The sequence below is a fragment of the Sphaerodactylus townsendi genome, linkage group LG08 (genome assembly GCF_021028975.2).
Source record: "Sphaerodactylus townsendi isolate TG3544 linkage group LG08, MPM_Stown_v2.3, whole genome shotgun sequence".
Lineage (NCBI taxonomy): Eukaryota > Metazoa > Chordata > Lepidosauria > Squamata > Sphaerodactylidae > Sphaerodactylus > Sphaerodactylus townsendi.
This window is the reverse complement of record NC_059432.1, coordinates 40,382,170-40,453,683: the sequence shown is the minus strand read 5'-3', so window position 1 is coordinate 40,453,683 and position 71,514 is coordinate 40,382,170.

The window sequence follows — 71,514 nt, the reverse complement described above, 5'->3', positions numbered from 1 at the left end:
TCTAAAACCGCAGGCATTCAACATATTAATAATGCATCATGATTCTTGACTGATTAATTTTTAAGCTGGCGTGTTAAGGAATTCTGGGATATCATAGGAATGCTGATATTACACCTTTGTGTGTGCAAAACAAGTACTGACATCTTCATAAATGTTCTTGCTGCTACGTTTCAGTTGCTTCACTGTTGTACTTCAGGCTAGCGTGCTATTTCTTACATAGGAATACAGACTAACACAAACTCAAAGGCTCATTCCGCACACACAGAATAATGCACTTTCAAGCTGCTTTCAGGGCTCTTTGAAGCTGTGTGGAATGGCAAAAACAGTTGTGAAAGCAGCTTGAAAGTGCATTATTTTGCGTGTGCGGAATGAGCCAAAGAGATTTTTGCAAAGGAAATTATATGGCAATTCCACAAAAGGAAACTAACCCTAAAAATAAAGAACCACCAGGGATGCTTTTTGCAACTAAACTGCGGAAACATCAAACATCAAACATCATTACATTGTTTGTAATGAACCTCTCAAGTCAATTACTTCGCATGATCACATTTCATTAATTGTACACAATTCAAGTATTTCAAACCATTTGTATCTGCACTGTGGAAACATTCACTACTAGATAAACTGAACTATTTTGTATCTTTCTCACTTTCCTTGGTTGTATATTTAGCATTGTAAACCTCAGCCATCTGTGGAGTTTTAAAATTAGATTATTGATTAATGTACAAACGAGTCTTCATCAAAAGTTCACTTGCAGTTGAACATAAGGGGTTTGGACAGGGGGGCTGGCCCCCTCCTCATGCCTTTTATGCTTGTGTGTCAGTTCCCAGTGTCACTAGCTGCACTAGTGGAATAACTGCCTTTATTTAAATCCATCTTGACCTCTGGAAACCGTGATGTAATCACATAGCCAATTTGATTGGTTTCTACAATAATGACAGCAAATGAAGATTTTGTTTGCCTTCAATGACACTGTTGCACAGCCTCACCATCAATGCAGCAGCTATCTGGGGCTAGAAAGAAACCTGATGCTACAAAGTCAAAATATATTGGGGCATGAAAGTGGTCAAAAAAGGAAATAATGCCTGACTGTCTGTCTGTAGTGTATGTGTGTCTTCGTACCTTTAGAAAGAAGAGGAGCAGTTTGGATTTATACCTCATTATTCTCTCCTGTAAGGAGACTTGAAACAGCTTACAAACTCCTTCGATTCTTTTCCCCACCAAAGACACCTTGTGAGGGTCAGTCCTCAGTTAATCCTCCTCCATCAGGGAACTTCCTAGGAATAGGTAAAGGACCCTTTTGTCTGTTCACCCTTTCTCCTTCCATAACTCTGATTTACAGAATCTGAAATTTGTTAAGTTTGGCAATATTGTTGCAGTTATTTGTTTATTTGATCTATAGGTCACTCTTTCTCCACGTTGGGCTCAGAGCAGCTCACATCATACAATTACAGTTAAAACATTACACAATTAAAACCATACAAAAATCTTCAGTAGTGTCAGAAAATCTCAATTGGTGGAAATAAAATAACTCAACAGGGAATAACTATAACTTCATGGAAATAGGAAGGGGAGGGGAAGAGAAGGGGAAGGGAGCCAGCTAGATGATAACTTTTGCTGTCCTCTGCCATAGCCCTGGCAGTCTTACAGGCCCTGTGAAACTGTAATAAGCCTGCAGGGCACAGGTCGTTTTTGAAAGAGAACTCCACCAGGCTGCAGCCAGACCAAGATGGTTGGGCTCTGATTGGGGATAGTAGGATAGATTAGTTGCCTAGCAACTTCCAAAATGGCAACTTACTGAACATTTCCCCCCCCCCCTAAAATTACAGGGTTTATATATATATATATATATATATATATATATATATATATATATATATATATAATTATATATAAATATAAATATATATATATATATATATATATATATATATATATATATATATATATATATATATATATATATATATATATATATATATATATATATTTGAGTGATGTTTCACCCCCAATGTATTCCAGGGCTCATATTTTTCTGCAAATTTGTGACTTCAATTCATTTTGTAAAGAAATCTCCCCTATCTTTTGTGAGCTCTATTTTATTGGTCTATTCATCCACACTCTATTACGCACTTTGCTATGAAATATGTGATAACTCTGTTTCATATTTTACTGAGTGACCTGTAGACGTGAACTTTAAAACAACTCCTCTTGGGTTATTCTTTCTTCAAGACTCTATTTCTTCCTTCAACCCAGTTTTGCATTTTCAAGATCTGAGCTGGCTTTATGCTGAAAATATGGTTTACATTCTATAGACCCATATAAATGATTTGTTAATGTTTCTTCAGTATTGTTCCACTTTGTTTATTTAGGTTAATAAAATATGAAGCATGAAGGGAATTTTATTGAATGCCTTTTAACAATATTTAGGGTCACAGAGTTCCCAGCTGCTCGAAATAGCCAACTGAGGATTTCATTTCTCACTGACACAGACACTTTTAAAAGACAGAAAAGGTGAAAGTCTGCATCTTACAAGTCTATTTAGATTGGCTGTGAGTATGTATATTTCCCAGTGAGAGGTCTGCTGGTTCTGTTCACAACTGCATTTAGCTCATTCTTGCTTTGTTTTTTTTTTTGAATAAATAATTCATACAGATTTTTGCATTTAAAAAAACCCTTCCCAAATATTTGAAAGCATCTAAAATTATACATTCAGTTGCTTCAGTTTATCCAGAATTCAAATCTAAATTGATATTCAAGGGAAAAAAATCTTGATACAAAAAGACAGATTGTTGGTTAATGCAACAAATGTTGGAAACATTGCATGTGTTCAGTATTGCCATTATGACTTCTATTACACTGTGCCAGTGGTGTGGTGAGATGGGAGAAAATATCAAAGTGACATTATCCAGCAGAACACAATATGTGATAGCTAGTGGTGAAAACAGGAGAAAGGACATAAACTGACACCGAGCAGTAAAGCTGAAAAGTGAAGACTAAGGCCTGATTCATAGATTACCTGTGTAGTATAGGAACAGCTTTCACTTAGCAATGGACAAATGCTTCATTCTTGCCCCAAAACTGATCACTTGAAAATGCTTCATTGGCAATTGTGAGAGTTTAAAGGGACCACACATAAAATGTGTGCATATGTGCACACACATACACATGCACAAACCTGATACATCTTGAGCCTTCTGTAATACTCAAGGAACCCAAATTCTTCCATCCTTAAGTTCTATTGCACAATTATAATTAATGCCATCAAATCACAACTGATTTATAGCAGTCTCTCTCAAGGGTTTCAAGGCTAGTGATGAACAGAGGTTATATGTCATTGCTTTCCTCTGCATAGCAACTCTAGTCTTTCTTAATGATCTCCTGTTAATGATCTCATGCACCATGGCCAACCCCGCTTAGCTTCTGAGCTCTCACCAGTTCAGTCTATTATATCTGCTGTTGCATAAATCTATATACATAAAATCCTATCTGTGAGTTTGTGGGTTACAAGTAACCTCCCAAACCTCTTCACCAAATGGCTTGCCATTGGACCACGCCGTCCCTGATGGCTCCATCGGTGTTTACAGCTCCTTCCCCCGCACAGGCCGCGTCTGTGCCTGGAAACACACTTTTTTGCCCCAAATCCGCCTACACATGCTCACCAGTTCCCTTTCAACGCCTCCATCATTCACCCACCAAACTCACCTGTGCTCCGCCAGCGCTCTCTCCCTCCCTCTCCCACCCAACACTGCCTAATGCACATGCCCCCAGTATACCAGCCCATGCCCCACAGGCCCCCTCCCCCTCCCCCAACGCCTCCAAATGCGCATGCTCAGCCTTGAAGCGCGCCCGCCCCTGCCAGCGCTCTTCACATCGCTGGCAACTTTAGCAAGTTGCCTGTTTCCCGCGCCTTCAGCTCCCTCTTCTCAGTGACCCACACCCTGGGAGTCCCCAGCCGCCCCATGCACCACCTTCAGCTCTCCTGTCCACTGCCCGCATCGCCGCCCGCTGCCCCCACCCCACCCCCCACTACACCACACCACACCACTCAGCCTCAGCCACCCCACCCCACTGGCCAGCCTTCTCATCAGCTTCTCCTGCACCTCACCACCGCCAGCCCGCCGTGCCTCTGCGGCCAGCCTGAGCACCAATTCCCCTGCCCCCCCCCCGGCGGCCACTACAGCAACTCAACAGATTCACCCCCCTCCCCCAATCTCCTCAGGCAGGTACAACAGTTACAAGGGATGCCACTTCTCCATAGCTCTTTGGGGATGTGATGCGGGCTTACTGTTTCTGATGCCTATTTTGGAAGCGTTTTTGCTTCCACTATTCTCTCTTTGAAAATACATAGAAGAAGAAGAACAGTTTGGATTTATATCCCCCCCTTTCTCTCCTGTAGGAGACTCAAAGGGGCTTACAATCTCCTTGCCCTTCCCCCCTCACAACAAACACCCTGTGAGGTGGGTGGGGCTGAGAGAGCTCCGAGAAGCTGTGACTAACCCAAGGTCACCCAGCTGGCGTCTGCAAAAGTGCAAAAATATTGCTGGTTGCCAGAGTGCTGCTCTTTGGGGATCTGATGCAGGATTACTGTTTCTGATGCCTATTTCAGAAGTGTTTTTGCTTCCACTATTCTCTCTTTGAAAATACGTAGAAGAAGAAGAAGAGGAGTTTGGATTTATATCCTCCCCTTCTCTCGCTCTCTGACACTCCTCTGTCTTTCCCAGGGACGTGCCACCCACAGCCTTCTCCTTGGTGCACCAGGGGAGAAGCCTGTCAGCAGCACGTCCCTGGGAGAGACACAGGATGCACAGACAGAGAGAGATAAATGCTGCTCACAGCCTCCTTCTGGCCACATCCACCTCTCACCGCGTCCTCTCTCTCCCAAGAAGGAGGCTGGAGTGTCACTTCCCTATCCCTGTGCATCTTCTCTCTCTCCTCTCTTGCTGCCAGCCCTCAAAATGCAGCTGCTCTTCCATTCTCCAGGATGTGCCAAGCACTGTCTCTCTCCAGCCAAGGCGCTGAAGCTTTCCAGTATGGAAAAAAATGCCCAGAGGAGGAACATTGCTCTGAGGAGGAATATTTCCTTAGCAACGCATGGCTGGGTCTGCTAGTAATTATAATTTTTTTAAAAAAACATACACATGAACAGTCCCAATCTGAGGCTCTTTCCACACAGGTGGAATAGAGTGACTCAGGAACAGCAAAAACGCCGTCCCTAGGAAGCATGCTGCTTCCGAACCTCGCTCCCTGAGCGAGGTTTTTCAGAAGCAGTGTCTTCCAACTGCTGCCATGCAAACGGCAGCAGCTGGAAGGCACCAATCCCCCCCCCATCCCTGAACGCCGTACCTTGTCTCATGGCTTCTCATGACACGCCCCCCTGGCCTGCAACTCCAGAGCCGCTGCTCCAGCCTGCAGGGGGAGGTGTCCCCGGCCTCTGCGACACACCGGAAGACAAGGTACAGTCCCGGGGAGGGTGCGTCGGCATTGTTTATGCCGACGCACCCCCGCTCGTGCCCGTGCGGAAAGGGCGTGACTATCAAATGCTTTCTCTTAAACCAAGCATTTCAAAAGTGGGAACGAATCCCACTTTTACAATATAGAACTCTTATCTCCTAATTGAGTAGTAACCATTGAGTTATTTTGATCCATCAGTATAATAAAATGGGGGCAGCAGCAGAATCAGCCTGCAGATGAGCAGGGTAAGAAAAAAGCTTCTTTTTAAAAAATCAACATGCTTGTAGACTAGTGAAAGAATTCAACAGCACACTAGGTAATGAAGCCAACCCCCCCCCCCTCCATCCATAGCACCTAATGAACACAGCAATTGTAGGATAAGATTCCACTTTCTTTTAAACCCAGCACTTCCAGACTGTTGTATGAATCCATTTCCTTCTTGCATTTCCTATCTTTCTTTTTTTTAATTTTACAACTCTGGTAACAAAGTTACAGGTTATTTTAAAAGTTATCTAGGGAGAAAGCCTAAGCAGAATCTCTTAGAAGTGTCATTTTATTCAAAGGAAATCGCAGCTTTCAGACGGCAGCACTAGTCTTCCAAATCCTGAACAAGTAGTGTCGGGGTTGGGGGAAAAAAATCGGCAGCCACAATTCGATCCTCCATTTCAAAGAGTTCACTTGAATCGTAACAGTTTGAGTCAATTATTTTATATGCTATTTAGAATGGGCATAAATGTGCTCATTTAGCTTTCTAGAATGCTTAAGTACTGTGGGATCCTTATCTAGACATGGTGAAATGCAGGCTTCTGGGCAGCTGAACTCTCAGATCTTTCAGAGTCACTGCCTCTTTTTCAAGACATTGTAAGATGTTAGAGGTTTATTTTTGTGGTTCTTTCCCATACACTTTGGCCAGAACTTGGGTTGTGGATCAAACCTTGTTTCTGCTATATGTATTCACACACACACACACACACACACGATCTTCACAAAATCAGGAAAAGCCGTCTCTTCTATACTTCTCTGATCCAAATGTTTTACTATGTAGCTCAATAAAGCTGCTTATTTTAAAAATGCCTCAGGGGATTTTTTTTTCAGACAATCTAGTATGTAATAAAAAAAATTTTTTAGTGCTTTGTTACCCTCTGCTCCTGAATTTTTCATTTGCAGTAGTGATATATTTTAATCATATTATATTGTTCGCAACACACTATGCAATCAATCTGAAATGTGGTAATCACATTTCTGTTATGTTTAAATAAATACAGAACTGCTGAAAGAAAGAAATCCCACCAATGGCATCCAACAACTTATAGGTATACACTGCTGTGACTTCCCAGAATTTTGGGGTCTTGGTAAAAGCACGCCCATACAGAAGGAATTATACATTGGCTCGTGGTGTGCTGAATCACTAAAACGCTAAAAAAATGTAGTTTGGCATGCAAAAGGGCTAATTTTGATGAGGTTTTTTTTGTTATTTCCTTTTGTTTTTATGTGTCAGAAGAGCTGGGAGACTCTACACATCCCTGCTTCCAAAGCAATCAAATCTGACAGCAGCCACAAAATGAGAACGCAGAAAGGTTGATGGAACTGAAAAAGCTGGCTATGATTTTCAAGTAATTTAAATGTAGGTTGCAGCTCTTTGGGAATGAGGGGCTTGGTGCATGCTGCCCCACCAAAGATCAACTGTAGGTATGGGGATAGCTTTTCTTCTAAGCCATTTTGTTCCATATAGAGTTTCAGTCTGGAAAGCCTCCAATGACAAAGGCATGCACTACAGTGGTGGTGAACCTTTGGCACTCCAGATGTTATGGACTACAATTCCCATCAGCTCCTGCCAGCATGGCATGGCCACAGGGGCTGATGGGAATTGTAGTCCATAACATCTGGAGTGCCAAAGGTTCGCCACCACGGCACTAGAACTATTTTTTAACATTTGCTTTAAAAGCAAATTTGATTGTAGTAGTAGTAGTAGTAGTAGAAGAAGAAGAAGAAGAAGAAGAAGAGTTGGATTTATATCCCCCTTTCTCTCCTATAGGAGTCTCAAAGGGGCTTACAATCTCCTTGCCCTTCCCCCCTCACAACAAACACCCTGTGAGGTAGGTGGGGCTGAGAGAGCTCAGAAGAACTGTTACTAGCCCAAGGTCACCCAGCTGGCATGTGTTGGAGTGTACAGGTTAATCTGAATTTCCCAGACAAGCTTCCACAGCTCAGGCGGCAGAGTGGGGAATCAAACCTGGTTCCTCTGGATTCGAGTACACCTGCTCTTAACCACTACACCGCGGCTGCTCCCTGTGGGATTATTGTACAAAAAAAATTCATTGAAACATGATTAGTTTCTGATGCTGTCATGGGAAGGTCCATGACTAAGTATCAAAGCATGCACTTTGCACACAGAAGGTCCTGAGTTCCAGTCTAGACATCTGTAATTAAAAAAGTCATAGCTGGGCTGTGAAAGTTTCCTGCTTGAAGCTGTCAAGAGCTGCTGCCAGTCAGAGAGCCAACACTGAGCTAGGTGGATCCAATGGTCTGATTTAGTATAAGGCAACTTTGCATATGATTCAACACTTGCTATGGCTGCATACAGCAGTTGCAATATACTAAACATCCAGCATGTGTTTTCCTAATGCTTTTAGATTCCTCTTTTCAGAAAAGCACCAGGCAGTCCCTGATGCTGTCAGACAGAAAATCAGACATATTTTCTCTCCTGCTGCTCACATTTCTCCCACTACAATGAGATCTGTTGCAGGTATTTTATTCCACCTTTCATTGTCAGGGTTTTTTTTCCTGTTATGGATTTCTACCAGAGGTTTAAGAGCCTTCAATGAAAGCGCTAACATTCCTTGGAGACGCCTGACCATACCTGAAAAAGACATGCACATAAGAAGTACAGCACAGAACAGCACACCATTCCAATCTAATCTCCAAGTCCTCACTTAGTAAGATGTCAAGGGATAAAAAGGTGATAGATCACTACCTTGCTAGAATACATGAATAAGATCTGAGCAAGCAGATGGCAGTCACCAGGAGAGGCCGGAGCCAGAGAGACTGATTGCTATAGGATGTCACCTAAGCATCTGGCCCAATTAATGGAAAGAACCCTGCTGTCTTTCTGTGTAGCTACAGATCCAGGATTTAAATCATAACAGCCACATTCCCATCAACATTCATCTTGCATTCATATTCTCAGTAGTCATATTATTCTGGATAAAGGTAAGCATTTTAAAAGGCGATGTGATTAGTGGTTTATGAAAATGAATTTTGCACTCTCAAACCTTGAGAAGTCCAAAGCTATAAAAATAATTTATTTCTCAAAGTACGGAAACCACAGTTTCTCCCTTAAGACCAAGAGGGGTGGGGGAGAGTCACGCAGCGTAGGAACTCCAAGCAACCTTTGTTTTATTAATCCTTGAGTTAAATGCAGCACCTCCTAGTACACAGTTTTACTAGCATCTAATGTGCAGCAGGAAATAGCTAATTAAGCAACAGCTCAGGATGAAAAAGAACAGTATTATCTTAGGCAGTCCACCTTTGGAAATTTATGAAAATGCTACTGTGAAAATAGAGAAATAGCTAATTAAGCAACAGCTCAGGATGAAAAAGAACAGCATTATCTTGATCAGTCCACCTTTGGAAATTTATGAAAATTCTACTGTGAAAATAGAGAAAGAAAGAAAATAGAGAAAGAAAAGTAAACTTGAATATGATCCATTTTCCCATTTCATAAAGTGCATTTCAACAAGGTATAATGCCCAAATTTGCAACATGTACTCTTTTGGGCTGTGTGTCATCAAGTCACTTCTGACTCGGGGGACCTATGAATGAACAACCTCCAAAACATCTTATCACTTATAGCCAGTGGTGGGATCCAAAAATTGTAATAACAGGTTCCGATGGTGGTGGGATTCAAACAGTGGTGCCGCTGCACACACACACCTCCAGTTCCTATTGGGCAGGGAGGTTGCTTTAGTAACCCATTCCCGGCACTCAGAAAAAATTAGTAACCACTTCTAGAGAAGTGGTGAGAACTGGTTGTATCCCACCTCTGCTTATAGCCTTGCTCAGGTCTTGCAAAATGAATGTCGAGCTTCTTTTACTGAATTAATTCATCTAATATTGGGTCTTTCTGCATTTCCTACTGCTTTCCTACCAGTGTTGCTTTTTCTGATGAATCTTGCCTTCTCATAAAGTGACCAAAGTGTAATAGATTCAATTTATGCCATGTGTAGCCCAAATCAATTATGAATTCTCCTTAGAAGTTAAAATGATGAAAGTCTTGAGATATTTTCTACAGCAAAATATTCCTAGACACCAGGGTTTTCATTTAGTTCTTCTCTAAAGTCTAGACCATGAACGCTACTTTGCAATGGTCTCCCGTAGAGTTGCATGCATGGCACTCAAAAACGTCCACCACCCCCCCCCCAATCAACTTAAGGGAATTGGGGTGGGGGGAGTAGAGTTGCCTGATCCAGGTTGGGAGACTCCTAGGATTTCAACACCATCTCTTTTCAGAGTCTTAGTGTGTTTAATTGTTAGCACCCATCCCCTTAACAGTATGCAAAACGATGTCTAAAATAAATTTTCACCAACCTCTGGCAAAATGAAAGTATTCTGACAACTAGGAAAAACATTTGAATTAGCAAGAGTAATGTACAGGTTGGATGGGAGGTCACCAAGAAAGTCCAAGACCTACATGCAGAGGCAAGCAATGGCACTTTTCACACAGCTCATTCATAAAGAGTGTAACTCATTATGAATGAACCCATTTCCCCCTCTCCCCTTCACACATAGAAGCTCACCTGTTTAGGATGTTGCAGCAAACTCTGCAGCTCCTTTGCACAGGGTTGTTTTATGTTTCCTTTCTAGGATGCATGTGTAGCTATGGAGGCCTCTAGGGGATCTCCACAATCACACAATGCCTAGGCAAGAAAAGAAAACTATACCCCGCCCCCCCATCCCTTGTGCCTGGCACTTTGCAATGGTGGGCAGCCAGAGATTTCCCCATACACAACCAAGAATCTCTCCCCCCCTTCTGAATTTGGTGGCTACCATTTGAGGGGATTTTCCTAGAGAATCTACTCAAACGGTGGATAGAAGGGGGGAAATTGGATGCTTCCTGTTGGCACAGTTTGCACAGGCAAGCAAGGAGCATTTAAAACCTGGATTACAGGGGAAAGATTTCTTATTTCACAATCTTCTTTTAACCAGGGTTAGGCTCTATAAAATAGACTTGACCCATTTGGGGGGAGTATTGCATGCAAACCTCTGCCCCCTAAATGGTTTTTCCCCTTCTCATCCCATTTTAGATTGGCTGTGCAGAATCTCCCAGTGGCAAACCACTTCTGTTTGTTTCTTGCCTATAGGGTCAGCACAAGACATATATGACTCAAAGGTACTTTCCACCACCACCACCAGTATAGTTAGCCACAAGGAAAATACTTCCTGAATAAAAAATATGTTGTTGAGGCAATGGAAGCAAACGGGCAGACCGCTGGTTTTATCGTTGTTCTTGTTGTTGCTCTTGTTGTTGCAAGGCTACCTAAACACATTTGGGCTAGGAAAATAATACAAAGCCTCACATGATACACTAAAGTGAAAAGGGGAGAGGCTCATAGGGGCTCTGATAACCTGAATACTTGAAATAGGGCCACTCTATTACTTGAAATAGGGCCACTCAAAACACTTACTCCAGGAACCCACAGAAGGGTGAGAAGATTGGGTTTTGGATCGAGAAAGTGAACTTCCCTTCTAACAGTAATCATGTTCTAACAGTAATCATGAGGGTATGCTAAAGTTTAACAACACACAGGAACTTATAGGCAAGGTATTTAATGTATTAGAGTGGGTATGAAACAATTGTCTGAATTGTTTGGCTTAAAATCACCCAGCAGGTCTTTCAAAATGTATAATAATTAAATTTCTTCCTTTAAATTGCCCCCCACAAATTCCAGCCTCCTTAAACCCCCTAAACCCAATTTTAATTAAATCCAGCATTCTCAAGCCCATAAAAAAATTACAACAATGAATCATTAATAGGTCACCAAAGTGACACTACAATTTTTTCTGTAACTACTGTAGGCATCTGGGTAATGTCCCAACTTTTACAATTGGCTCATGTTGATATTACTCTTTGCATGGCTTCTGGATGCAAACTTAGATTCTATTTATTTTTAAATCTTCAGTTTTGAATTGAACATAAAAAACAGAAATAAAAAAATGGGACTTCCAGTCAACATTTATCACTTGTGGTTTTAAACAAACCATCTCCCTTCTAACAATGTAGTCCTACAGGCACAATAGCAAAGGGGGGCTTACATTTCAACACCAGGGCTGCTGAGAGCCATCATAGACATTCCAGACAATTATTCTTTCTGAGGTTTCTAGAGCCAGCATAGTGAAATGGTTGGACTAAGATCTGAGAGACTCAGGCTTAAATCCCCACTCTGCCTTGGAAGCTAACTGGGTAACCTTGGGCCAGACACATGCTATCAAATCTAACCTACCTCATAGGAGGTATTGTGAGGATCTAATGGAGGGAAAGAAAATGTTGTAAGCCATTTTAGGTCACCATTGGGGAGGAAAAATAACAACAACACATAACAAAATTTAAAACATAAATAAAATATACCTCTAAAATAATTGCCTTCGACAATACCTCTAAAATAATGGTGCTTTAATATCTGCCAGCCCACAATAGTAAAATGTCCAGCTTGTATTTCAGACAGCCTGAGGGAATAATGATAAGCTCAGCCTGAATAAAACCAAGAAAATAGAAGCCTGGGGGAAGAGACTGGAAACAGAACAAATAGGAGGGAAGTGTAAAGGTCCAGGTTCATGAATAGGATGCCATAGATGTAACCTGTTATTCTACTCAACTGCAGGTGCCTACTTAAAACTGTAAGCCTGGTGGAACATGTTTCTTATAGGCCATCAAGAACTGGACAAGGGGCTGAGTCTCCTTGAACCAAGTTCCATCTGGCAGAAGCCATAGCTGAAAAAGCTGCGGCCCTGGTTGAGGTCAAGAATAGATAAGGGCCACTAAATCAAAAACAGCAGTATAACAAAAAAAAATATGCATTTATTCACATTAAAATCATCTCACCATAGTAGATAGTTCATGATAGCCTGCTTTATGAGTACATGGCACAGGTTTAGGTTTAGCAAAAAGCAAACTCATAAATCAATGTGGGGGTTCTTCTACCCCTGAAGGGAATCCAGCATTTTAATAAGTACAATTTTTCAGCTGAGTCTGCATAATGCTACAGTCTAGAAGTTTTGTAAGACCCTGTGCCTGAAGACTCCTAGCAGTGACCACCTTGTTCTTTATTGTCAACCTCTGCTATCATCTCTACTCTGCTGGAGATAGGGCTTGAATCCTGGTGCCAGCACAAGGAAATGACTTGTATCCTTGAACTAGCATTAGGGCCATTCAACCCCAAATGCAGCAACTCACAGACATGAACTTCAAAACTGTCTTAACGGTGAAGATGGATGGTGTAAAATATTTGCACTTCTGGTGGTTTTTTTTAAGGGGAGCTTCTTTGTAGGCACAAACAAGTTAAGAAAACACCAAACAAGTTCTCCGTAACTCAAAGAAAAAAGAAAACAGTTCACCTACACAGACCATCCTTACTCTATTATTTATAGTCTTCCAAGTTTTCGAGATGAGTTATTGATGGAAGGTGAAAAGAGAAAAGGTCAATGAAATTAAATGTAGTTTAGTCACCACTTTACACCATTGCTCCCCCTCGTGTCTTCGTTAGTCATTGTGGCTAGTGGGAAGAGGGAGGAGTGGCATATATATAAGCTTTGTTCCTTGAATGTCTCATCAATCACAACTATATTTTTATATCTATCTTTTAAAATGTTATCTATTTGAATCTTTAGAATGTTTCTTGTGTGTCTTACTTGGTTGAATCTTTATTGCTTTTTTCTTCCCAAGCAACCTCCTCTAAAAAGCCAACACTTTATGAAAACCCCAAAGACAACATTTAAAATTTTTTTATTATTATTATTTGGATTTGTAGACCGCCCCATCCCCAAGGGGCTCTGGGTGGTGCACAACAGCGTCAACATATATACAATATATAACAAAGGATCACAATAGTGACCACATTAACAATTGCTACATTTACTAAAATCCATTAAAATCCATTAAAACAGCTGTCAAAACAATAATAACAGGTGTCCCATAACCCAATTCATTAAAAGCCTCCCCAAAAAGAGGGAACGGCCAGACTCCTCCCTAGGAGGGTAACAAAGATGTAAACAAAGATGGAATAGTAAAAATAAGTGAGTAAAGGGGGGCGCCCTACTCAGCGACTGGACACTCCAAAGGCCCGGCGGAACAACTCAGTCTTGCAAGCCCTGTGGAATTCACCAAGGTCCCGCAGGGCCCAGACAGCTGGAGGAAGAGTGTTCCACCAGGCCGGGGCCAGGGGTCAGAAGGCTCCCTGGGCCCGCAGGAGGCCAGCCGCATCATTGAATACAGAATACAGCCGCATACACATGAATACAGAACTAGTTGTTCAGGGACTGTGTGAAAAGTAGCATTGGCACTTTCTTCAATGTAACATTTTCCCTTTGGACCTGGCCAAGCTGCAGGTGCACATTTAAGCATGCTGGTTATTTAGAAACTATTACACCATGTAAGTAAGATCTGCATCACTGACTACATGGAGCAGCAACAAGAGCTGCAATGTGCATTCCTTTACTTGTATTAATACAATACAATTCATCTTAAATATATGAATTTGGAACTTGTTGCAAAAATTAAAGATCATGGCATAGATTCTCTCAAATACTGAATGTCAAGTCATTTTTTAAAAAAATCCATCAGAAACTATTTTCCCTTCCATTTGGTAAATGTGAGTAAGTAGCGAAACAGGCAGTCAGAAAAAAGGCATTTAGCTAGTCTAAATCAGGACATGGAGAACAGGAAAAATGAATTGACCAAATGCTATGGCTGCATCTTCCAGGGATGTGTTTGCATTTATGCTTTGAAACTAAAGTAGTTGACTACAGAAATAATGTGCACCATCAATTCAGTAGTGACTCTTCACTGAGTTAGCAGCAAGGCTAGCACACTTCACACTTGCGATATAGCTCTGCTTTCTGAGAACATTGGTGAAAATTCATTATTGAGAGCATATGTTGTACAGAAAGTATTAATAAAATAGGTTGCATTTCTCATTGCAGAATCTCACATTTATACACGTAGCTCATGGAGGTTTCTCAGACAGCAGCTGTCCGGGAGCAGGGAGCCCCCCCTCCCCGGACTTACCGCCGCCACCAGCCCCACACCCGATGTCCGCCTCGCCACCGCGCCCGACGCCTCCCCAGCGACTGGATTGGGAGGCTGGGGGCTTCCCGCGGCGGCAGTCGGTCAGGGTGGGAAAGCCCTCCGGCGGCGCGCCGGCGGACGCTCCGGCGGGTTCCGCCCCGCCCACCCCGCTAAGCCTTCTCGCGTGGGCCGGGTCCAGGCTCCTCGGCGGGGAGGCAGCCACCGGGACGGCTGGACAGTGGCCCCTCCCCGGCATTTGACGAGGGAGCCGCACAGCCTTTGGCTAGGTGCTACGGTGCTGCCGCCGAGGGGCTTGCTGGCCAGCCGCTCCCCAGGAGGGGAGCTCCCCGCGCGGATCTCCCACGGGCCCAGCCAGCTGACGGCACCGGCGATGCGGCCCTCCCGGGCTCGTCTGGCATGACGGGGCGGGCCCAGAGGTCTGGGGGAAGGCAGAGCCGGCAAGGCGAGGGGCCTTTAAGGAACATGGGAGGCGGCGAGGGGATAAAGGGAGAAGAACGGCAGCAGCTGGGGGAGTTGTGGGATGGGAGGGAGAAGGAAGAGTGTGCAGAGAGCGGCTTGGGAGCTGAAGGACAAAGGGGAAGTTTGGAAGGGCCCACCGAGGGGCAGGAGGGGAGCAGGGGAGGCCTGTGGAGAGAACAGGCTCCCCAGTTATATGAAAGGGAGACTTGTGGAGCGAACAAGCTCCCTCGGGGAAACAAAGGGGAGTCCTGTGTGAGGAACAGGCTCCCTAGGGGAACTGTGTGAAGAGACCAGGCGGGCCCTGAGGGGGTTGAGGCCCCACTATTTGACCACCCCTCCCTAGAACAGGGGTGAGGCCGGGAACAAGAACCCCGGGTAGGGTTTGGAGGGAAGGCATCAGGGCTCCCCCGTGATACTCTGGAGGGGGACCCTGACAGCAGCAATTTACAAATATAGTTATTTCAATTAGAATTTGTAATGATGATCAAAAGGATAGCTTTTTTGAAGTCTACTAATCAAATACTCATAAGTTCTTGGATGTCTGGGTGTTGCTGGATTTGCACTGTTGCTATTTGTACTTTGATTATCTTGAGGATGTTTTTATTTTGCTTTGTAAATCCACTGTTAAGTATTTTTCTAATATAAGAGTGGTATAGAAATCCAGTAAATAGAATTAATAAAAACCACTTCATATGCATTGTTCCATAAATCTTCACATCGGTCCTGTGTGGTAGTAATTATTAGAGCCTGAGAGATAATCTTGGGCCAAATGCTACCTAACAAATCCGTGGCCAACATTAAATTTGAACTGGAGATATCTTGACTCATAGCTCACTTTCTGATCTCTATGGAAGATACCACATGCAGAGAGCTCTTCATGAAGAATACTGTAGCCTCGATATTCTTACAGGTAGCTGCTGAGGTATCCCTCACCAGAATGGCTTTGCATTTCACAGTAGCCATGCAAGTGAGAAACAGTGCAGTGGCAAAAAAATAGGCTACTGCAATCTTGGGCTGTATCAACATCCAGATCACAAGGTGTCATATTTTTGCTGTATGCAGCACTAGTCAGGCCACACCTGGAATAATGAGTGATATGGACAGAATTGAGCAGGTGCAGAGGAGAGCAATCAGGATGATTGGAGATCTGGAGACCAAACCCTATGAGGAAAGGTTGAGGGACTTGGGAATGTTCAGTCTGGTTGAGCGGGGACATTGTTGCTCTCTTAAATATTTGAAAGGTTGTGTCAATTAACAGGAGGACAGGAAGCTGTTCCTATTGGCAGAAGGAGATAAGTCTCACACTAATGAATTTAAATTACGGGTGGCACTGGCTGGATATTAGGGAGGGAAATAGACAAAGAGTAGTTCAGCAGTGGAAGAAGTTGCCTAGGGAAGTGTGGACTTTCCCTCACAGGCAGTTTCCAAACTTTTTCCAACTCTTTCAGGAATGCTTTAGGCATTGAGCAGAGGGGTTGGATTAGATGGCCTGCATGGCCGATTTCACCTCCATGATTCTATGAGTGCCAAAGAACAAGGCAGAGAGTCTGAATAGACATTACAAACTGCACAAGTTCACTATAGAGACTTTCAAATATACTGTAGCTACTCGTTTCCAATTACAACTTGTTAGCAAATGCACAGTACTAAGGGTGTGGAAAAAAAATCTGGGTTTTTTTTAAGAGTCAGGTATATTGGACCTGAAAAATAATAGTATTTCCAACATTTTTGAATTTTAGTGTACGTGTGTGTAAAGTGCTATCAAGTTGCTGCTGACTTATGGAAATCCCTTCCTTCTTCCTCTTTTTCCTCCTCTTGCAGTGGTCCATGGGGGTGGGGTGTGTGATGCCACCGGTGGAGCAGCCATTGAGGGGGTGTGGCAGGAGCATTCCGGGGTGAGGGTAGTCGGCGGAGGGCAATGCTGCAGCAGGGGCGCAGGATGAGCATGCCCCGAATGCAGTTTCCCATTGCTCCACCTCTGTGCACTTGTTTCACATTTTCCATCTTTTCCTCTCCCTTGTGTCTCCTCCCTAGTACTTTTGATGACCTGGATTAGACCTCATGCTTCCATTTTGTCTTTTCCTGTAATCCCTCACTTAACCTGCTTAAATTAAAATGAAAGACCACAACTAGGGTGCAATTTTAACTATTAAGTTTTTAAGGTTAATATTGTTGATATTGACTAATTATATATATATGGGGTTTTATGTTAAAGTTTTAAGTAATGTAAATTATATCAGTTAGCTGCCCTGAACCTTGGCCAAGCCAGGAAAAAAACAGACCCTGGTATTCCTTGGTGGTCTCCGATCCAAGTTCTTCTCATAATTCCAAAGGTGCTCATGGGCTCAACATAGTTGGAGACTTCTGCTGTACAAAGCACTGAAAGACAAATACCTGCTTGAAGGAGCTTATAGTATTGAAACTCAAAGAAAGAAAACACAGGGCCTGGAAGGAGACAAATTTTTGGAGTAATGTTGTAGGCAGTAAGCAACAGGAAAATTTGGATTTCTCCCTAAGCTGATATTACTTGTCAGTTCATCATTCACCTCCTCTTGATTCCCAGCTTGTAAAGAAGCCACATTATATTCTTTTAAAAGGATTTTGGAATTATTCTGGACTGGTGAAATTAACATTGTGCAATGGATAAATGAATGTTGCTCATTTGCACAGATAAGAATCTGATTAAGACTTTATGCATGGTAAAATTCTGAGAAAGCTCACAAAAACCTTTCTCACTGTGTTCTTTTGTCCTCCTTCCAGCTATGATAAACATTTGAAATGACAATATGAGATTTTCCCATATTACTTTCACACCTAAAGCTAGAAAGTGAGTACAAAATAATGTATATCTTTACTTCCCCATCCCCACCCCCACAGATCTGATTTTATAATTATAGGCAGCAATAAGTGTGGATTTTCTCCCCTGTACCAATATTACAGCCCCAGGGGGAATCACCCTGAAAGTTTGTTTACTAGAACTGCCATAATGTATTAAATACATAAAAAACAGAAAGGTGTGAGTCTGGGTGTTTGTTTTGTTCAAAAATAAAAATCTTACAACAAAAACTGTTTTGAGAACTTTGTAGCACATCTTCATTTCTTCCTGGCTGAATATCTGCATAGCTCATAAAATGAAATATTTATTGTAGCATACAAAATCATTACAATTCTGAAACATACTTGCTGGGAAGTGTTGTTACTTTGTGGCCATGCACTAGTGACAAAATGAATTGTTTTCAAAATTCCTTCGCCGTGTTTTCTGCTACCAGCAATGATGCTAAATGTTCGCATGTTGCTTACCAACTATTAAGCAATACCATGACAGTAGTAGATTGATGCAACTATCAGACCATCACATTAATTTCTCATGCAAGTAAAATGCTCAAAATCTTACAACAAAGATAGTTAACATATATGGAAAGAAATGTGTGATGTTCAAGCTGGATTCAGAAAAGGAAAAGGCACTAGATATATTGCAAATTTACATTGGTTACTGAAGCATACAAGAAAATTTCATGAGATAAATCAGCTTTTTTTCATACATTGCAGCAAAGCTTTTGACTGTGTTCATGAAAAAAATGTGGTTAGTTTTAAAGGAAATGTGTGTGCCACAGCATCTGATTGTATTGATGTGCAGCCTGTACTCAGGACAAGAGACTATGGCTAGAAGAGAATTTGGAGAAACAGAATGGTTTCCAGTTGACAAAGATGTTAGATAAGGATGCATTTTATTTTTCTAACTCATCAATTGGTATGCAAAACATGTCATAAGGAAAACTGAATTGGATTTAGATGAAGGTGGAGGAACATTAACAATTTGAGATATGCCAATGTTACTAAATTATTGGCAGAAAATAGAGAAACTTGAAATAACTACTGGTGAAAGTGAAAGCAGAAAGTGTCAAAGCAAGGCAACAGCTAAACAGCAAAAAGACAAAAGTAATGACTACTGGAGAAGTATCATGCTTTAGGGTGGACAATGGAGAAACTGAAATTATTGAAGACTTCCTTTTGCTTACCTGTGGACCATCAACCAAAAGGGAGACTGCAACCAAAAATTAGAATGAGACTGAGGCTAGGAACAGCGGCCATGAAGGAGCTAGAAAAGATTCTTAAGTGTAAGGATGTGTCACTGATAACTAAAATCAAGTTAATTTATGCAATCTCATTCCCTATTACAATGTATGGATGTGAAAGCTGGACAGTGAAAAAAGGTGACAGGAACAAAGTAGATTCCTTTGAAATGTGATGTTGGGAGAGAGAGTTATAGATACCGTGGACCACAAAAAAGAAACAAACAAAAAATGACTAAATGGGTTCTAGATCAAATCAAGCCTGAACCTTTCCCTAAAAGCTAAAATGAATAAACTGAGGCTGTTGTACTTTGGTCACATAATGAGCAGACAAGAGTCACTGGACAAGAGACACTAACACTATGAAAAGTTGAAGGTAGCAAGAAAAGAGGAAGATCCAACATGAGATGGACTGACTCTATAAAGGAAGCCACAGTCTTTAGTTTGCAAGACCTGAGCAAGGCTGTTAACCATAGGACATTTTATATTATATTGATTTATAGGGTCACCATGAGTCACAAGTGACAAGACAGAACTCAACTCACACACATATGATAGTAACAGTAATAATAATAGTAGCAGAACAGTATTTACTGGAAAGGATGACAATCCTGAATGTAATACAAGCCCTCTAAAAAAGAGGTCCATACATACAAGTAAGATGATCTTGAATTTAAATCCACCCCTTCTTTAAAAAAATAGCTTTTGATTACATAATAATCAATATTCAATAAACAAGATAGATGGTGTGTACTGTGTGCCATCAAGTTGCTAGTGACTTATGGTGACCTTATGAATCGATGACCTCCAAAATATCTTGCTCTGAACAGCCTTGCAAACTGAAGGTCCTTGCTTCCTTTATTGAATCAATTCAGCTTTTGTTGTGTCTCCTGTTTTCCCTGTTGCCTTCAACTTTCTATCACCATTGCTTTTTCGAGCTAAATAATTGCTTTCACTTTTTTCAATACTTTGGATTGTAATTGTTTCACAAGTAGTTTTGGTCATGCCATTTCAAGTTTGCAAAAGCCAAAGGCTGGCTTTTTAACCTCTCTTTCCGAGAACTGAACTACTAATGAAAAGCTCAGAAAAGTTGACTAGCTCACAGTGCAGCCCTAAACAGAACATCCTTCTAAATCAATTGAAACCAGTGGTTTCAGAATGGTGCAACTCTCCTGTTAACTCCCACTTCCCCATTCACAATGTTTTCTGTAGTCTATGAAGTCACACTTTTCCAGTAGAAGTTAATATTGTCGAAGGCTTTCACGGCCGGAATCACTTGGTTGCTGAGTGGTTTCCGGGCTGTACGGCCGTGTTCTAGCAGCATTCTCTTCTGACGTCAGGAGAGAATGCTGCTAGAACAAGGCCATACAGCCTGGAAACCACACAGCACCCAAGAAGATAATATATTTCCAGTCTACATTTAAAATAAACTACTTGTCTTATCCCTCTGTATTTAAAATGTCCAAAACATTGTCTGTCCAACTACAGCTGACGTTATACTAAACTGCTATAAACCCACGGGCCTTTCTTTTTTTTAAAAAAAACCTCTTTATTAGTTTCATTTATGTATAAAAACATATCACATGAAACATAAACCGCTTACATTCATCCCTTATACAACAGTGTTAGTACAATTCAGTTTAATCTAGTAGTTAATCTCCTTCCTAAACTCTAACACTGGTGTTCTTACTCCATTCCCTCCACCTTAATCCCTCATATTTACTAATACAATGTTTAAAATAACCCCCTTAACCCCCTTATTCCCCCCTACCCACAACCCAACATAACAAAAACTAAAGGTTATCACAAACTTTATAACATCTAACACATTCACTCAATATTTATTGCTTTTTGTAATTCTGATATTTCTAATACTTCATCAAGATAAATTTTTTGGGCTTCCCCCCAAAACAACCAATTCTAACCATTAATCTGAACTCAAAGAAAAACTACAGCTGTGAGTATTATCTTTCCTTTTTAAAAAGATTCTTCTCTTATTGTCGAAGGCTTTCACGGCTGGAATCACTTGGGTGCTGTGTGGTTTCCGGGCTGTATGGCCATGTTCTAGCAGCATTCTCTCCTGACGTTTCGCCTGCATCTGTGGCTGGCATCTTCAGAGGATCTGATGTTGGGAAAGCAAGTGGAGTATATATATCTGTTGAAGTGTCCAGGGTGGGTGAAGAAACATTGTCTGTGAGTAACAAAGAAGGCAACCAGGTCAATAGTTGAGGGCATCTGAATAGAAGTATGAGTAACAATGAAGTCTATAGCATGAGAGTAACAATGGAGATAGCAAGGTCACTGGTGGGAGCATCTGAATAGAAGTATCCTGGCCTTTGTTTCCTTTGTCTATGGTCATCCTGTGTTTGTGTGGAGCTGGTTAGACACTGTCTTGACTCTAGTATTTTTCAACACTGGCAGCTTATGGATTTCAATGGCTTCTCTGTGTAGTCTGACGTAGTGGCTTTCAGAGTGGTCCAGAATTTGTTTTTTCAAATAATATTCTATGTCCAGGTTGGTTTATTATGTGTTCTGCTATTGCATGGGGATGTGTGGAGACTCGTTCCATCAAAGACACTGACACATACTTGTTGGAAAAGAAATCGGCCGCAGCCCAAATTTATTAACATATAACAAAACTTTGAAGCTGGGCGAGCATAACAGAGCACATCCTGGCCCCCAGGCAGCAAACCGCTGACCTGGTTATAGGGCAGCCCAAGCTGACCCCTTAGGCCCTTCGGACAGAACCCCTGTCCGGCACATCCCCCGAGGGAACCGGAACAGGAAGTTACTAGATGCCACATGGACGCAAACCCAATTTGTGACACCCCTCCCTGCCGGGCAGCGAGCTCTTGGCACGGCCCCAAGGCTTGTCTTCAAGAGCTCTATCGCCACCACGGACCTCATATGGAGGCCCCCATGGGAGGTCCGGCATGCAAGCTACTGCCTTCCCAAAATAGGATGTGCTCTTATGCCCAAACCGCCCAGTGAACTGCGACAATATACAACACAATAAAGAACCCCAATAATCCTTCAAATTGGGAGTGGAGGGAGGGCCTTTGAAAGCAGCCGGCCTCGAAGAGGCCGGTCCCCCGCCGACGCAGCCCTTTATAGGCTGCTCAAGGCCCCTGTCACGTGCCGGCACCCGGCCACGTGACAGCCTCAGTCGGCCGGCGGGGAAGGAGGCTTCCACTCGTTCCTCCCCCCTTGCAATGGCGCCTCCAGGCTGAAGCCTGGGGCGCGATTTGCTGATTTTTCTGGCTGAAATAGTCTGCAGTGACTTTCATGTCCTTTGATACGTGTCTGCGCGCTGCGTTTGGTGGTTCCTATGTAGACTTGTCCACAGCTGCATGGTATGTGGTAGACTCCTGCAGTAGCTAGAGGATCCCTCTTATCCTTTGCTGAACGTAGCATCTGTTGAATTTTCTTAGTGGGTCTGTAGATTGTTTGTAGGTTGTGCTTCTTCATCAGTTTTCCTATGCGATCAGTGGTTCCCTTGATGTATAGTAAGAACACTTTCCCTCTAGATGGCTCTTTATCTTTGTTCATGTGGCTTGTTCTTGGTCTTGCAGCCCTTCTGATGTCTGTATTAGAGTAACCATTAGCCTGTAGAGCCCTGTTTAGGTGATTCAATTCATCTTGAAGGAGGTGAGGTTCACAGATTCTGTTTGCGCGATGTACCAAAGTACCATAAAAACTTTGCTGTAACAATATTAAATCTGTGCCTGTAGGTTTAATATCTATTCCCCAGTTTTTATTATCTTGTTTAAATTGTTGTTGTAACTGTTGGTATGTAAACCAGTGGCATTCTTTCCCTTTAAATTTGATATGTTCTCTGGATTTTAGCAGTACCTTATTGTTGTCCTGTATTATTATCTCTTTGTAAGTGAGCCAAGGTCCATCGCTTGAATTTTGTAGATTTTGACATTTTCTAGTCTTGATATCCAATATGGTATCTTATTATATAAATTAAATTTGTATTTTTCCCATATTGCTACTAATGATTTCCTGATTAGATGATTTCTGAAGTTTAACAGATTCCCTTTTACATTTGGCCAAAGGTATTCATGCCATCCTGAAGTGTCATTAAATCCTGCATAGTTCCCAAAATTTTCTATCATCTTTAATATATTAGTTAAGTTATCAATTGGATCATCAATAAATAAGACAAGATCATCTGAATATGCTTTAAATTTTAAGTTAACATTTTTTTTAATTTCCTCAAAGGAAGGAAAGCCCCTGGCCCTGATTCTATAATTCCAGAGATTCTGAAATTTCATACTGAATGGCTGGCCCCTATCCTGGCCACTCATTTTACCTGAGTAAACAGCTCAGGTATGATACCCAAGACTTGGCTGTCTGTGACTGTGTTTCCCATTCATAAAAAAGGAAGTCATTCAGAGCCCACCAACTTCCGCCCCATCAGCCTCCTCTCAGTGATAGGGAAGATTTATGCTAAATTGTTACTGAAGAAACTTCAGCTGTGGCTTTCCCATTTTGGTGCAGTGGGGGCTGAACAAATAGACTTTCGTAAGGGGAAGTCTCCTCTGGACCACAGCTTGGTGCTATTACACCTAGCCAGTAAATAATCAATCAATGCAGATAACAAACTCTATGCTGCCTTTATTGATTTGAAGGCTGCCTTTGACTCTGTGCCTAGAGTACTTCTCTGAGCAAAACTGGCTGCCTTCAACATTGATTCCAGACTCCTTTTCTTAATTAGGCTACTGCACACAAATACCAGTTGCCGGATCAAGTGTTCCCATGAAGGCCTTTTGACAGACAGTATTTCAATTTCCACAGGGGTCAAACAGGGCTGCATGCTGGCCCCATTCTTTTCAATCTTTTTTTAAGTGACCTCCCCTGAGGGCTTTTTAAGTGACCTCCCTTGGCTGAGGGCTTTTAGATTCTGGCTGTGAATCCATTTTCTCTTTGACTGTAATTCCCTGGTCCACCGTTTGCTCTCTGACACCCATTCCAACCCCTGGTTTTCGATAATCGGAGAAAAAAATGGCTTCTATTGGACTGTCAGTGGATTCACTTTGCCCTTTGTCCTATTCAGAAGCTTATAGAAAATTAAAAGGTCAACTATTGGATAGAGAGTTCTCTACCCTAATCACCGCAGCCAAGAAAACATGCTCCCCCCTGTATTTTTCTCTCCCATTTGAACAGGGCCACTTGGCACACTACCTGTATTGTTTAATAAACCCTGCTCAAAGGAGAGCCATAATGCTCACCAGGTTTAATGTTATGCCTTCTGCCTTGTTACATGGCAGATTTAACAAGCAAGATAAGGCTAAAAGATTGTGCCCGTGTAATGATGGCTCAGTTGAACCTCTGGCCCACCAATTACTACACTGTTTCAGATTCAAGGAAATCAGATCCAAGTATGTGAATCTTACTCCTTTACATTTACCCGATCTCCCCAATTTATTTAGATTACACTATTTGCTGGACAATCCTGATCCTTCTCTCTGTATGATAGTGGCAGACTTTCTCCTGGAAAATACTAAATGCCAATAGATTTCCCTCCACTTAACATTGGCCGTTTCCGCACGGCCTCCCTGTCGCCTCCACGCCGGCGAGAATTCCGCCGGCGTGGAGGCAAAGGCCGTTCGCATGCACGCATGGGGACGGCTTCAGCAGAGGCTGGCAAACCGCAGGCGGCTCCGCACGGAGCCGCCTCTTCCCCCTGCCCCGTCCCACTCACCTTGCCCCCGTCGTCGCCTGCTGGCCGTTGAAGCCCCGCCCACGCTGCCCTCCGACCTCCAGGGGTCAGAGGGCAGCATGGGCGGGGCTTCGACGGTCAGCAGGCGACGACGGGGACAAGGTGAGTGGGACGGGGCAGGGAGACAGCGTGTTCCCGGCGGAGCGGTTCGCACCACGCCGCCGGGAAGACGCTTTCCCCCCAACAACAACCCTTTAAAGGGTTGTTGTTTAGGGCGGCCTGACGCCGCCCTGGGGGAGGGGGAGGGCAGTCAGGTCGGCGCTGCTGCGTTGCAGCAGCGCCGCCTGTGCGAACGGCGGCCTGGGGGCGGCGTTTTTACCGCCCCCAGGCCGTTGTTTTTGGCCCATGCGGAAAGGGCCATTTATTTCCTGTACATTTTAATCAGTTTTTTTTTACTATTGTTGCACTTTTGTCTATGCCAATAAAGGCTTGCTTGAATATAACTTTTTATTTTAATTCCATTGAAACAATGTTCAATTCATAACTTTTTAAGTAAAACTTCTAACACTATATTAAAAATTAGAAGGGAAAGGGGACACCCTTGCCGTGTTCCCTTTTGTACATGAAATTCTTTCGTTATTGACCCGTTTATATTTAGTGCTGCTGTTTGTCTACTGTAAATACTATTTATTGCCCTCATAAAGCATCCTTGTATTCCTACTTGTGAGAGTGTATTTTTCATAAAATCCCAATTGACGTTGTCGAAAGCCATTTCAGCATCCACAAATGTTAAAACTGTTTTAAGATTTGGATTCCAATCTACTAATACTATTATATATATCACTATTCTAATATTATTTGTAATTTGTCTGTTCTTTATAAACCCTGTTTGATCTTTTTCTATATAATGATGAATAACTTCCTGAAGTTTGTTTGCTAAAATGGCTGTAAAAATCTTGTAATCTGAATTAAGTAGAGAAATTGGTCTAAAGCAGGGGTAGGGAACCTGTGGCTCGAGAGCCGCATGCCGCTCTTCTGCCCTTGCACTGCAGCTCCATGAGCCGAGCCGCTGGCCCCATCCTTGCCCACCCTGCAGGCAGCAGGGCAGGCGCACCAACTGCCCACGGCCGGCTGAGTTGCGCCGCGGGCTTCCCCTTTCGCCTGCCCTGTTGAAGCGGGGCGGGTGCTTTCTCGGCGGCTGGCAAGGCCGAGCCGCTGGCTTCATCCTTGCCCGTCCTGCAGGCAGCAGGGCGAACGCATCCATGCGCTTCTCAGAATGAGCGGAGTAAAAGGTAAAAAAACCCAATATATACAGTGTTATCTCGTGGAAAACGAGTCCAAATGGCTCTTTGAGTGTTAAAGGTTCCCTACCCCTGGTCTAAAGTTATCTAATGCAACCGTATCTTCTGTTGTCCTAGGGATAAGTGTAATTATGGCATGATTCCACAATTCTGGGGCTTTAGCAGTCATTAATATATTATTTAATAATTCTGACATTTTTTGTATTAATAGTTCCTGAAATTTTTTATAATATTTAGAAGTGAACCCGTCTGGGCCAAGTGATTTATTTGCTTTAGTGTCTTTTATTGTCCTTTGTAACTCCTCTACTGCGATTGGTCTATTCAGGCTTTCTAAGTGGTCTTGTTCAATTTTCCATTTAATGTAATCTTTAATATATTGTTTCATTGTTATTTTGTAGTATTGGTTGTAGTATTGTAGTATATAATTTTGAATAATATTCAATATTCCACGGGCCTTTCAAGCTTCTCTCTTGGAATTAAAAACCCCCTCAAATTGCTAAACAACCTCTAGTTTAGAGCACTTGAGAAAAAGGAAAGGCTGGTTTATGAGGTCAATTTTGCATGTTGAAATTGCTCCTCTGTTGGCATCAGAGAATGCCCTGATGCAATCAGAAGTTTTGCACTGCCCCAGGTGCTGCAGTATGGCTGCTATGTTTCTGCCCTGGAGCCACCCCACAGCATTAGCTTTGCTTTGCAAATTTCCTGAACCACAAAGGTTGACGTTCTTTTGAAATTCCCCTTTGTTGCTCTGGAGGCTTCTGCCATTGTGCAAAAGTCCTCCATGGCAGAACCAGGACCAGTTTCCCCACCTTGCCACTCTGGCCCGCCCCACTAATGAACAAGCACTAAGAATCGGTGCCCTCCCTACCTTATAGTAAAAAAAATGGAGGGAGAAACCTTGGTTTTTAGAAAGGAGGGAGAAACCATGGGAAGAAAAGCAGTGTGTGTAGGTGCTGCGAACGGGAGGGTGGTGATTCTCTTGCACACACAAGGATTTTAATTTATATTTTAGACAGGGGGTGGAGGACAGCAATCTCGTTGCACAAACAAGGATTTTAGATGTGTGCTAATGTGTGCAAGTGTGCTGATTCTCAGTGCTTGTTTTGTGTTCAGAGTCATTTAAAACTAAAATAGTGAAAGTGAGTGAGGGGAATGGGGCAAGATTCAGCCAATCCTAATGCAGGAAACAGAGGCTGCCTGTACACGCGTGAAAGAGACTGCAGAAGGGCTCACGGTGCTTAAGAAATGCTTATGGGAAATCCCCAGGCTTGTGGGAAACCATTCGAGCTTCCCCCACTGGCCCTGACTTGAGCGAAGGAAAGAACCGGACAGTAGTGGGGAACTACAAGCAGGGTGAGAAGCCCTGCAGCAGGTTTGCTCCCTAGATAATCTGTAAAGCAATTTCGACGTGCAAAATCGGCCTTGGTCCGAAACATGGGTCAGTAGAGGAGCAAATCCCCCCCCATAGTTCCTACCACTTCTTGTCACTTGTCATTTGCCACTCAAGGATCTGCAGTTTCTAAAGCTAGCCAGTGAGATTCCAGCCCATACCTTCTCTCTCCCCAGAAACTCAAAGCAGTTTAAAAGTCAGTATTTGCCAACGCCAGTATAATTTCACAGTCACTCCCTTACTGATTAATGGGTTAGCATGCTTTCTCCAAAGTTCTCCCCATATGTGCATTGAATCACCTCTCACAGTCAGTGGATCAGAAGATGACCCCCTCCTTTTTTTAGAAAGTCAAAATAGTAATCTTCCTTATGAATAAATATGATGGTGGAGGTGGCGGTAGTAGTAGTTGTTGTAAAGGATCTACTAAAACAACATATACTGCTCAAATGTATAACGTAAGAAAAGCTCTGCTGGATCAGACATCTAGTAATTCATCTAGTTCAGCATTCTGTCTCACACAATGGCCACAGCCACTTCCTCTGGAGGGCCAACAACAGGGCATAGAGGCCTGTTGGCTCTGAATGTGGAGGTTCCCTTTAGTCATCATGGCTACTAGCTTCTGATAGACCTATCCTCCATGAATCTCTCTCACCCCCTGTTAAAACTGTGTATACCTATCGCCATCACTACATCCTCTGGCAGTGAATACTACATTTTATTCATTCTCTGTGTAAAGAACTATTTCTTTTTGTCCATCCTGAATCTACTGCCTACCAGCTTCACTGGGTGTCCTAAAGCTCTAGTATTTTTGAAAAAGGGACAAGTTGCCTGTCTAAGATCTTATAGTCCAATTACAGCTAGATTAAAAGGAGCCATGTGGTGTAGTGGTTAAGTGCTTGAATTGCCACTCACATGGTCAGGAGTTCGAGGCCCCGGTGGGTCAGATATCCTGGCAGCTGGCTCATGGTCAACTCAGCCATCCATCCATTTCTTGGTCAGTGAGTACCTAGCTCATAGCTAGGGGGTAAAGAATAGCTGTGGAAAGCAATGGCAAACTACCCCACAAATACGGCTTGCCTATGAAATCACTGCTTGCAGTGGTACCCCAGGGTCGGACACGACTGAAGGGGAAACTTTAATGTTAGATTATTAAAACACTTTTAGTTGTTTGATTATTTGTCTTCCAGTCTATTATGTGATTAGTTGTACCTAGTCCCAAAACCTCAATTTCAATGTCTTTACAAATTAATAAATATACAGTGAAATCCTGTGTCAGGACCACCCAAAAAAGGGGATATAGATATAGGGAGTATAACAGCTGCTGCATCTGGGTTGCTCTGGGAGGTCCAAGAAGCCAGGCAGTGCAGCTATTTTCTAGGAATCCATAATTACACATTTTAATGCTTTGCTTAAGATGAAATTATAGCAAGTGCCCTCTGGCAAGAGCAGACCTCTTGAGATTTTTTTTAACTGAGCAAAGTTACAATGAGCTGCTAGGGATTCCTAGAGAGGTTTCTCTTTTCCCCCTTCCTCATGTGTTGATTGTGAATGTTCTGGTGTGTCTATGTGTTTTAAATGTGAGAAGGGGACTTAGATTGGATCGTTGCCAGAGGTATATGGTGGCTCTCAGCAACCGTGTCCATGCTATGTTCACTGAAATTGTTTTTAAAGGGTTTCCATAATAAGCATGAGCATACAGTTAATAACAAGAGGAGAAAAATAGTAATTAATTAAACTATATATGGTCCAGTTCTGGAAGCAAATGATCAGGAGTTTTCCATTCAACCCTATTAAAGGCTTAGTTGGTTAATCCATTAATCTTGTAGTCCTTCACTTATAATCGTATCCTAAACAGAGTTAGACCCTTCTAAAGTCAAGGGTCTTACAAGGGTATAACTCCACTTAGAATCACACTGAGGCTTCTTGTTATCCAATCACTGCTTTGAAGAGAAGCATTTTAAGTGGCTTTACATTCCTTCACTGCAACAGTTCTTTCTGCTGTTGGAAGAGCCTATTGTGTAAAAAAAAAGGCTCTTTGTGTCAAAGGATGACACTACCATTAGCTGAACTGAGTGGTAAGATATGTTGTACATAAGAAGGGCAATAGGTGAATAACAGATAGGACAAGTAGGACAGCATTATCCAACATATGGTTCCTGCAATCCCATTTAGCACCATGGAATTCCACCAAGCATGCAAACCTAACAGTGCAACTGATTCACTTAATAGTGACCTGCCTATAATATTTATAGGGAGCAATGCATGTCTTATTTGAAACATAAAGGGCTTGTTAATTCTTATCACCAGATTTCTCTATAAGCACATTTGAATGCATGAGATTAATAATATATTGAGTTGTAGTTGCCATGACCACAGCACATGAAATTCACCTTGGCTGTGAAAAGACAAAAATTAAAGCACAATATTACAATATAAAATACCTTGTTCAATCCATGAGCATAACTTAAAGGAACATGGATATTTTCCAAGTGAATCTGAATCCTGCCTAGGGATGTGCGTTTGGATATATCCAGTCCAATGCATATCCAAACAAAAATAAATAGCAAAAAACCCCACTTATCACAATTTCCCCAAAAATATTCAGTCCCCAGATGGTATCCGAAATTTCTGTGGTACTGGGATTTGTGTGTTTTCTGTATCTTCCTGGACTTGGAATCGTCTTGCTATGTTGGTTTTGTTTTGGGTTTCTTCTTTTAAATGGGTTTTGTTCATCTTGCATTCATGTATTCTTTGCATGAGATAGTTTGTGTTGGATTTATGATCTGCAGTGGATTTTTGAGTTCAATGTCCTTTGGTTCTCAGGTTGTAAATTGGCACAGATTCCCTCATTATACATTTGATGTTATATTTACAGGGTTCTTATTCAGTTTGGCATGGACAATCCTTTCATTTGAGATTGGGTTGGATTCTTGACCTATTTATTTCTGTGTTAGGTTTGCCACGTTGTCTCATGGGTCTGCTGGGTTCTGGGACTTAATGACTCTGCTTGTTTTAAGAGGCTTTTGGCCAGGGTTGCTTTGCTTGCTCTTGTGACCCTGGCTATTCTTTGTCTTGAAGAAATAATGGAATCCCCCTCCATAGCAAGTGGGGGATGGTTGGGCCACTTTGTTCAGACTTCTTGGTCTACTTGAAATTTGAGGGTTATTTAAAGGACAAGCACCCGCAGCAATGCTGCAACTGGGGTGCAGTTTGGTCAAAAACAACTTTTGCAGCACTCTGTAAAGATTTCCTTGTGGGAAATAATGAGGATAATATCAGAATCCCCCACCCAAAAAACCTGCATCAGAATACCAAACTGGAATTTGAAACCTGGAAAACTGGGAATAACAATCTTTTTCAGCTTGATATCCAGATTTGCAAAATACTAATCTTTTTCAAGCTGCAGATCCACAAGTCAGATGCCCTTTAGATGCTCTCCTTACCACTCAAGAACTTTTATGCATGACTGGATGACCCAACCATGCAGATAGGAGCTCATCAAGTCAGTCTTTATCATGAAATCAGCACAGTGTCATGAGAATCACGAAGAGGCTGCTGTGACTGGGCTCCACCAAAATAATCGGATCATTTAACGACTGTCCCAATTCTTGAAGACTGGCTCATGCATAAGCAGTTCCCATGAAATGGGCGCAACATCTCAATACAATAAAATATGCATTTAAAGATACTAAGCTAAATGACTGATACAAGGGAAAACCTACAATATGGCTAAAACTGGACCATGGCGGCATGGGAAGATCCAAAGAGAGCCAGCATGGTATAGTGATTAAGAGTAGGTGCACTCTGGGTTTGATTCCCCGCTCTGCCACTTGAGCTGTGGAAGCTTATCTGGTAAACTAGATTAGCTTGTGCACTCCAACACATGCCAGCGGGTTGACCTTGGGCTAGTCACAGTTCTTCAGAGCTCCCTCAACCCCACCTACCTCACAGGGTGTTTGTTGTGAGGGGGGAAGTGAAAGGAGTTTGCAAGCCCCTTTGAATCTCCTTACATGAGATAAAGGGAGGATATAAATCGAAACTCCTCCTCCTCCTCCTCTTCTTCTTCTTAAGTTCAACTCACAAATTATTGTGGCTGTCAAAGCAGTGTGCTCACTTACTCAGACTTACTTGTTTCAGAAGAAATGTAGCTAGTAACTTCTAAAAGATGACCATCTGAAAAGCTTATCTTTGAATAAGAAATGTTTTTAAGCTTTTACCCCAATAACATCCCAAGTCAAAGAGATGAAACTGAACCTACTTTTTTGGGTGTATGGAGGAAATGTTAAGTGCTGAATGAGGGCTTCCTACCTATATGTGTAAAACTGTGATTTGTTTCAGGGAGGGAGGAAGTTTTATTCATGTATAAAATTATAGGCTATACAAAATAAAATAAAAAGGGCTTGCCAGGGAGAATGCAGAAAGAACCAAAGTTATGCATGGTTAATTTGTGCTGTTTTTTGCCCCTTAAATGTTTCACAAGAGGAAACAAAATATGTTCTTGTTTGAAAGAAGCAGGAGAAATACCAGGGAGAAAAGCAGCCAAACACTTTCCAACTCCTTTCTCTACCACACTGTAAAATGGTAATTTTAGCAGCCAGCTGCCAAGATAAAATGGGAAATATTCTATCAGCAACAACCAATTCTTTGGCAGACCAGGCTGCTAGCCTGGCAGGTTAGATTTATCTCTGGGTCTGTCATGTGGTTAGACTGTTGATAGGGTTTCTGGGCTTCTTTGTCCATGTGAATTCCATTTCCCTTGACTTATCTTCCCTTCTAAAGAATTTATACACATTCACTTCCAGAAAGCTATGAAAAGAGGACGTCTGGCTGTGCAGCAGCAAACTGAAAAAGCCATAATTAGTTGTAGCACACAGAGATTTATCCATCGGATTCCATCTGAAGGAACAAGGAAAAATAACAAAGACATTTGACGTTACAGTAGTACAATAACTAGGCAGATTAGTCAACAATGAAATCTACTTAACTACTTTTCTCAGATAAGTTTTATTGAATTTTTTCCCAAATTAGATTAAGCTTATTCCACGTCACACTACAAACAAAGTCTGGCAAAGTCTAATCTTCTTACATTAGGGACATGCTCCTTAAATAGTAATTTAACAAGATTAAATGCTGTAGGCCATATATTAAATCATAACAGGCACAAAGATTAAATGTACTTCAGATCCACACAGGTGTCTAAATCTTCTGGTATACAGGAATGAAATTTCAAAGGTAAGACTGGGGGCACAATTCCAGGCTACATAGTAATAATGTCCCTATTATGTTATGAACCCTTATAAATCAGCAAAAAACCACTCCACCGAGTATTAGTCTGGCCTTATCTCCTTCCCATCAACTACCACTGGCAGATGTCTGGGTATCAGGAGTGCATCAGTCTAGATGAAGAGATGCAGCATGATCTTCTGCTCACAGGAGAGGCTGTCTATTGTACCTTGTCCTGCTCCTTCTTTCCAGCAAGAAGGCACCAACCGTGTCATCATAAGCCCATTTGCTGCAAAGTCTGCTTAGGATGGCAGATTCATGAGGCTCAACTCAGCTGAGGATCTGCTGTCATTTCCAGGAGAGAGTCAAGAATATGTTGTGCAATATTTCACCCAGGAAAGGACAGAGATGACTGCCAGTATGATGGCATAAGAACACAGTAATGAACTGGGAACATATGTGATACAGTGAACCCATGGAGCTGTGAAGCCATTGGCCTATCATGCTGAGTATTTTCTCCTCTGACTGGCAGCAGGTCTCAATTAGACCTCCCAGGTATTACATCATCTGCAACCTGCCTCCTTTAATCAGGTATGCTGAGGATTGAAATGGGGATCTTCTGAATTCAAAGCAAATGCTCTTCCTTTGAGCCATAGCCACACTAGTGGTAAATATGTTGGACCAGGACATGTGAGTTCAGATTTCATTAAGGCATTTTCCGGATGTACAAAACATCCCAGGGGAAAACCGGGATCATACATCCCGTCAGCACATTCAGGCCAGGAGGAAGAACTCCAGGTGATTACACACTGACCTCCAGGAGGAAGAACTCCAGGTGATTACACACTGACCCCAGTTAACTTTTATTTGCGTGCAGATGGTGAGACTTTCTCCGGCAAATGACTACACAACCACGACAGGCTTGGAAAATGGATTGGGCCGCAGCCCAATTTATTAATTATTAACATAATTATATATATAACTATATACACTATATACAATGAGAAGCTGGGCAGCAGACGGGTCGCAACATCCTGTGATCCCCAATCTCCATTGGGAACCACCGCAGGAAGCCAGGAGCCCCAGGGGTGAACCCCCGGCTCAACCCTTCCTGCAACTGCTGAGGAGGCGGGCACCGGCTAAGCCTAGCGGCCGCCTACCAACCTGCCATCCTCCCCAAGCTTGCTGGGGTGTCGGGCACCAGCTAAGCCTACCAGCCGCCTACCGGCCTGACCCAACCCCACTCCCTGGGGTGTCGGGCACCAGCTAAGCCTACCGGCTTGCCTACCGGCCTGCTACACCCCCCGGCCCTTCCGCAGGGCACAAGCATGGGAGAAGCCAGCCGAATGGCTCTGCTTCTCCCTGGATGTTGTGATCCCGTTGCCAACCACCGGGCTGTGACAAGAATTATACAATACTAAATTAAAACATAAACAAATAGGGAGGGAGGGTGGGCCACGCCACTGCTGAGTCTCGGCTGCCAAGAAGGCTGAGCTCAGGGTGTGGCGCCTCCTTATACTCTGACTCCTCCCGCCTTTTGGTCTGTAGACCAATCATTGCAAACCTTGTGCATGCTTTGTCCCAAGCAATGCCTTTGCAGTGCCTTTGCAAACCCCTTATTGCCTCTTTGCTCACCACAGCCGCAATGGCTGCTCCCGGTGATTTGGTTGCTGCTATTTTCCCCGCCGGCCATGCATGTGCAAACTGTCTGGTTTTTCTGGCATTCTGATTGGCTGCAGCCGGCAAGACAGGAAAAATAAACCGGCCTGTCTCCCACGGTGTTTGCATGGCTGCCTTTTCAAAAGAACCACCAATTTTATCATTTTTTGAAAAGTGCAGGATAAGGTAAATCTCACAGGGTAGGCCCGATTTAGGCCTGGAAGTCATGCATAATTCATGGCCAAGCCAGGATGGTTCACTTCCTTATCCCAGGATATATTGGCCATGAGGAAAAAAACTAAGTATCTTTGGGCCAGTCATTCAATCTTAGCTTAATGAAATAATAGTCATCGAGGAGGTGAGAACCTTACAGAAAAAATAAGATTAAGAAAAGAAAGGAAAGGTGGCATGGTAGAGCCTGATCTTGTCAGATCTCAGAAACTAAGCAGGGCCAGTACTTGGAAGGGAGACCACCAAGGAAGATTCTGCAAAGGAAGAGAAAGGCCGACCACCTTGGCTTCAACCCTGTCTTGAAAGCCCTTTGCCGGGGTCACCATAAGTTAGCAGCAACTTCACAGTGCTTTACAAACACACATACTGTGAAGAAAACTGGGGTAGAGGAACTTTGCTAAAATTCAGTTCCTTTCTAAATATATGGAAGCCACTGAAAAGTGTTTCAAATTTCTGATAGTCCACAATTTTGGTTTGTATCACATTTAGGTTTGTATCACATTTAGATCCCTACATATTGCATAAGAGATGGGGAAAGGAAGACCTAAAGGGATCTACTGAGCACAAAGGAAATGGGTTGTTGCCAGTGGCATATGAGAAAAAACCCAAATACAACAAATGGTACTGAAGTCGAATAACGTACCAAAAGATGCCTGTTTGGAAACCTTCTGGCAATTTTATGGTTTGCAGAGACACAATACTGTATTTTTGAATGCAAACATATGAGACTGTTTATGTAACTGCTACAACCACACACCATAAGGTCCAATCTGTAGCTGAGTGCAAGGGAAGCTGTGCATACAAATCCCTTAATTGAAGGCTGCCCAATTTATCTCAATGTGCTAAGAAATGAAATACTCCTTTATTTCAGATGTTGCGGATGATTATAGGATCCACCAGTTCAGCAGCCGTGAATGTGATGCCCAGTAACTCTTAATCGAGGGAGATAGATGGATAAACATATGCATGCAAACTGCAAATAAATAGCAAAAGAGGTTTGGGCTGTAGTTTTTTGTTTTGTTTGCTTCCTTGTTATCGTATATTTTTAACACCTCACAATACTTGTAAATTGCCTCCCAGGAGGAAATTTACATGAGAATTTTTGAGTACTAGTGAGGCAGATACAGCACAATACTTCCAAAGAGTGGGCATATGCTGAAGAGAACACTGAGTTATTAAACTCATTAAAAAGAAATCAGCCAAAACAAAGGTGATCGATTTTATTTCTCCTGGCGCTCTTTCTTGAACTCAGGTCCAGGTACTGTGAGGCTGATGTAAATTCTTGACTTTGTAAGGAAAATACAAAGATTCTGCACTTCCTTCTGGTAACTGACTTGAAAATAGAGCCATAGAGCCTCCTGTAATATACCCAAAACTATCCACGGTGTAGCGCCCTGAATTTCCAACAATGTTGATCAAAGAGAGCCAGGAGAATAAAGACACTTATCAGGGGCATTCTTATTAGTGGGGGGAAAAGAAAAGACATGTGGGAGGCTGCCTGTATCAGACACCTAGTGTCAAAACACACCTTGTTTTTATTCACACTGATTGCAGCTCCTTTTGAATTCATTGTAATATTTCCTTTGTATTTAGCAGCAGCTGTGTTATCTGAGAGCAGCATGGAATCATACGCTGTAGTACATGATGCACAGCATTTCCTGGTGTTCCACAAGCATAACATCTTGTCATCTCTTTTTTTAAGGGTACAACCCCCTTCCCAGGGTGAACTCAAAATGCTCTAGGCAGAGATTCTAGCCAGGATTAAATACTGGTTATGACAGAGACAGTGGGGAAGAAACTGCATATGATGCTGGCAATTTCCTGAATGGAGATTCCAGTTTTTTAATCTTTAAAAATTACATGCATATGGAACTCATTTTCTGTCCAGGACTGGCATGATGAACAGGCAGGTTTATGGCATCTTCCTATGATTGCCAGGCCTATGATTGGTGACAGTTGGGAGGGAGGAGTTGGGGGAACATCATGTGACATGTTGATGTCACTTCTGGATGAAAATCACATAAATCAGGGGATTCCCTCCCCTGTTTCTTCACTTGCAGCTCCATCAAGTGAGGACTGAAGACAAATTGGAGGACTGCCCACCAATAGAGGGGAAATCTACATCCCTCTGTGCCACTTTTTCCAAAATGACCAAGGGGAGTTGCTATTTACTCATTGGAGAAGAGATGTAGGTACCAACTTCAGAGATGTCGGTACCAACTTCCTACCTCACATACACATACTGTGATCTCTCGTGCATGACTTTGAAAGAAAAAAATGCTGATAGCTCTATTCATAGAACTCCTGGTGGCATGTATAGATCAGTTCTTAGTCTCTTCTGAAAGTAGAACATACTAAAACTGCACAAGAAGTAAGACTTCTGTGTTGCTTCTAAGATGATGGTATCCTGTAAATTGTCACATCATATGAAGTCCCCTTGTCTGCCTGCTTGGGTCAGCCTTCACTGGCCCATTATGCACAGAAGGCTTACCTTGGGACTCTTCTCTGAGGAGTGGGCTTGCAGTGGGCTCTCCTTTCTCTGTTTACACATGAGGAGACACTCCCATCTGGGTGCACAATTTTTCTGCAGAGAACTCTCCCGGCCTGGTTCTCTTAACTCTGCCCATCAACTTTTCCTTAAAGGTACAGATCTTAAAGGCACTTATTGGTCCATTCTGTACAGCACACATACAAATCTGGAGGATGTCTTAAAAAGAGGCAACTTCTCAATTTTACTCCACACACCCCAAATAAGATGTTTGGGGGATGTCTTTAAAAAGGCATCAGAAGAGGAAAGAGGCTTTTTCTCACCCAGCCATTTCTTCCTTGCTTCTGCTTATCCCTAAAACTAACGAAGCAGGGACTATGTTCTTATATTCGAACACCATACACAACAATAACACAACCCCCCCTCCCCCAAACCATTCCAAATTTCATTGATTTAAATTTAAATTAACAACCATTTTCACATAAAAGCACTCTAGAGTAACACAAAGTCTCATAAGTAATCTTGAATCTATCCTTACAGCATGATCCAAAACATGTTTATTTAGGAACAAGTCACACAGAGTTCATGGGATTCATTTCCTAGGACTGCAGTCTATCATGTTAAATTATCATTTTATAAAGTTCCCAGTGAAGACAGTTTCACCCAGACTAGTGTAGGAGAGTCTTCCTCTAATGGCGTTGTTTAAGTTATCCTTTGGGGTTTGTACGAGTTCTGTTCAACCTCAGATCTTTTCCAAAACTGTGATTCTATAGGCCATTTCACATGTTGAACAGAAGTAAGTTGAATGTACCACCAAGCACACAATCAAAATAATACCACAGCAAGTGAAAAGTCCCACATTATGTGTAACTGATTGATAATGTACTGAAAAACACATGTGAGTTGCATTTACTGTTTAAAAAGCATGTTCAGAAATATATCTTTACATGGCAAACAGAGCAAATTTTTTTCTAAAAACTTATATACATTGAATAGTACTTTCATTTTAGATTTTACATTGTGTCATGCCACAAAGAAAAAAACATTAAAACAGTCCTAAAGAAATGTTATTGTGTTTTAAGTGTTGAAATTAGCAAACTGACCATTTTTACCCATTAAAAATATTGCATGTACCTGTACATTTATAAAGAAAACTTTTTCTTATGGTGCAAAGATAACTTCACAGAGAGGAAACTATTCTCTGTCATTGCACAAAATGTGCATTTACTAAGTAACATCCGCCACTTTGCAGACTGAAAGCACTTTTGTATGTCTGTGTGTTTTAAAGAATTTTCATATTCTCTTCTTAATAAGTGTGTTCAGAGCTTAGGTAGGCAGATATGAATGTCAGCACATTACAACTGTCTTGAATACAAGTTAGAGAGTCATGCAGCCTACTCACTGAAGACATACTCCTCAGGCAAGATAATTCTGTTTTGTACAATTGCCATTCTGTGGGACTTGCAAAAGATAAGCTGCCTGTCGGTTGTGCCTACAGTTTATGGTGAAAAGAAAACAACATTTGGCCCTTGTGAGTTTAGAACACCTCCCCATTTGAAAAGGGAATCCCAATTATGAGTGAAACTACTTTGGCTCTGTTCATGATTGGAGTCACTTTTGCACATTGAACAGTTTTCCCATAGCAGTTCCAGCATGGTATAGTGCAGGGGTCTGCAACCTGTGGCTCACTCGCCAGATGTTCATGGACTACAATTCCCATCAGCCCCTGCCAGCATGGGCAACTGGCAACTGGAAAAAGAAATTAGAGAGGCCAACAAAAACAAAAATGTAGTGGTAATGGGTGATTTTAACTATCCCCATATAAACTGGAAAAATGCATGTTCAGGTCATAGTAAGGAGAGAGCATTCCTGGATATGCTAAATGACTGTGGCTTAGAGCAGATGGTTGTGGAACCAACCAGGGGAGAGGTGATCCTAGATCTAATTCTATGTGGGACCCAGGACCTGGTGCAGGAAGTCAGTGTTGTTGAGCCGATAGGGAACAGCGACCACAATGCTGTCAGATTCAGTATCTCAGCATGCGAACAAGTGGCAACTACTAATGTAGTTACATTCGCCTTCAGAAAGGGAAATTTCTCAAAGATGAGGGGGATAGTGCGCAGGAAGCTGAAAGGGAAAATCAAGAGAGTCAAAACTGTCCAGGATGCTTGGAGGTTATTTAAAAACACAGTAATAAAAGCTCAGCTGGAATGTGTTCCACAGGTTAGAAAAGGCAGCACCCAGTCCAAAAGAAAGCCACCATGGTTAACAAGAGAGGTTGAAATTATCAGAAAAAAGAAAATGTCTTTTAGAAAATGGAAGTCCAGTTTGGCTGATGAAGAATATGAGAGGGAACACAAATGGTGGCAAAAGAGAAGCAAGTTAGCTGTAAGGGAGGCAAAAAAGGATTATGAGGAACGCATGGCTGCGAACATCAAGACCAGCAACAAACAGTTCTTCAAGTACATCAAAAGCAGGAAGCCAGCAAGGGAAGCGGTAGGCCCAAGAGATGACAAAGGAACAAAGGGTGTGCTAAAAGATGGCAGGGAGATTGCAGAGAAGCTGAATGAATTCTTTGCATCTGTCTTCACCCAAGAGGAGGTGAGGAACATTCCTGCACCTGAACCAAGCTTCTTAGGAGGTAAATCCGAGGAACTAGCTAAGATAGTGGTAGACAAGGAAGAAGTTCTGGCAGCCATTGATAAACTAAATGTTACCAAATCCCCTGGCCCAGATTGCATTCACCCAAGAGTTCTTAAAGAGCTCAAGCATGAAATTGCTGATCTTCTCACTTTAATATGCAACTTATCCCTGAATCAGGCTCCATCCCTGAAGACTGGAAGATGGCCAATGTCACACCAATCTTTAAGAAAGGATCTAGGGGGGACCCGGGAAATTACAGGCCAGTCAGTTTGACATCTGTTCCTGGTAAATTAGTAGAATCTATCATTAAAGATAACATTATAAAACATGTAGAAAAGCAAGATCTGCTGAGAAAGAGTCAGCATGGCTTTTGCAGAGGCAAATCCTGTCTTACAAACTTACTAGAGTTCTTTGAGGGTGTAAACAGGCATGTGGACAGGGGTGAACCGGTGGACATTGTCTACTTGGATTTCCAAAAGGCTTTTGACAAAGTTCCTCACCAGAGACTGTTGAGAAAACTCAGCAATGAAGGAATAAGAGGGGAAGTCCTCCTATGGATTAAAAATTGGTTGAGAAACAGGAAACAAAGAGTGGGTGTAAATGGGAAGTTCTCACAATGGAGAGATGTCGGGAGTGGTGTCCCCCAAGGATCCGTTTTGGGACCAGTGCTCTTTAACCTATTCATAAATGACCTGGAAGTAGGGTGGGTAGCGTGGTGGCCAAGTTTGCAGATGATACCAAATTATGTAGGGTGGTGAGAACCACAAAGGATTGCGAAGAGCTCCAAGCAGACCTTGATAAATTAGGTGAGTGGGCTCAGAAATGGCAAATGCAGTTCAATGTAGCAAAATGTAAAGTGATGCACACAGGGGCAAAAAATCCAAACTTCACATACACGCTTACAGGGGTCAGTGCTATCAGTCACAGACCAGGAAAGGGATTTAGGCGTCTTAGTTGATAGTTCCATGGGAATGTCAACTCAATGCATGGCAGCTGTGAAAAAAGGCAAACTCTATGCTGGGGATCATTAGGAAAGGAATTGATAATAAAACTGCAAAGATTGTCATGCCCTTATATAAAGCAGTGGTGCGACCGCACTTGGAGTACTGTGTCCAGTTCTGGTCACGATCTCAAAAAAGGATATCGAAGAGATAGAAAAAAAAGTGCAGAGAAGGGCAACAAGGATGATTGAGGGACTGGAGCACCTTCCCTATGAGGAGAGGCTGCAGCGTTTGGGACTCTTTAGTTTGGAGAGGAGGCGCTAAGGGGATATGATTGAAGTCTACAAAATTATGCATGGGGTAGAAAATGTTGACAGAGAGAAATTTTTCTCTCTTTCTCACAATACTAGAACCAGGGGCATTCATTGAAAATGCTGGGGGGAAGAATTAGGACTAATAAAAGGAAACACTTCTTCACGCAACGTGTGATTGGTGTTTGGAATATGCTGCCACAGGAGGTGGTGATGGCCACTAACCTGGATAGCTTTAAAAAGGGCTTGGGCAGATTTATGGAGGAGAAGTCGATTTATGGCTACCAATCTTGATCCTCTTTGATCTGAGATTGCAAATGCCTTAACAGACCAGGTGATCGGGAGCAACAGCCGCAGAAGGCCATTGCGTTCACATCCTACATGTGAGCTCCCAAAGGCACCTGGTGGGCCACTGCGAGTAGCAGAGAGCTGGACTAGATGGACTTTGGTCTGATCCAGCTGGCTTGTTCTTATGTTCTTAGGTTGCAGACCCCTGGATAGTGATTAAAAGTGGGAGCCTTTAATCTGATTCCCCATTCCTCCACATGTGGTGAAATCTAATCTGAGGAACCAGATTTGTTTCTCCACATCTGCACATGAAGCCAGTGGAGCAACTTTGTGTCACAATTCTCTCAGAAATCTCTCAGTCCCACCTACCTTACAAGGTGTCTGTTGTGGGGAGAAGAAGGGAAGCAGTTCGTAAATTGCTTTGAGACTCCTGAAGGATGAGAAAAGCACTGTGTACATCCAAATTCTTCTTCTTCCTCCTCTCTCCTCTACCCATTCCATTTGAGAAAGGAGATTGTTCACTTGGTTTTCTGGGATGAAAAGAAAAGCAGGGTGGTTTGCCTCTCTAAAGTTCCAGCCTTGCCTCTTTGACATCAAAGCTAAATACACTCATCAAAATGCTAAATTAGATCACAAATACTTAGTGCATTCTCACACTGCCCACCTGTAGTTTATTTCAGTAAACTCTGAGCATGTGTTAGCACGATGAATGCCTCCACTAGGTAAGCGTAAAGTTAGCACATCAACTCACAATGTAGCTGGATTTAAATTATGTATGACCTTCTTGAAATGACTCAAGAGCATACATAATCCCAGAAATCCAATAAACTGTAAGCATGCTTCACCAGCCAGCTGCCATGCCAAATGCCACCAACTGCGTAGACTCAACATACTGCTTATTTTAAATTTTGAACAAACTATCAATACAAGTCTATTGCTAGAGAGAAAATGGGCATCAAGATTAGGTTAAATTCTATTTCACAATATACTATTTGGGAAGATATCAGCATCACTATTGAAAACCAATCAAGTTCTCATTCCCTTCATTTAATAAGTGTTTGTCTTTAATAAAATGTGGTAATTGCAAGTATTAAATTTGATAATGCTTTTCAAGTCCCATTTGTGCTTTCATTTCATTATAGACAAATACTTAGCTACTATCAATAGAATGTGATATTCTTGGAACTTTTAATACCCTGAAATATTCCTTTATGAAATATTGATCAAATTGAAATAAAATCAGACTGAAGCTAGAAAAGAAATGCATTTTTGCATCTAGAGTGGGTGGAGCTATGGGAGGGAGGACCTAAAAATTAAAGCCTGGTTACACTCAGCCTTTTACATGTTTTAAATCATTTAACACAAACCACATATCTGCAACTTGCTTATAAGAATCTATGCCTTGAAAATGCATGCAGTAACTTTTCTCATCGATGAATAACCACAACTCAAACTCCTGTCTTCACCTCACACAAAATTTGCAATTTGAGTTGAAGGACTGATGGCATTGTGCTCAGGGAGGTTGAAACCTCAGATCTTCTCACTAAAAAAAAATGAAATGGTCTCCCTCCCAAGTACTAAACCTGACGTTCTTTGGTTGTCAATCCATTTGTTCATTGATTGTTCAACCGATGGTAGGCCAGATTATCGTTGGTCTGATTGTTTCATTAATTGGAAACTTTATTATCTATAACATTTTTATCCTTGCTCAACTGTTCTGCTTTTTAAATAGTTCTACATACTTTGTGGCTGTTGTTCATGAATTACTCTGAATTGTTTTTAACATAGCTAAGGTACTTGGAGTTGTTTTTGTTGTGATTCTTCTACAAGCCACTAATATTTAATCTATGTTTACATATACTTAAGTGTAAACTGTCCAATGAGCCTATATGTCTCAATTATTAACATAATATATAAATAATAGAATAAATTAAATCTTCAATTTGCACGATTCTCCCCCCGCCCCAACATTTTAATATGAACCCATTTTTCCCTCTCCGGTTTTTGTAACACTCCCCTACCCCTGTTAAATTGTTAAACTGGCAGGAAGAAAACTAATAAGCAAAATTTGGTGATGCCAATCTACTGGATGTATGAAACAGCACAAGTTGTAATTATTTAAATATAACCTTAACAAATTATATTTTTGCAGTTCTTTCTCCTAAGAAGCAACTTCAAAAAGTCTGTTCTGATTTTGATTTACTATGAATTGAAGAGATTTATAGTCAGGGTAAAAGAATTGCATTAGAATTGTCTTTTCCAAACCAAACAGATGGCTCATATTTCTACCTGCATGTTAGAATACTAAAGCTATACCTACGTGTTTATCCTAACTGATGTATTTTTCTAAGTAAAAATCAGGAATAACAAGCCAGAAGAAAAAAAATTATCCATGAGAACTGTATTAGCAGTCATTGATGTGATATTTCACAATTATCACATCATTGACTGATAATTAGGGACTGTTTCAAATTTCTTATCTTTAAAATTCCCAATTAGATTTTGTATCCCAGTATGCACATCAAAACAATGGCTTTGATCTCATGCAAAATTTCTGCTAACTGAGGAAGGAAGCACTTTTTTACCAATTTCCCCTTCCTGTTGCAGAAACAGCATTTCGGGGGATAGTTTGGGCTCAAGAAAGACAGGAGGATGAGGAAATACCACTCTGCTTATGGAAAATACCTTCCATCACTGAAGACTGACCAAAGAACCCAAGCCCATAATTCTTTATTTTACTGCTATTTTTGTTTCTTCAAAACACATTTCCCTTGTAAAATGCTTAAATTTTCAACATCTGTGACACAAAAAATAAGTCTATCTTATATAAGAACTGGTATGATGTGCTCCCAAGGGAGGGCTGCAGAAGCAGAAGGGAAGTATATGATACAAATACAAAGGTGTGTTGTGTTTAGAAATGGCACACATGGTTGAGTAATTGGTGTATAGATTGTGTTTGAAAACCGTACCAAATGCTTTAACAAGGCAACCAAATCTACAATGCTGACAGAAAAATGCAGAGAACTGAGGCCTTTGCCTGAAATATAATGATGTTGAGGGAAGAGTTTGATTCTGCATCCAAGGACAGAGTCTGGTGTGAGGCTGAGGGGAATAGTGAAGAGGGATTGGCAGTGGCATCCTTTGGTTCTACAGCTTCCTCTGGTAAGAAGAAAATTAAAATATCAGCAAAAGATCACTTACCATTGAGACTTATGTACAAAGCTGTCTGATGGATGAGGCATGTCAAACCCCATCGAGAACTTCTGGAACAGACTGGGGAGATGGTTCCTGTGGAGGAAGTTATATCATGTGTAACAACTGTGCAACCAGATGGACAGCAGACACATGGCACATATATCTTTGAGGTTTCTTCAAAAGTGTCTCCTGCACAACATGGTTTACCTATTTCAAGAGTAAGGCAGCTGATTTCATTCTATACCATGTCACGAAACCAAAACATGACCAATTTAAAAACATGACCAATTTAAAAATAATTAAATAGAAAAAGAAACAGAAACAGAAACAGAAGAAGGAATAGTCACTTATCCAATTGTAACTCAGTTGTTTCCTGTGGTGGTGATGATGATAAAATAACAAGTGAGCCATTTCTCAGTTGTATATGTTCTACAGTACAAGGTCACAAAAATATAGCAGAAAGATGGGACAAATAAAACTAAATAACCAGACCTTGCAATTAAAATGCTTTAAGTTCAGCATTTTTCTCCATCTCTTATGCCATCTTGCAGCAAAACAATATCCTGACTGTCATCTAGCTCACTGTCCCCCACAAGTGGATGGATGATGTGTGTGTTGTAAGGAGTTTGCAGAAAGCCATTGCCATATATAAAATGTGCATCAGTTTAATTTATGAGAATTTTGTCTAGAATTTAGACTAGTGCTATCGGAGAAAGGCTATTTTTATCAAGTAAGCAGCCAATGAAAAAGTCAAATGTACACACCACATATAATTTCAGGCACAATTTACTGCACAGTTAAGCATACTTATGTTCCATTGATGTCAGTGGGTCTTAAAAGTACTTCAGCTGCATACTAGATTGCATTTTAATTACAGTTTTCTCAAAATCTTATTTTTTGCATTTCCGAACAACTGTGAGGGGGTTGGATTACCTGCAAGGGATGAATCAAAGGTTAACAAGCTACAGCTTTTGTTCCTTCTACCCTTTCTATAACCTGTACAATACAGCAAAGATACTGCCTGCACTGATGTGAATTCAGTTAACAAAGAAAAAGTCAAGGTCTTATGTACAGGACATGATATTGGCCATTTCCCCACTTTAAAAAATAATGCTGAGGAAAACCGTGCTCCTTTGGATTGCAGCTTTTGAGCGTGGGGTCATGTTCCCCACTGCAGCTTCTGCCCCTTGGTCCAATTAACGTGGCAGCCATGCAGCAGCCAGGCAGGACTCCCCACGATCCGCTCAGGGGGTGTTGTGATTGGCTGCTGCGTTGTGCTGCATTGGGAATTTTTTAAATTTTCAAATGGACGGCTTGTCCATGCTTTCCCGAGGAACCCACATCTATTTATGACACACAATATACATCCATGCCCATGTACACTCAAAACGACGTGCAGACATGGATTCCTAGTGTTAAAAAATTAAAACCAGCTGTGCGTGCATTGTACATGCCCCGCCATGCCCTGATTGGATGGGAGGGTCATGTCACTAAACAGCGGGAAAAATGGAACCTGGAGTCACCCCCCGGACTTCCCCACAGCCTCGTGCTCCCCGTGGGGTTTTGAACAGCGCCAGAAATGACATGTGCTGAGGGGGCGCGAGAGTGGAAGAATTGGGGCGGCTGTGTTGTCGCCGCTCCTGTAGTGGTGAGTGTTGCTGGACCCCACGTTACTTGCCGCGAGTAGCATGCAACAAAGGGTGAGTGGGGAAACGGCCATTAGCGGAAAAGGTAAGCTGGATTTCTTTTTCCTCAGAACATAAAAGAAGCAGTGCAGACTCAGACCAACAGCCCATCTGATACAGTATCCTATTTCACACACTGGCAAACTAGATACCCTTAGCAAGTCTATAATCAGAGTATGGAGCCCAAAGCCTTCCTTTGTAGTTGTCCCTTGTAGTGTCTCTGTACATGAAAGTTCTTTTTAGTCATCATAGTTAAATAGACCAACTCCTAGACAATTTTGTTGTTAATCTCATCATAACAACCCCATGATGGAATCTGCCTTATCATTTTCCACAGCTGCTGTTCACAGAGTCTACATTTTCATGAGAAACTTCAAATTTATTTCCTGGTCAATCACTACCAGTTTAGATCTCAATGGCATACATAGGATGCAAAGTGCTCTGTCCCCTTCATGCAGGACCCCTACAAACTAGCATACAGTCATTCTTGCCCCCAAAGGCCAAGGCTGAACTACAATAGCACAGCCTCTCCAATGTTCCCTTCAAACTAACAAGTCCTTTAATGGATTTTATGTAATATGATATTGACTGGCTACTTCACAAGTTACAGTGGACACACATACAATCCATGCACAGTATACACTTATTTGTTCTTTGATCACATACCAGAGTGTCCCAGTGTCACTGGCAATGTGATGGTGTCATCTTAAGCAATGATGCTGAGATGCTAGTTGTTCTAACACATTTCCACCTAATTTCCTAAGAACATATTAACACAAAAGTAAAGGTCAAACTAGATGCACATGGATCACTCTACATTTTTAAAAGAACAATTGCAATGGTGTGCATCCCTGGTTTGAACTGGGGCTGTATTGGGAGGGAAGAGGGGGTTCAAACTTTCTTTTCCAGCCTAAACTTTGCTATCCCATGATGTAATTAATCCTTTAAAGCAAAAAAAGTCAGCCAACTTTAAAGAGATAACAATAGCATAGGGAGTCAAGTTAATGACTGATTAATTAAACTGGGTAATTTCCTTCTTTCTTTCTTGCATAGATGCAGTAGAGATCAGGAGACCTATGTGGCTGCTATCCAGAAATCACTGGGAGTATCACAGGCACCTTGCCTTACAGTATTCCATTTGGATCTTTAATATCCAGAAGATTCTATTGAATTATACCATTTTCTACTCACAAGAAATTTCACTCTGTAGCACAATGGGTGCTAGGATGACTCTTGGAGGAACTGGGCTGCTCATAACCTCCTGCATACCTGAAAGCACTGAAATCCTCCTGAAATGCAGTTGTAGGCTGTTATCACTATGAAACAAATCTTCTCAGAGTAACTACTTTGTGAGGGAAATCTTTTTAAAGAGGCACAATCATATTATAAACCGATTAGCTAAAGGCAAGTAAGCTAGGTCACCTTTCCTTCGTTCCTTTCAACAGTTATATCCTGTCTTTTACTCATGGCTCAAGGTGGCATACAAATTGAAATGTAAAACATACAAAATCAACAAAACCCCAAATAACCTATCCCCACAAACACACACATGTGCAGAGGTGTATCTGGGGTGGGGCAGCCAGGGCACATGCTCTAGGCAACATCTGAAGGGTTCCTCAGCAACTCCTTCTCAGGTGCACTGATTGGCAGGTTAAAAAAAAGAGACATGTGGGTACAGAATTGTAGAGTTGGATGAGACCACAAGGGCCATCGAGTCCAACCCCTTGCCATGCAGGAATACACAATGCCATCCAGCCTAAGTTTAAAAACCTTCAAAGAAGGAGACTCCGCCACTCCACTGTCAAACAACTTTTACTGTCAGAACTTTCTTCCGAATGTTTAGGTGAAATCCCTTTTCCTGTACCTTGAACCCATCACTCCTTGTCTTAGTCTCTGCAGCAGAAATAACGGCACTAGAATCAACTGGACCCATCCACCCTCCCTAAATTTTAAGGGTTGGGTTGTCTGCTTTATTTCTCGCAGCCATGGCGGTTTGGGCGAGGAGCACATCCTTGTGGGGAGGCCGAGCTGTCGCGACGGACCTACTCACAGTTGGGGGCCTCCTTAAAAGGCTTGGGTGAGGTGGGCTCATAGGCATGCTGCGGAGGCCTTTGCAAGTTGAGCCTGACACCCCAACAGTTAGGGGGCCACAAAGGGGGCCATTCTGTCCTCCCCAATAAGGATTGGGGTTGGTGCCGGGATCAGCCAGGGATTGCTGACCAGCTGCTGAATGGATGTGCTCCTCTTGATGCCCAGCTTCTGTTTAAAGATGTTATTAATAAAAAGAGCTGTGGCCCATTCAATTCCAAGATGTGTCCTGTGGTTATTCACCAGACAAGCATCTGCACATCTGGATGCAAAACAATCTTGCTCCATCTTGTCATATTGAAGATGTTTGTAGTTGTGGTGCCAGCATGGTTGTGCTATGGCTGGCTCAGCTCTTTATCTCTTGGTGGTCTATTGCTCTTGCCCCATTCATCTCTGCTGCTTTTAGATCTTGGGCAAATGCATATAATTGAGTATGAACATAGATGAGAGGCAGAATTACTGAATGTGAGGCTGTTCCCCTCATAAAATCTGTACACATATAAATTGTGCATATAGGACTAGTGTTATGTACATGAAGGAGTCCTTTGGGAGCATGTAAGGAACATTTTAATATTTTTCAGAACCTTTTGGGTTTTTAACCATTACTATCACTTGTTGCATAATATTGCTAGTAACCCTTTCAAAATTGCAATAATCTTGGCAATATTATGCTGGAGAAAAAATGAAGGCGTTGCTCTGGTACAGTCACTGCAAGAACTCTAGCATTGTTTATGATGCTCCTTTAACTCAGTTTCCAGGGTGCTCGATCAACAATAGACACTTTTACAGGTTACTTGGAATCTCTACCTCAAGGCAGGTAAGCTAATAGAGTTCTTTAGCATTAAATTTCACTGCTAGCATTTCAAATCTTTCTTTCCTTCACTCCAAATAATTCTCTATTTTATTGACTTGTCAGTGTGTTTGACTGCTTAGTTTTATTAGTATTTTACAGCATGATTCACTGAATGCTATTTAATTATATTTTATGAGCACTGTCAGATCCCCCCCCCCCCCGCCCAATAACCTGGCATACCTTCTAGTGCTGCAAAAGGGGAACTTTCAATTCAAGCACATCATTCACTGAAGAGTTATTAAGTTGAAGTTATCTGATTCACAGTGTGAATGTTGAGCAATCCATTTAAAAATTAAAAAAGCATTCTTCATTTAATTATATGTTGTTATTCCCTCATAAGACACAAATTACTTTAAAAAAAAAAAACCTCTGCGAAGTATACCTCTTTTTTGTGATTTGTGAACGGCATAAAAAGATTTATTCAGAGGGAAATGTTCATTTTAAAAAGGAATATTATCAATTTTCTTTAGCTTTTGATGTCCTTTTTTGGACTCAGCCTTGTGCGTATTTTGCCACCAAATAGGATGTCTGAAATTCCCTTACTAATTTTCCTTGTATTCCACAGTTACTTTAATGTAAGCTACCTGAAGTCCTTGGCTTATCATAGTTGTAGGCTTTGAAAGTACTTTGAATGTAATGAAGGCAGCTAAAAGAGTCAGACTCAACCAAAGTGGAAGCTACACAGCACCATTCTAAGCAGAGCAGCATCTTTCTAAAGTCCATTCAAAACAAGGGGCTTAGAATGGTGTAACTCTGGGATTGTACTGATAAAAACAGAAATGCAGAGGGAAATGTTACAAGAAATGGTATGTGGAAAGCCAATGCATTTTAACACATTCACATGATGCCAATGACCACACAGGGACAAAACTGCAAGTGTTTCTGTGCTTGATAAGTAGTCATTTTAATGACTTGACTGTGTCTATGGGGGAATACATGTTTTCACAGGTAATTAAGGAAGTCCTGTACCAAGAATACACAAGTGCAAAAGTGGCAGCAAGCTCTAAAGCATAAATTACTGCTGTAGTTTATTTACCAAGGCCTGACCCTACCATGATTGTGTAGCACAAGCATGAATCTAAGTCAAATTTTGAGCGAAAACTTCAAGAGGGTCCAGCCCTGGCACTTGATGTGTAAGCAGTAGCTTGAACACAGATGGTTTGGCTTGACCACTGGTCTATCAAGATCAGTATTGTCTACTCTGACAGGTAGCATACACACTGAACCTGCCAGGCCATAGATGAAATGCAATCCACTTCTCATACTGATCATAACTCAGTAAAGTTGCACTACGTTCACAGATGCTCCAAGTCTATTCACCTTTCGTAATAAGAGCCACTGTTGTGTAGAATGCAAAAAAAAAAAAAATCAAGATCCAAGGGTGAAGATTTTTGCTGGAATATTTCTATTCAATGAAAGTCAAGTTCTTTCCACTCTAGATTCAAAAAGCACTCATTATACTTGCTGTACACAAATGGGAAAAAATCTTTCAAAAACTGCAGACACTATATTGAAACAAATTGCCAAGAACTGATACTCATTACATTTGATCAGGTGCATTCTAAATCCTGTTGGAATGAGTGGCACGGCTGCCTTTGAGTCAATGAAAGTCAGAAATACACTTTTTTCTTTTGTACATGGAGCATTACACAGGCTTGTAACCAATGATGTCTTAGTACTTTTGCTTATGTCAGGTGTGGGTGGGGGGCTGGGAATCCTTGACCCCTACGAGTATCTTTTTCTAGGGCACAGTGAACTGCAGCAGAAAGTAGGAGGTAGGAAAGAACTACTACCATTGTACATCTAAGTGCCAGTTTATTTGGACCCTGGAAATACTAGGATAAGTATTATTGACTTCAAACAACATTACATTGAAGTAAGTGAACTCTGTATGCAATCAAATTACTGATTTTTATAAAATAATTAGAGATTTTCCATTAAATAACCTGAAATGACTGAAATGGAGCATTTCAGTCACCATAAGAATGCTCCAATAAGGCAGAGAAGTAACATACACATTTTGTAAATAAATAATAAAAATAATATCTTGTATTTATGTAACTTTTCACATATTCAAAGTATTTCCCATACATTGCAACATAGGTCAGTGTTATTAGCTTCTGCCCTATGAAATTCATAAATGGAGTAGAGCAGGACTTTCCTTTTTTGCAACCTACTGAGCCTCTGCCCTCATGTGTTTTATGTTCAGGGATTTCAGAGTACTATTACAACCAACATAGGAAGAAAAGTGGGAGTTTGCAGTGGGAGGGAGAATTGGCTAAAATCCCCCCTCCACCACCACTGATGGAAGTGCTCACCACCAGAAGCAGACTGTAGGACACAAACAAACATCTCCAGTTAGCTGCCAGAAAGGGGCTGCCAAAAGCCACAGTGATTTCTGTGACATGCTGATGTTGTAGACAGAGAGAGTGAGAGAGAGAGGGGGTGAAGGAATAACCAGCAAACTATGTTAAGCTAGAGAGGAAAGGCCACATATTTTGCACAATGCAATCATAGGAGAACCAGCATAGCATAGGGCATGGATCCAGCACCAGATGACCAATCTGTCAGCCAACCACCCCACTCCTGTCCACCAGGGCGTTTATCACTGAATGATTCCCTTGTCACCTGAGGGTTATAGGATAGGTACCCCTGGACTGGGCATAATTCAAAAGGCCCTCCACCCTCAATACTCCTTATGTTAGTCCCCAGATCAGGGAAGGCAGTCTGTGCCTCCCCAAAACTCAATCCACCCAATGCCCAAAGCACATGTGAAAAGCTGTGACAAGGATTCAACAGAAACTCACCTACCAAACCCCACCATGAAATACAAAACCAAGGGAAGGTGGGTGATGGAAGCAGGAGCCAACTGAAAATGTTGGTGAAGGTCAAAGCTTCTTAAAGGCTGAAGGGGCAGGCCAGAGTGAAAAACACTGGCTTCTGTGGCTGAACCTGGAAGCTCCACCACTTGTTCAGCTGGGCTAGCTCCTGCAGCTGCCCAAGCCTGGCTGCTGCAGATGTCAGCAGCCACCAAAGGGCCAAAGGGGAACTCCTTCCTATTTGTTCATTCCCTCAGCAGTCACGAAAGAGCCAAAGGGGAACTCCTTCCTATTTGTTCATTCCCTAGCTTCGCAGTTGCAAAAGCAGCCCTAGCGTTTATGTTTCTACCAGCTCTCAAAAGTGCATCTTTCATCGTGCATGATGTGTACGACCTCCTGTGCAAACAAGATTTCTTGGAAAGCTCAATGATTCCATAAGGATGAATGTCACTGCTCCTGCTATTCAAATAAAAGAAAGCCAAGTTTCACTTTACCTGCAGCATTGTTTTTGTTACAGCACTGCAAAATGAAAAACACTGTTGTTCTCATTTTCCCATCAGCTATCATAAAAATGCCTGATTTCTCGTGAATATGCAAAATAGTATTAATATTCAACTGTAGCATTCCTGAAAGTATATTTAGAAGCAGTTTAAGACAAAGCAAATTGCATTTAAATGTAGCATTATGGTTGTGTCAGAAAAGATTAATTGCTAACTATATTATTTTCTTGCTCTCTCAGTCAATAGCTTAAATAGCTGATTACATACACACAACACTACAATCAACCAACTGCCACAAACAAGAGTCCGACACTCACCCTAATGACAATTAGATTAGAAATGCCTGAACATCTGCCAATTTGGCTCTCGTCCTGTCCACCAGTCATGAACAGGGTCCTGCTGTTTCAACAACTGGTTCGATAGGTCTGTCAATCTGTTCATTGGTGCTCAAAGGTTGCCTTGCTCTATTCCTTCCTAATCATACAGTGCAATTGGTTTTTGTGCATGAGAATTCTCACAAATTGAATGCCAGCCGAACAGAAGGTTCAGATCTCTAACCCTGCTGTGTTTTGGTATTCCACAAATTCAGCAGTTTTGGGGAGTGGGATTAAATAGAAGCCCATTCGCAGCTCATTTAGATGTGGCCTTCTAATCCACTCTTAGCCCCTAGGGTTGCCAGCCTCCAGGTAGTGTCTGGAGATCTCCTGAGATTACAACTGATCTCTAGGCAACATAGACCAGTTCCCCTGGAGAAATGGCTGTTTGAAGGGTAGACTCTACAGCATTATACCCCACTGAAGTCTCTCCCCTCCCCAAACCCTGCACTTCCCAGACTCCATTCCCCAAATCTCCAGGAATCAGCCCAAAACAATCACTATGATTTGAGAAGACTAAAATGTGATTGGAGGAGTAGATAAGAAACCCATTCTCCAGGAATAGTATGCTAATCCACCCCTCAGTTGAAGTGTGTGTGGGAATGCAGGATAAAAGTCAGATCTAAATAATTTTTAAATGGATGTTCGGCATTCATAGGTTTTTTTACACTGAAATAAAGCAAAAGTGCCAGTGTATATAGCTGTACCTCGTATCTAGGTGACTAGGTCTATAAAGGGGGGGGGGGTGTATCCAAAACACAATGGAAGCTTGTATATCAAATCCATGTCCACACATTGCATGAAATGCCTGGATCCACTGCTGTTGTTCACCAAGAGTAGCCTTCTAATGCAGTCCTCCCCACCCCCTTCCCCCCAACTGCTGTATTTCAGAAAGGTCAAGATACAGCTAAGCTACAGCTCTGACTTTGTCATGTTTCAGTTTTCCGCAAACATAGCTAATGGGGGACGTGGATTCAAATCCCATTTCTAGCCTCGGTTTCTAATCCATGATTCATGACTCTAATGGCTGCTGATAGGTTGAATTAGCAGCATCTTTCATGGTGCACAGTTTTGGGAAAACCCAGTGCAAACCAGTTCAGCAGGTTCTTGTTCAGTATGAGTCTGTAGGCCAATAAACTCACATCTGATCAATTACCTTCAAATATGATTGAGTTCAACTGTCAAATGTGTTCATGGTGAAATCTGCAGCATGACAATAAAGAGAGAACCTGTTTACATGAACTTCTATGTCAGTCTCAGTGTGAGTGTTTTTTCTCTGTGGCTGTCAAATGTTCTGGAATGATCTTCTGCAGATGCACCAGTTCCAAGTCTATGTGGTTTTTTAAAAAAGTATGTCAAAGAACTGTCCCACAAAATACATTTCTGAGCAAGGATCCCACTTGGAGAACTTAAAAAACATGTCCTGCTGTTCTCCCTCAGGATAGCCTGTGGTGAAAATGATTTAAGCAAATGTTGATGAAGTTTGTTGGGTGATGCCTGCAATCACCTTTCTGAAGGAGTAGCTGCACAGCTGCTTAAGGCCAGTCTGAATCCCATTTTCAGAATGGGCTCAGACACTCTCAAACCACCCAAAGCTTAAATAAGGCGTCCTCCTTAATGCCTACAATCATTTCAATTCAGTTCCTATTTCAGTTTCTAAGCCCCTGAATAGTTAAAAAATATATAAATTGCAACAATGTGTGTTTAAAGAAAATAAATAGCAGCACCCTCCCCATCAGCCAGTGTAATACAGAGCTAAGAGCAGGGAACTCTAATCTGGAGAACTGATTTAGATTTCCTGCTCCTCCACATGAAGCCTGTTTGGTGACCTTGGGCCAGTCACAGGACTCTCTCAACTATTGTAGAGGTAGGCAATGGTAGATCATCTCTGAATCTCTCTTGAAAACCCTATGGGGTGGAAATGTATGGTGTACGTGAAGTTTCCAGGTCTCCTCCCTAGGCACCCAAAAATGGTTAGTTTCCATTATATTAATGCATTATAGTTGCATTCAGGCTATACCTGTGAATATATGAAGTAATGTAAGTGTATGCAGTGTGTGTACATTTGCACAGAAGCACATATCAGCCAATCACAAGTAATGCAATGTATTTCAGGAGACCCTAACTACATGGTAAGTGTGCTTGGTTGGATGTCATTGTTCTCCAACAGTGGCCATCCTTAGATGTCATCTCCCTCTGGATCAGGGGTAGGGAACCTGCGGCTCTCCAGATGTTCAGGAACTACAATTCCCATCAGCCTCTACCAGCATGGCCAATTGGCCATGCTGACAGAGGCTGATGGGATGGGGGGGGGGGTGGGGGGGGGGGGGGAGGTGGGGGGGGGGGGCGGCGGGGGGGGGGGGGGGGGGGGGGGGGGGGGGGGGGGGGGGGGGGGTGCGGGGTGGCGGGGGGAGGGGTTGGGAGGGGGGCCGGGAGGGGGGGGGCGTGGGGGGGGGGGGGGGGGGTGGGGCGGGGGTGTCGGGGGGGGGGGGTCGGTGGGGGGGGGGGGGGGTGGGGGGGGGGGGGGGTGGGGGGGGGGGGGGGTGGGGGGGGGGGGGGGTGGGGGGGGGGGGGGGTGGGGGGGGGGGGGGGTGGGGGGGGGGGGGGGTGGGGGGGGGGGGGGGTGGGGGGGGGGGGGGGTGGGGGGGGGGGGGGGTGGGGGGGGGGGGGGGTGGGGGGGGGGGGGGGTGGGGGGGGGGGGGGGTGGGGGGGGGGGGGGGTGGGGGGGGGGGGGGGTGGGGGGGGGGGGGGGTGGGGGGGGGGGGGGGTGGGGGGGGGGGGGGGTGGGGGGGGGGGGGGGTGGGGGGGGGGGGGGGTGGGGGGGGGGGGGGGTGGGGGGGGGGGGGGGTGGGGGGGGGGGGGGGTGGGGGGGGGGGGGGGTGGGGGGGGGGGGGGGTGGGGGGGGGGGGGGGTGGGGGGGGGGGGGGGTGGGGGGGGGGGGGGGTGGGGGGGGGGGGGGGTGGGGGGGGGGGGGGGTGGGGGGGGGGGGGGGTGGGGGGGGGGGGGGGTGGGGGGGGGGGGGGGTGGGGGGGGGGGGGGGTGGGGGGGGGGGGGGGTGGGGGGGGGGGGGGGTGGGGGGGGGGGGGGGTGGGGGGGGGGGGGGGTGGGGGGGGGGGGGGGTGGGGGGGGGGGGGGGTGGGGGGGGGGGGGGGTGGGGGGGGGGGGGGGTGGGGGGGGGGGGGGGTGGGGGGGGGGGGGGGTGGGGGGGGGGGGGGGTGGGGGGGGGGGGGGGTGGGGGGGGGGGGGGGTGGGGGGGGGGGGGGGTGGGGGGGGGGGGGGGTGGGGGGGGGGGGGGGTGGGGGGGGGGGGGGGTGGGGGGGGGGGGGGGTGGGGGGGGGGGGGGGTGGGGGGGGGGGGGGGTGGGGGGGGGGGGGGGTGGGGGGGGGGGGGGGTGGGGGGGGGGGGGGGTGGGGGGGGGGGGGGGTGGGGGGGGGGGGGGGTGGGGGGGGGGGGGGGTGGGGGGGGGGGGGGGTGGGGGGGGGGGGGGGTGGGGGGGGGGGGGGGTGGGGGGGGGGGGGGGTGGGGGGGGGGGGGGGTGGGGGGGGGGGGGGGTGGGGGGGGGGGGGGGTGGGGGGGGGGGGGGGTGGGGGGGGGGGGGGGTGGGGGGGGGGGGGGGTGGGGGGGGGGGGGGGTGGGGGGGGGGGGGGGTGGGGGGGGGGGGGGGTGGGGGGGGGGGGGGGTGGGGGGGGGGGGGGGTGGGGGGGGGGGGGGGTGGGGGGGGGGGGGGGTGGGGGGGGGGGGGGGTGGGGGGGGGGGGGGGTGGGGGGGGGGGGGGGTGGGGGGGGGGGGGGGTGGGGGGGGGGGGGGGTGGGGGGGGGGGGGGGTGGGGGGGGGGGGGGGTGGGGGGGGGGGGGGGTGGGGGGGGGGGGGGGTGGGGGGGGGGGGGGGTGGGGGGGGGGGGGGGTGGGGGGGGGGGGGGGTGGGGGGGGGGGGGGGTGGGGGGGGGGGGGGGTGGGGGGGGGGGGGGGTGGGGGGGGGGGGGGGTGGGGGGGGGGGGGGGTGGGGGGGGGGGGGGGTGGGGGGGGGGGGGGGTGGGGGGGGGGGGGGGTGGGGGGGGGGGGGGGTGGGGGGGGGGGGGGGTGGGGGGGGGGGGGGGTGGGGGGGGGGGGGGGTGGGGGGGGGGGGGGGTGGGGGGGGGGGGGGGTGGGGGGGGGGGGGGGTGGGGGGGGGGGGGGGTGGGGGGGGGGGGGGGTGGGGGGGGGGGGGGGTGGGGGGGGGGGGGGGTGGGGGGGGGGGGGGGTGGGGGGGGGGGGGGGTGGGGGGGGGGGGGGGTGGGGGGGGGGGGGGGTGGGGGGGGGGGGGGGTGGGGGGGGGGGGGGGTGGGGGGGGGGGGGGGTGGGGGGGGGGGGGGGTGGGGGGGGGGGGGGGTGGGGGGGGGGGGGGGTGGGGGGGGGGGGGGGTGGGGGGGGGGGGGGGTGGGGGGGGGGGGGGGTGGGGGGGGGGGGGGGTGGGGGGGGGGGGGGGTGGGGGGGGGGGGGGGTGGGGGGGGGGGGGGGTGGGGGGGGGGGGGGGTGGGGGGGGGGGGGGGTGGGGGGGGGGGGGGGTGGGGGGGGGGGGGGGTGGGGGGGGGGGGGGGTGGGGGGGGGGGGGGGTGGGGGGGGGGGGGGGTGGGGGGGGGGGGGGGTGGGGGGGGGGGGGGGTGGGGGGGGGGGGGGGTGGGGGGGGGGGGGGGTGGGGGGGGGGGGGGGTGGGGGGGGGGGGGGGTGGGGGGGGGGGGGGGTGGGGGGGGGGGGGGGTGGGGGGGGGGGGGGGTGGGGGGGGGGGGGGGTGGGGGGGGGGGGGGGTGGGGGGGGGGGGGGGTGGGGGGGGGGGGGGGTGGGGGGGGGGGGGGGTGGGGGGGGGGGGGGGTGGGGGGGGGGGGGGGTGGGGGGGGGGGGGGGTGGGGGGGGGGGGGGGTGGGGGGGGGGGGGGGTGGGGGGGGGGGGGGGTGGGGGGGGGGGGGGGTGGGGGGGGGGGGGGGTGGGGGGGGGGGGGGGTGGGGGGGGGGGGGGGTGGGGGGGGGGGGGGGTGGGGGGGGGGGGGGGTGGGGGGGGGGGGGGGTGGGGGGGGGGGGGGGTGGGGGGGGGGGGGGGTGGGGGGGGGGGGGGGTGGGGGGGGGGGGGGGTGGGGGGGGGGGGGGGTGGGGGGGGGGGGGGGTGGGGGGGGGGGGGGGTGGGGGGGGGGGGGGGTGGGGGGGGGGGGGGGTGGGGGGGGGGGGGGGTGGGGGGGGGGGGGGGTGGGGGGGGGGGGGGGTGGGGGGGGGGGGGGGTGGGGGGGGGGGGGGGTGGGGGGGGGGGGGGGTGGGGGGGGGGGGGGGTGGGGGGGGGGGGGGGTGGGGGGGGGGGGGGGTGGGGGGGGGGGGGGGTGGGGGGGGGGGGGGGTGGGGGGGGGGGGGGGTGGGGGGGGGGGGGGGTGGGGGGGGGGGGGGGTGGGGGGGGGGGGGGGTGGGGGGGGGGGGGGGTGGGGGGGGGGGGGGGTGGGGGGGGGGGGGGGTGGGGGGGGGGGGGGGTGGGGGGGGGGGGGGGTGGGGGGGGGGGGGGGTGGGGGGGGGGGGGGGTGGGGGGGGGGGGGGGTGGGGGGGGGGGGGGGTGGGGGGGGGGGGGGGTGGGGGGGGGGGGGGGTGGGGGGGGGGGGGGGTGGGGGGGGGGGGGGGTGGGGGGGGGGGGGGGTGGGGGGGGGGGGGGGTGGGGGGGGGGGGGGGTGGGGGGGGGGGGGGGTGGGGGGGGGGGGGGGTGGGGGGGGGGGGGGGTGGGGGGGGGGGGGGGTGGGGGGGGGGGGGGGTGGGGGGGGGGGGGGGTGGGGGGGGGGGGGGGTGGGGGGGGGGGGGGGTGGGGGGGGGGGGGGGTGGGGGGGGGGGGGGGTGGGGGGGGGGGGGGGTGGGGGGGGGGGGGGGTGGGGGGGGGGGGGGGTGGGGGGGGGGGGGGGTGGGGGGGGGGGGGGGTGGGGGGGGGGGGGGGTGGGGGGGGGGGGGGGTGGGGGGGGGGGGGGGTGGGGGGGGGGGGGGGTGGGGGGGGGGGGGGGTGGGGGGGGGGGGGGGTGGGGGGGGGGGGGGGTGGGGGGGGGGGGGGGTGGGGGGGGGGGGGGGTGGGGGGGGGGGGGGGTGGGGGGGGGGGGGGGTGGGGGGGGGGGGGGGTGGGGGGGGGGGGGGGTGGGGGGGGGGGGGGGTGGGGGGGGGGGGGGGTGGGGGGGGGGGGGGGTGGGGGGGGGGGGGGGTGGGGGGGGGGGGGGGTGGGGGGGGGGGGGGGTGGGGGGGGGGGGGGGTGGGGGGGGGGGGGGGTGGGGGGGGGGGGGGGTGGGGGGGGGGGGGGGTGGGGGGGGGGGGGGGTGGGGGGGGGGGGGGGTGGGGGGGGGGGGGGGTGGGGGGGGGGGGGGGTGGGGGGGGGGGGGGGTGGGGGGGGGGGGGGGTGGGGGGGGGGGGGGGTGGGGGGGGGGGGGGGTGGGGGGGGGGGGGGGTGGGGGGGGGGGGGGGTGGGGGGGGGGGGGGGTGGGGGGGGGGGGGGGTGGGGGGGGGGGGGGGTGGGGGGGGGGGGGGGTGGGGGGGGGGGGGGGTGGGGGGGGGGGGGGGTGGGGGGGGGGGGGGGTGGGGGGGGGGGGGGGTGGGGGGGGGGGGGGGTGGGGGGGGGGGGGGGTGGGGGGGGGGGGGGGTGGGGGGGGGGGGGGGTGGGGGGGGGGGGGGGTGGGGGGGGGGGGGGGTGGGGGGGGGGGGGGGTGGGGGGGGGGGGGGGTGGGGGGGGGGGGGGGTGGGGGGGGGGGGGGGTGGGGGGGGGGGGGGGTGGGGGGGGGGGGGGGTGGGGGGGGGGGGGGGTGGGGGGGGGGGGGGGTGGGGGGGGGGGGGGGTGGGGGGGGGGGGGGGTGGGGGGGGGGGGGGGTGGGGGGGGGGGGGGGTGGGGGGGGGGGGGGGTGGGGGGGGGGGGGGGTGGGGGGGGGGGGGGGTGGGGGGGGGGGGGGGTGGGGGGGGGGGGGGGTGGGGGGGGGGGGGGGTGGGGGGGGGGGGGGGTGGGGGGGGGGGGGGGTGGGGGGGGGGGGGGGTGGGGGGGGGGGGGGGTGGGGGGGGGGGGGGGTGGGGGGGGGGGGGGGTGGGGGGGGGGGGGGGTGGGGGGGGGGGGGGGTGGGGGGGGGGGGGGGTGGGGGGGGGGGGGGGTGGGGGGGGGGGGGGGTGGGGGGGGGGGGGGGTGGGGGGGGGGGGGGGTGGGGGGGGGGGGGGGTGGGGGGGGGGGGGGGTGGGGGGGGGGGGGGGTGGGGGGGGGGGGGGGTGGGGGGGGGGGGGGGTGGGGGGGGGGGGGGGTGGGGGGGGGGGGGGGTGGGGGGGGGGGGGGGTGGGGGGGGGGGGGGGTGGGGGGGGGGGGGGGTGGGGGGGGGGGGGGGTGGGGGGGGGGGGGGGTGGGGGGGGGGGGGGGTGGGGGGGGGGGGGGGTGGGGGGGGGGGGGGGTGGGGGGGGGGGGGGGTGGGGGGGGGGGGGGGTGGGGGGGGGGGGGGGTGGGGGGGGGGGGGGGTGGGGGGGGGGGGGGGTGGGGGGGGGGGGGGGTGGGGGGGGGGGGGGGTGGGGGGGGGGGGGGGTGGGGGGGGGGGGGGGTGGGGGGGGGGGGGGGTGGGGGGGGGGGGGGGTGGGGGGGGGGGGGGGTGGGGGGGGGGGGGGGTGGGGGGGGGGGGGGGTGGGGGGGGGGGGGGGTGGGGGGGGGGGGGGGTGGGGGGGGGGGGGGGTGGGGGGGGGGGGGGGTGGGGGGGGGGGGGGGTGGGGGGGGGGGGGGGTGGGGGGGGGGGGGGGTGGGGGGGGGGGGGGGTGGGGGGGGGGGGGGGTGGGGGGGGGGGGGGGTGGGGGGGGGGGGGGGTGGGGGGGGGGGGGGGTGGGGGGGGGGGGGGGTGGGGGGGGGGGGGGGTGGGGGGGGGGGGGGGTGGGGGGGGGGGGGGGTGGGGGGGGGGGGGGGTGGGGGGGGGGGGGGGTGGGGGGGGGGGGGGGTGGGGGGGGGGGGGGGTGGGGGGGGGGGGGGGTGGGGGGGGGGGGGGGTGGGGGGGGGGGGGGGTGGGGGGGGGGGGGGGTGGGGGGGGGGGGGGGTGGGGGGGGGGGGGGGTGGGGGGGGGGGGGGGTGGGGGGGGGGGGGGGTGGGGGGGGGGGGGGGTGGGGGGGGGGGGGGGTGGGGGGGGGGGGGGGTGGGGGGGGGGGGGGGTGGGGGGGGGGGGGGGTGGGGGGGGGGGGGGGTGGGGGGGGGGGGGGGTGGGGGGGGGGGGGGGTGGGGGGGGGGGGGGGTGGGGGGGGGGGGGGGTGGGGGGGGGGGGGGGTGGGGGGGGGGGGGGGTGGGGGGGGGGGGGGGTGGGGGGGGGGGGGGGTGGGGGGGGGGGGGGGTGGGGGGGGGGGGGGGTGGGGGGGGGGGGGGGTGGGGGGGGGGGGGGGTGGGGGGGGGGGGGGGTGGGGGGGGGGGGGGGTGGGGGGGGGGGGGGGTGGGGGGGGGGGGGGGTGGGGGGGGGGGGGGGTGGGGGGGGGGGGGGGTGGGGGGGGGGGGGGGTGGGGGGGGGGGGGGGTGGGGGGGGGGGGGGGTGGGGGGGGGGGGGGGTGGGGGGGGGGGGGGGTGGGGGGGGGGGGGGGTGGGGGGGGGGGGGGGTGGGGGGGGGGGGGGGTGGGGGGGGGGGGGGGTGGGGGGGGGGGGGGGTGGGGGGGGGGGGGGGTGGGGGGGGGGGGGGGTGGGGGGGGGGGGGGGTGGGGGGGGGGGGGGGTGGGGGGGGGGGGGGGTGGGGGGGGGGGGGGGTGGGGGGGGGGGGGGGTGGGGGGGGGGGGGGGTGGGGGGGGGGGGGGGTGGGGGGGGGGGGGGGTGGGGGGGGGGGGGGGTGGGGGGGGGGGGGGGTGGGGGGGGGGGGGGGTGGGGGGGGGGGGGGGTGGGGGGGGGGGGGGGTGGGGGGGGGGGGGGGTGGGGGGGGGGGGGGGTGGGGGGGGGGGGGGGTGGGGGGGGGGGGGGGTGGGGGGGGGGGGGGGTGGGGGGGGGGGGGGGTGGGGGGGGGGGGGGGTGGGGGGGGGGGGGGGTGGGGGGGGGGGGGGGTGGGGGGGGGGGGGGGTGGGGGGGGGGGGGGGTGGGGGGGGGGGGGGGTGGGGGGGGGGGGGGGTGGGGGGGGGGGGGGGTGGGGGGGGGGGGGGGTGGGGGGGGGGGGGGGTGGGGGGGGGGGGGGGTGGGGGGGGGGGGGGGTGGGGGGGGGGGGGGGTGGGGGGGGGGGGGGGTGGGGGGGGGGGGGGGTGGGGGGGGGGGGGGGTGGGGGGGGGGGGGGGTGGGGGGGGGGGGGGGTGGGGGGGGGGGGGGGTGGGGGGGGGGGGGGGTGGGGGGGGGGGGGGGTGGGGGGGGGGGGGGGTGGGGGGGGGGGGGGGTGGGGGGGGGGGGGGGTGGGGGGGGGGGGGGGTGGGGGGGGGGGGGGGTGGGGGGGGGGGGGGGTGGGGGGGGGGGGGGGTGGGGGGGGGGGGGGGTGGGGGGGGGGGGGGGTGGGGGGGGGGGGGGGTGGGGGGGGGGGGGGGTGGGGGGGGGGGGGGGTGGGGGGGGGGGGGGGTGGGGGGGGGGGGGGGTGGGGGGGGGGGGGGGTGGGGGGGGGGGGGGGTGGGGGGGGGGGGGGGTGGGGGGGGGGGGGGGTGGGGGGGGGGGGGGGTGGGGGGGGGGGGGGGTGGGGGGGGGGGGGGGTGGGGGGGGGGGGGGGTGGGGGGGGGGGGGGGTGGGGGGGGGGGGGGGTGGGGGGGGGGGGGGGTGGGGGGGGGGGGGGGTGGGGGGGGGGGGGGGTGGGGGGGGGGGGGGGTGGGGGGGGGGGGGGGTGGGGGGGGGGGGGGGTGGGGGGGGGGGGGGGTGGGGGGGGGGGGGGGTGGGGGGGGGGGGGGGTGGGGGGGGGGGGGGGTGGGGGGGGGGGGGGGTGGGGGGGGGGGGGGGTGGGGGGGGGGGGGGGTGGGGGGGGGGGGGGGTGGGGGGGGGGGGGGGTGGGGGGGGGGGGGGGTGGGGGGGGGGGGGGGTGGGGGGGGGGGGGGGTGGGGGGGGGGGGGGGTGGGGGGGGGGGGGGGTGGGGGGGGGGGGGGGTGGGGGGGGGGGGGGGTGGGGGGGGGGGGGGGTGGGGGGGGGGGGGGGTGGGGGGGGGGGGGGGTGGGGGGGGGGGGGGGTGGGGGGGGGGGGGGGTGGGGGGGGGGGGGGGTGGGGGGGGGGGGGGGTGGGGGGGGGGGGGGGTGGGGGGGGGGGGGGGTGGGGGGGGGGGGGGGTGGGGGGGGGGGGGGGTGGGGGGGGGGGGGGGTGGGGGGGGGGGGGGGTGGGGGGGGGGGGGGGTGGGGGGGGGGGGGGGTGGGGGGGGGGGGGGGTGGGGGGGGGGGGGGGTGGGGGGGGGGGGGGGTGGGGGGGGGGGGGGGTGGGGGGGGGGGGGGGTGGGGGGGGGGGGGGGTGGGGGGGGGGGGGGGTGGGGGGGGGGGGGGGTGGGGGGGGGGGGGGGTGGGGGGGGGGGGGGGTGGGGGGGGGGGGGGGTGGGGGGGGGGGGGGGTGGGGGGGGGGGGGGGTGGGGGGGGGGGGGGGTGGGGGGGGGGGGGGGTGGGGGGGGGGGGGGGTGGGGGGGGGGGGGGGTGGGGGGGGGGGGGGGTGGGGGGGGGGGGGGGTGGGGGGGGGGGGGGGTGGGGGGGGGGGGGGGTGGGGGGGGGGGGGGGTGGGGGGGGGGGGGGGTGGGGGGGGGGGGGGGTGGGGGGGGGGGGGGGTGGGGGGGGGGGGGGGTGGGGGGGGGGGGGGGTGGGGGGGGGGGGGGGTGGGGGGGGGGGGGGGTGGGGGGGGGGGGGGGTGGGGGGGGGGGGGGGTGGGGGGGGGGGGGGGTGGGGGGGGGGGGGGGTGGGGGGGGGGGGGGGTGGGGGGGGGGGGGGGTGGGGGGGGGGGGGGGTGGGGGGGGGGGGGGGTGGGGGGGGGGGGGGGTGGGGGGGGGGGGGGGTGGGGGGGGGGGGGGGTGGGGGGGGGGGGGGGTGGGGGGGGGGGGGGGTGGGGGGGGGGGGGGGTGGGGGGGGGGGGGGGTGGGGGGGGGGGGGGGTGGGGGGGGGGGGGGGTGGGGGGGGGGGGGGGTGGGGGGGGGGGGGGGTGGGGGGGGGGGGGGGTGGGGGGGGGGGGGGGTGGGGGGGGGGGGGGGTGGGGGGGGGGGGGGGTGGGGGGGGGGGGGGGTGGGGGGGGGGGGGGGTGGGGGGGGGGGGGGGTGGGGGGGGGGGGGGGTGGGGGGGGGGGGGGGTGGGGGGGGGGGGGGGTGGGGGGGGGGGGGGGTGGGGGGGGGGGGGGGTGGGGGGGGGGGGGGGTGGGGGGGGGGGGGGGTGGGGGGGGGGGGGGGTGGGGGGGGGGGGGGGTGGGGGGGGGGGGGGGTGGGGGGGGGGGGGGGTGGGGGGGGGGGGGGGTGGGGGGGGGGGGGGGTGGGGGGGGGGGGGGGTGGGGGGGGGGGGGGGTGGGGGGGGGGGGGGGTGGGGGGGGGGGGGGGTGGGGGGGGGGGGGGGTGGGGGGGGGGGGGGGTGGGGGGGGGGGGGGGTGGGGGGGGGGGGGGGTGGGGGGGGGGGGGGGTGGGGGGGGGGGGGGGTGGGGGGGGGGGGGGGTGGGGGGGGGGGGGGGTGGGGGGGGGGGGGGGTGGGGGGGGGGGGGGGTGGGGGGGGGGGGGGGTGGGGGGGGGGGGGGGTGGGGGGGGGGGGGGGTGGGGGGGGGGGGGGGTGGGGGGGGGGGGGGGTGGGGGGGGGGGGGGGTGGGGGGGGGGGGGGGTGGGGGGGGGGGGGGGTGGGGGGGGGGGGGGGTGGGGGGGGGGGGGGGTGGGGGGGGGGGGGGGTGGGGGGGGGGGGGGGTGGGGGGGGGGGGGGGTGGGGGGGGGGGGGGGTGGGGGGGGGGGGGGGTGGGGGGGGGGGGGGGTGGGGGGGGGGGGGGGTGGGGGGGGGGGGGGGTGGGGGGGGGGGGGGGTGGGGGGGGGGGGGGGTGGGGGGGGGGGGGGGTGGGGGGGGGGGGGGGTGGGGGGGGGGGGGGGTGGGGGGGGGGGGGGGTGGGGGGGGGGGGGGGTGGGGGGGGGGGGGGGTGGGGGGGGGGGGGGGTGGGGGGGGGGGGGGGTGGGGGGGGGGGGGGGTGGGGGGGGGGGGGGGTGGGGGGGGGGGGGGGTGGGGGGGGGGGGGGGTGGGGGGGGGGGGGGGTGGGGGGGGGGGGGGGTGGGGGGGGGGGGGGGTGGGGGGGGGGGGGGGTGGGGGGGGGGGGGGGTGGGGGGGGGGGGGGGTGGGGGGGGGGGGGGGTGGGGGGGGGGGGGGGTGGGGGGGGGGGGGGGTGGGGGGGGGGGGGGGTGGGGGGGGGGGGGGGTGGGGGGGGGGGGGGGTGGGGGGGGGGGGGGGTGGGGGGGGGGGGGGGTGGGGGGGGGGGGGGGTGGGGGGGGGGGGGGGTGGGGGGGGGGGGGGGTGGGGGGGGGGGGGGGTGGGGGGGGGGGGGGGTGGGGGGGGGGGGGGGTGGGGGGGGGGGGGGGTGGGGGGGGGGGGGGGTGGGGGGGGGGGGGGGTGGGGGGGGGGGGGGGTGGGGGGGGGGGGGGGTGGGGGGGGGGGGGGGTGGGGGGGGGGGGGGGTGGGGGGGGGGGGGGGTGGGGGGGGGGGGGGGTGGGGGGGGGGGGGGGTGGGGGGGGGGGGGGGTGGGGGGGGGGGGGGGTGGGGGGGGGGGGGGGTGGGGGGGGGGGGGGGTGGGGGGGGGGGGGGGTGGGGGGGGGGGGGGGTGGGGGGGGGGGGGGGTGGGGGGGGGGGGGGGTGGGGGGGGGGGGGGGTGGGGGGGGGGGGGGGTGGGGGGGGGGGGGGGTGGGGGGGGGGGGGGGTGGGGGGGGGGGGGGGTGGGGGGGGGGGGGGGTGGGGGGGGGGGGGGGTGGGGGGGGGGGGGGGTGGGGGGGGGGGGGGGTGGGGGGGGGGGGGGGTGGGGGGGGGGGGGGGTGGGGGGGGGGGGGGGTGGGGGGGGGGGGGGGTGGGGGGGGGGGGGGGTGGGGGGGGGGGGGGGTGGGGGGGGGGGGGGGTGGGGGGGGGGGGGGGTGGGGGGGGGGGGGGGTGGGGGGGGGGGGGGGTGGGGGGGGGGGGGGGTGGGGGGGGGGGGGGGTGGGGGGGGGGGGGGGTGGGGGGGGGGGGGGGTGGGGGGGGGGGGGGGTGGGGGGGGGGGGGGGTGGGGGGGGGGGGGGGTGGGGGGGGGGGGGGGTGGGGGGGGGGGGGGGTGGGGGGGGGGGGGGGTGGGGGGGGGGGGGGGTGGGGGGGGGGGGGGGTGGGGGGGGGGGGGGGTGGGGGGGGGGGGGGGTGGGGGGGGGGGGGGGTGGGGGGGGGGGGGGGTGGGGGGGGGGGGGGGTGGGGGGGGGGGGGGGTGGGGGGGGGGGGGGGTGGGGGGGGGGGGGGGTGGGGGGGGGGGGGGGTGGGGGGGGGGGGGGGTGGGGGGGGGGGGGGGTGGGGGGGGGGGGGGGTGGGGGGGGGGGGGGGTGGGGGGGGGGGGGGGTGGGGGGGGGGGGGGGTGGGGGGGGGGGGGGGTGGGGGGGGGGGGGGGTGGGGGGGGGGGGGGGTGGGGGGGGGGGGGGGTGGGGGGGGGGGGGGGTGGGGGGGGGGGGGGGTGGGGGGGGGGGGGGGTGGGGGGGGGGGGGGGTGGGGGGGGGGGGGGGTGGGGGGGGGGGGGGGTGGGGGGGGGGGGGGGTGGGGGGGGGGGGGGGTGGGGGGGGGGGGGGGTGGGGGGGGGGGGGGGTGGGGGGGGGGGGGGGTGGGGGGGGGGGGGGGTGGGGGGGGGGGGGGGTGGGGGGGGGGGGGGGTGGGGGGGGGGGGGGGTGGGGGGGGGGGGGGGTGGGGGGGGGGGGGGGTGGGGGGGGGGGGGGGTGGGGGGGGGGGGGGGTGGGGGGGGGGGGGGGTGGGGGGGGGGGGGGGTGGGGGGGGGGGGGGGTGGGGGGGGGGGGGGGTGGGGGGGGGGGGGGGTGGGGGGGGGGGGGGGTGGGGGGGGGGGGGGGTGGGGGGGGGGGGGGGTGGGGGGGGGGGGGGGTGGGGGGGGGGGGGGGTGGGGGGGGGGGGGGGTGGGGGGGGGGGGGGGTGGGGGGGGGGGGGGGTGGGGGGGGGGGGGGGTGGGGGGGGGGGGGGGTGGGGGGGGGGGGGGGTGGGGGGGGGGGGGGGTGGGGGGGGGGGGGGGTGGGGGGGGGGGGGGGTGGGGGGGGGGGGGGGTGGGGGGGGGGGGGGGTGGGGGGGGGGGGGGGTGGGGGGGGGGGGGGGTGGGGGGGGGGGGGGGTGGGGGGGGGGGGGGGTGGGGGGGGGGGGGGGTGGGGGGGGGGGGGGGTGGGGGGGGGGGGGGGTGGGGGGGGGGGGGGGTGGGGGGGGGGGGGGGTGGGGGGGGGGGGGGGTGGGGGGGGGGGGGGGTGGGGGGGGGGGGGGGTGGGGGGGGGGGGGGGTGGGGGGGGGGGGGGGTGGGGGGGGGGGGGGGTGGGGGGGGGGGGGGGTGGGGGGGGGGGGGGGTGGGGGGGGGGGGGGGTGGGGGGGGGGGGGGGTGGGGGGGGGGGGGGGTGGGGGGGGGGGGGGGTGGGGGGGGGGGGGGGTGGGGGGGGGGGGGGGTGGGGGGGGGGGGGGGTGGGGGGGGGGGGGGGTGGGGGGGGGGGGGGGTGGGGGGGGGGGGGGGTGGGGGGGGGGGGGGGTGGGGGGGGGGGGGGGTGGGGGGGGGGGGGGGTGGGGGGGGGGGGGGGTGGGGGGGGGGGGGGGTGGGGGGGGGGGGGGGTGGGGGGGGGGGGGGGTGGGGGGGGGGGGGGGTGGGGGGGGGGGGGGGTGGGGGGGGGGGGGGGTGGGGGGGGGGGGGGGTGGGGGGGGGGGGGGGTGGGGGGGGGGGGGGGTGGGGGGGGGGGGGGGTGGGGGGGGGGGGGGGTGGGGGGGGGGGGGGGTGGGGGGGGGGGGGGGTGGGGGGGGGGGGGGGTGGGGGGGGGGGGGGGTGGGGGGGGGGGGGGGTGGGGGGGGGGGGGGGTGGGGGGGGGGGGGGGTGGGGGGGGGGGGGGGTGGGGGGGGGGGGGGGTGGGGGGGGGGGGGGGTGGGGGGGGGGGGGGGTGGGGGGGGGGGGGGGTGGGGGGGGGGGGGGGTGGGGGGGGGGGGGGGTGGGGGGGGGGGGGGGTGGGGGGGGGGGGGGGTGGGGGGGGGGGGGGGTGGGGGGGGGGGGGGGTGGGGGGGGGGGGGGGTGGGGGGGGGGGGGGGTGGGGGGGGGGGGGGGTGGGGGGGGGGGGGGGTGGGGGGGGGGGGGGGTGGGGGGGGGGGGGGGTGGGGGGGGGGGGGGGTGGGGGGGGGGGGGGGTGGGGGGGGGGGGGGGTGGGGGGGGGGGGGGGTGGGGGGGGGGGGGGGTGGGGGGGGGGGGGGGTGGGGGGGGGGGGGGGTGGGGGGGGGGGGGGGTGGGGGGGGGGGGGGGTGGGGGGGGGGGGGGGTGGGGGGGGGGGGGGGTGGGGGGGGGGGGGGGTGGGGGGGGGGGGGGGTGGGGGGGGGGGGGGGTGGGGGGGGGGGGGGGTGGGGGGGGGGGGGGGTGGGGGGGGGGGGGGGTGGGGGGGGGGGGGGGTGGGGGGGGGGGGGGGTGGGGGGGGGGGGGGGTGGGGGGGGGGGGGGGTGGGGGGGGGGGGGGGTGGGGGGGGGGGGGGGTGGGGGGGGGGGGGGGTGGGGGGGGGGGGGGGTGGGGGGGGGGGGGGGTGGGGGGGGGGGGGGGTGGGGGGGGGGGGGGGTGGGGGGGGGGGGGGGTGGGGGGGGGGGGGGGTGGGGGGGGGGGGGGGTGGGGGGGGGGGGGGGTGGGGGGGGGGGGGGGTGGGGGGGGGGGGGGGTGGGGGGGGGGGGGGGTGGGGGGGGGGGGGGGTGGGGGGGGGGGGGGGTGGGGGGGGGGGGGGGTGGGGGGGGGGGGGGGTGGGGGGGGGGGGGGGTGGGGGGGGGGGGGGGTGGGGGGGGGGGGGGGTGGGGGGGGGGGGGGGTGGGGGGGGGGGGGGGTGGGGGGGGGGGGGGGTGGGGGGGGGGGGGGGTGGGGGGGGGGGGGGGTGGGGGGGGGGGGGGGTGGGGGGGGGGGGGGGTGGGGGGGGGGGGGGGTGGGGGGGGGGGGGGGTGGGGGGGGGGGGGGGTGGGGGGGGGGGGGGGTGGGGGGGGGGGGGGGTGGGGGGGGGGGGGGGTGGGGGGGGGGGGGGGTGGGGGGGGGGGGGGGTGGGGGGGGGGGGGGGTGGGGGGGGGGGGGGGTGGGGGGGGGGGGGGGTGGGGGGGGGGGGGGGTGGGGGGGGGGGGGGGTGGGGGGGGGGGGGGGTGGGGGGGGGGGGGGGTGGGGGGGGGGGGGGGTGGGGGGGGGGGGGGGTGGGGGGGGGGGGGGGTGGGGGGGGGGGGGGGTGGGGGGGGGGGGGGGTGGGGGGGGGGGGGGGTGGGGGGGGGGGGGGGTGGGGGGGGGGGGGGGTGGGGGGGGGGGGGGGTGGGGGGGGGGGGGGGTGGGGGGGGGGGGGGGTGGGGGGGGGGGGGGGTGGGGGGGGGGGGGGGTGGGGGGGGGGGGGGGTGGGGGGGGGGGGGGGTGGGGGGGGGGGGGGGTGGGGGGGGGGGGGGGTGGGGGGGGGGGGGGGTGGGGGGGGGGGGGGGTGGGGGGGGGGGGGGGTGGGGGGGGGGGGGGGTGGGGGGGGGGGGGGGTGGGGGGGGGGGGGGGTGGGGGGGGGGGGGGGTGGGGGGGGGGGGGGGTGGGGGGGGGGGGGGGTGGGGGGGGGGGGGGGTGGGGGGGGGGGGGGGTGGGGGGGGGGGGGGGTGGGGGGGGGGGGGGGTGGGGGGGGGGGGGGGTGGGGGGGGGGGGGGGTGGGGGGGGGGGGGGGTGGGGGGGGGGGGGGGTGGGGGGGGGGGGGGGTGGGGGGGGGGGGGGGTGGGGGGGGGGGGGGGTGGGGGGGGGGGGGGGTGGGGGGGGGGGGGGGTGGGGGGGGGGGGGGGTGGGGGGGGGGGGGGGTGGGGGGGGGGGGGGGTGGGGGGGGGGGGGGGTGGGGGGGGGGGGGGGTGGGGGGGGGGGGGGGTGGGGGGGGGGGGGGGTGGGGGGGGGGGGGGGTGGGGGGGGGGGGGGGTGGGGGGGGGGGGGGGTGGGGGGGGGGGGGGGTGGGGGGGGGGGGGGGTGGGGGGGGGGGGGGGTGGGGGGGGGGGGGGGTGGGGGGGGGGGGGGGTGGGGGGGGGGGGGGGTGGGGGGGGGGGGGGGTGGGGGGGGGGGGGGGTGGGGGGGGGGGGGGGTGGGGGGGGGGGGGGGTGGGGGGGGGGGGGGGTGGGGGGGGGGGGGGGTGGGGGGGGGGGGGGGTGGGGGGGGGGGGGGGTGGGGGGGGGGGGGGGTGGGGGGGGGGGGGGGTGGGGGGGGGGGGGGGTGGGGGGGGGGGGGGGTGGGGGGGGGGGGGGGTGGGGGGGGGGGGGGGTGGGGGGGGGGGGGGGTGGGGGGGGGGGGGGGTGGGGGGGGGGGGGGGTGGGGGGGGGGGGGGGTGGGGGGGGGGGGGGGTGGGGGGGGGGGGGGGTGGGGGGGGGGGGGGGTGGGGGGGGGGGGGGGTGGGGGGGGGGGGGGGTGGGGGGGGGGGGGGGTGGGGGGGGGGGGGGGTGGGGGGGGGGGGGGGTGGGGGGGGGGGGGGGTGGGGGGGGGGGGGGGTGGGGGGGGGGGGGGGTGGGGGGGGGGGGGGGTGGGGGGGGGGGGGGGTGGGGGGGGGGGGGGGTGGGGGGGGGGGGGGGTGGGGGGGGGGGGGGGTGGGGGGGGGGGGGGGTGGGGGGGGGGGGGGGTGGGGGGGGGGGGGGGTGGGGGGGGGGGGGGGTGGGGGGGGGGGGGGGTGGGGGGGGGGGGGGGTGGGGGGGGGGGGGGGTGGGGGGGGGGGGGGGTGGGGGGGGGGGGGGGTGGGGGGGGGGGGGGGTGGGGGGGGGGGGGGGTGGGGGGGGGGGGGGGTGGGGGGGGGGGGGGGTGGGGGGGGGGGGGGGTGGGGGGGGGGGGGGGTGGGGGGGGGGGGGGGTGGGGGGGGGGGGGGGTGGGGGGGGGGGGGGGTGGGGGGGGGGGGGGGTGGGGGGGGGGGGGGGTGGGGGGGGGGGGGGGTGGGGGGGGGGGGGGGTGGGGGGGGGGGGGGGTGGGGGGGGGGGGGGGTGGGGGGGGGGGGGGGTGGGGGGGGGGGGGGGTGGGGGGGGGGGGGGGTGGGGGGGGGGGGGGGTGGGGGGGGGGGGGGGTGGGGGGGGGGGGGGGTGGGGGGGGGGGGGGGTGGGGGGGGGGGGGGGTGGGGGGGGGGGGGGGTGGGGGGGGGGGGGGGTGGGGGGGGGGGGGGGTGGGGGGGGGGGGGGGTGGGGGGGGGGGGGGGTGGGGGGGGGGGGGGGTGGGGGGGGGGGGGGGTGGGGGGGGGGGGGGGTGGGGGGGGGGGGGGGTGGGGGGGGGGGGGGGTGGGGGGGGGGGGGGGTGGGGGGGGGGGGGGGTGGGGGGGGGGGGGGGTGGGGGGGGGGGGGGGTGGGGGGGGGGGGGGGTGGGGGGGGGGGGGGGTGGGGGGGGGGGGGGGTGGGGGGGGGGGGGGGTGGGGGGGGGGGGGGGTGGGGGGGGGGGGGGGTGGGGGGGGGGGGGGGTGGGGGGGGGGGGGGGTGGGGGGGGGGGGGGGTGGGGGGGGGGGGGGGTGGGGGGGGGGGGGGGTGGGGGGGGG